This window comes from Nicotiana tomentosiformis, chromosome 9 (assembly GCF_000390325.3).
Source record: "Nicotiana tomentosiformis chromosome 9, ASM39032v3, whole genome shotgun sequence".
Lineage (NCBI taxonomy): Eukaryota > Viridiplantae > Streptophyta > Magnoliopsida > Solanales > Solanaceae > Nicotiana > Nicotiana tomentosiformis.
In genome coordinates, this window is record NC_090820.1 from 34,034,542 (window position 1) to 34,106,630 (window position 72,089).

At 39.0% G+C, this 72,089-nt stretch overlaps 3 protein-coding genes across 4 annotated transcripts; 1 reads left to right on the forward strand and 2 right to left on the reverse strand.

Annotated features, from left to right (window-relative positions):
- Nucleotides 1-16,025: 16,025 nt before the first annotated feature.
- Nucleotides 16,026-19,299, reverse strand: LOC138898581 (uncharacterized). The gene is made up of 5 exons (XM_070184658.1): nucleotides 19,087-19,299; nucleotides 18,228-18,574; nucleotides 17,586-17,924; nucleotides 17,436-17,488; nucleotides 16,026-16,174 (listed from the first exon to the last, which is right to left on the reverse strand). Exons 1-5 carry the CDS (start codon nucleotides 19,297-19,299, stop codon nucleotides 16,026-16,028), a joined length of 1,101 nt encoding a protein of 366 aa, XP_070040759.1.
- A 1,562-nt stretch (nucleotides 19,300-20,861) lies between these two features.
- LOC138898582 (uncharacterized) lies at nucleotides 20,862-21,275 on the reverse strand. The gene has a single exon (XM_070184659.1). The coding sequence runs from the start codon at nucleotides 21,273-21,275 to the stop codon at nucleotides 20,862-20,864; it is 414 nt and encodes a 137-aa protein (XP_070040760.1).
- An 8,951-nt stretch (nucleotides 21,276-30,226) lies between these two features.
- On the forward strand, nucleotides 30,227-41,632 carry LOC104101814 (bifunctional 3-dehydroquinate dehydratase/shikimate dehydrogenase, chloroplastic-like). 2 transcript variants are annotated; one of them, XM_009609339.4, is made up of 11 exons: nucleotides 30,227-30,397; nucleotides 30,668-30,909; nucleotides 33,263-33,368; nucleotides 34,665-34,883; nucleotides 37,078-37,424; nucleotides 37,732-37,795; nucleotides 37,940-38,045; nucleotides 38,130-38,267; nucleotides 38,399-38,547; nucleotides 40,867-41,029; nucleotides 41,131-41,632. In XM_009609339.4, the coding sequence occupies exons 1-11, from the start codon at nucleotides 30,389-30,391 to the stop codon at nucleotides 41,169-41,171; spliced, it is 1,584 nt and encodes a 527-aa protein (XP_009607634.1). In that variant the 5' UTR covers nucleotides 30,227-30,388; the 3' UTR covers nucleotides 41,172-41,632. The 2 variants fall into 2 exon arrangements, with proteins under 2 accessions (XP_009607634.1, XP_009607633.1); XM_009609338.4 differs by having other exon boundaries at nucleotides 30,244-30,397; nucleotides 34,665-34,892.
- Nucleotides 41,633-72,089: the final 30,457 nt, after the last annotated feature.

Here is a 72,089-nt window from a genome sequence, read left to right on the forward strand (position 1 = left end):
TAAAATGGTAGAAAGGAACATACACAAAAAGATCAATTAATATGTTTGCAACTCATAAAATAAAAATAATTGAAAATAACATTTGACTAACTTAATATAATTGTTCTTTGTAGGTTTCGTATTCAAATATTAAGCCTCTGAAATCTAATTATGTTCATGACATACTTTAACTAACTTCAAATGCTTAGTTAATTTGTAACTTTTATTGCTTAAAAAATAATGATCCAAATAAATTGTAAAGAAACATATGGATTTAACTTACGGGTCTCATATCTCGCACATTAATGATACTGAGACGAAAGACAAAACATGTATAATGTAAATAATCATTCTGTAAGTTCAATCTCTGTTTCTTCTTGGATCGAAGATCAACTGCCACCACTTGTTGCTTTTCCATTAAAATCAACTAGCCAGTTCTTTCTACAACCAATAATTCTACCAACACTATTTATTTCTACAATTATATTATTTGTCCACTCCTTTCGTCGGCGATGCCAAATTTGTAGAATAGAGGCTTTCTTTAATTCTGATATGATGCAGCCAACACTCACACCCCCATCCATCTCAAACAAGTGTCTTGGAACATTAACATTTGATGGTATGGGCAAGAACAATTCATGAAACTCTCTTCTTCCGGCATCAAACCGTACGAAAGTGGTGTCTGCCTCTTTCAACCCTAAAGTAAGGGCACCCACTAATAATTGCCTTGCACGATGATCCAACTATCCTCAATTCAAGGGCGACTTCATAAACTTAGTGGCCTAAATCTCAATTTTAATAAGAGGACTTATACTTTTTTTTATTAGTACGTATATACACATATATGCAAAAGAATTAGTCTTGCCATTATTTTCATACTTGTTGTTTATAGTATATATTCTTAAATAACATAAAGTTTTTAGCTTCACATAATAATATTATTATTTATATTAAAAAAGGATAATTTAAATAAATGAGATGTTAGACATGTATTTGCAATATGTTACCTTTGATATTATTGTAAAAAAATATATTTACTAATATGAAGATTTAAGTAATTTAATTTAAAGTTTTAAAAATATTTTTACTATTAAAGAGTAGACATCTTTGTTTCTTTTTTACAAATTTTTGTAATTTTAATTTTTTCTACAAACATTAAGATTGTCTAATTTAAAATAAAATTATAAAATTCATTATTAAAAATTTTGCGGACCTAAATCAAGGCTTTACGAGTCTCCTACTAGAGTCAGTAGTTATTATAAAAGTATATATGTATCGAATTTAATGTACTAGTCTCACTTTTTTGGTGAATAGAATAAAAAACGTATTTCATAAAAGAAAAATATATATAAACTTGGATAAAGAGAATAAAAAATTACTAATTACCAAGTGCTTGAGAATGGGAAACAAATTACTAAGCAAGAGATTAAAGATATAACATGGGTCAAGGTAGAACTCTAAGATTGAGCATTTTTCTAGGTCACTATTGGGCATCATCGTGGGTCCATTTGGACTAATGATTTGTGATGGGTTAACTCAGGCTAGCCCAAAATAGCCCATTTTCAAAAATATTCCAGCCCAAACCCATTAAAACTTGGATTGATTGGGCGGGTCACATGAGTTTGGGGTTAGTTTTGCCACCCCTACCTATTAATAATAGGTCGGAATGGTGGGGAAGGAGGTCCTCCCTACTTCGATGGAAAGAGGGGAATCGCCGTTCTTCGCGCCACTGCTGCCGGAGCAACCGACTCCTCACCTGTACAGGTACCTATGTAATGCAATCTCGGTCGCACATTCAGCATAGCGTTCGGACTCATGTGACTTCCAGAACCAGGGGTATTCAAGCCTGCTACATACGATTAGCCAGCCTTGCAGCGGCCACTACTAGAAATCCGGGAAAATTCGTCCATTAAAACCGACCAACAAAGGTCGGTAATAACTAATAACCGTCCAAAATGCGACCATTAACGCGTGGTCGGTATTTTGAAGGTAAGAAGGACATACCGACCAAAGTCGGTGAAATTCGGTATGCTTTACACGACCATTTGACAATTTAATTGACTTACCGAGAAACATAGGTCGGAATGTTATTTTAATAATTTAATTTTATCGACCAAACTTGATCGGTGTATTAAATTTATTAATTTTGCTTACCGACCAATTATGGTCGGTATTGAAACTTTTTTTTTATTATAAATAATTAAAATTTAAAAATAACGACCAACGTTGGTCGGTAAACTGGACAGGGCAGGCAACTTACAGATCAACTTTGGTTGGTAATGTTGAATTTTTGGGAAATAAATGTGCATTAACCGAACAATATTGGTCAGTAATTTATAATTTTAATTTTTTTTATTAGATACCGACCAAGGTTGGTCGATTTTTTGGGATTAATTTTGGCAAAAAATACTTGTTTTGGTAGCTACACCACCTGCCAAATAAAAACAGTATACCAATACCCCCAATTCACATCTCATAACCACCAATTCACCACATACAACCCCTAATTCACTACAAATCCAGCCAAACATCCAACAACAACAAACAAACATCCAATTAATACTTTAAAACTAACAAATTAAAGTTCAATTAAACATCACAATCCAAAACCAAGCAAAAACTAAGTAATTACAACAAGTTCAAAATTGTTCAATCTAATTCAAAACTAGTTCTATTAGTCTAGTTCAAAGTATATCAAAGTATTGGCAAGGGGTGTTTTCTACAACATCATCATCATCTGGTGAATTTTCAGATACAAGACGGTATAGAGAACGGCCTTGTGGAGGACGGGAATAATGATCACGGATCGTACGGGAGGAACGATCACGGGGAGGACGGGAGGAACGATCACGTGGAGGTCGAGCCTATGGCGATGACTCACGAGACCGATGCAATGGAAAAACTCCAGTAGAAAGGAGAGTTCTAATCTGAGCTTGCATACCAAGGAATTGAGCATCTCTAAGCCTTTCTCTTTCCTTGGCTGCTTCTAGCTCGGATGTAAGCTTTGTCACTGTCTCTTGCATAGCTGAGAGGCTCTCCCTATTAATTTCCTCGCCCTGTGAGGAAGTCCCTATTCTTTTCATTCCACACCTATAACTATGGAATATTTTCTCAGGAAGCCCGTATACCTTCCCCCTTTTGGGACCGCCAACAGCCTCTAACAATATTCTTTTAGCATCCTCGTCCGAAGGTTGGGTTGACTTTCCCGATTCGCCAACTGGCTGAATACGAATAAATTCCTCCACATTACTTTGGTAGTGACCCTACATTATTATAAATTAAATTAGTATTTAAAAATTCTTATTATAAATTAAATTAGTATTTAAAAATTCTTATAAAAGTAAATTATAACACTTAAAGAAAATTGAAAGTTTACATATGCAGTCTCTGCCTGTTCCTCGACCCACCTATCTCCATCCCCCTCTTTCTTCTTCTTTAAAATATGTGTCTCATTGAATAGCTCATCATGGCTCATTGGACACCCATATTTCTTTTTCTGAAAATAAATTAATTTAGTTAATAAATTGAATTGATATACTTAGAAAAGTAGAACAATTTAAGCAATTACCAATCTTCTTCTTATTGTCTTGATGCTGATAACACCCTAGTGTGCAAGGAGCCTCCCTTCTCGGATGAGCGAGCTTTCTTTCCTTTTTTGCTCTTCTGTAAGAAATCCTCGGTCTTCCATTGCCTTAACAAATCATTCCATAAATGTTGCAGATACCAGTCATGCCTCTTGTTCTTCTTTCTACCATCTGAGAAATGATCCGACAAACTCTTGCGGGCTTTATGATGAAAATTTACAGCCACTTCCTCGCTATAGCGGTCTTCCCATACTCACTTGCTCTGCATTTCAAAAGTTAAATATTAGATGGAAACATCATAAATATAAATTATTAAATTACTTAAAAGAATATTTATACCTTAAACTGATTGAAAATTTACTCCTTCAGCGAGTATGGGAAATCAATCCAAGTCGCATAAGGGCCATCACAAAGCTTTTTGATCGCATTGGTGATTATCTTCGTAGTCTGCTTACCCGACCTGAACCTGCAATTTAACAATAAAAACACATGAACATATTAGTAAGAATATTATAAAATAATAAACTCAAAAATAACAAATAACTCTTACCCGTTACCCTCAGGGACTATGATGATCCTGCCATAACGATCATAATGCACTGCCTCTGGATCATCATCCTCAGCATGTATATCAGAGGCGTGTGTAGACGGTGTAGGGGATCAGAGCTACAGTCTCACAGGCCAAGTCCTAAAATGGATGGAGTCGATGATGAAGATGGTTGCGATCCCTGTGACTGCGATATAGCTGGATGCGATCAATGTGGATGTGATACTGATGGTTGTAAACCGAGTGACTGTGATATGGATGGATGTGATCCATGTGGTTGTGATATGTAGGGATGCGATCCACGTGGCTGTGATGCAGATGGATGCAATCCACGTGTCTGTGAGGCAGCTGAACTATATGTCGGACGTATAGTCCTATGCCCCTGTGATGGAAGACCTAGTGTCTGGATGAAGGTGTAGGCCTCGTGATGTTGTGGCAGCTCAATATAGTCATGTGGTGAAGGATAAGACATAGGCATCTCTGAAGAGGGTGGAAAAGAGGGAGTATTATTATCCCTTACCCTCCTCTTTCCCTTCCTAGACTTTTCTCGACCCTGAGAACTAGTAGGGTCATTGTTACCTTTACCCTTGCCTTCCATATGTATAATATAATACATATTTAGATTGAAACATATAAGAAACTAGTTATAACACGAGAGTGCTTTTAAAAAATAAACTTTTTAATCCTCGTCGACATATTGTTCCTCGTACGAAAATTCTTCGTCCTCACTTGTTTGAATTTCATCAGTTGATTCTTCGTCCTCATTTTCTATAGTTGTTACTTCATTTATATCAACTTCTTCCAATATGCGTTCAAGATGTTCCAAATCATTTTCTAACTGATCGTCCACTATTTGGTGAACACTGGAGATATCGTTTTGATATGCAACATCTAACACATTCTCGACTTCCACCTACCTACATGCTTAGTTTTGATTGCAACCCATCAATCGGACTTATTCCACCGCAATGGATAAGGAGCATAATACACTTGCCTAACGTTATGTGCAATTATCAAAGGATCATAGCGATCATACTCCCTCGTATGATTAACCTCAATTATGTTGTATTGGTGGTGTACTCTTGTACCTCTTGTTGGATTTGGGTCAAACCACTTACATCTAAAGAGTATCAATTTCTTATATGGCCAACCTGTATACTCTAGTTGTAATATTTCTTTGACCACACCATAATAATCAATATTTCCAACTTGGTTGTCATCACCACCTTGAACCCACACCCCGTTATTGTTGCTATTTTTATTTTTAGAGCAATTTTCTGTATGAAACTTATAACCATTCACTACGTACTTAGACATTGTTATGACCTGAAGCCTAGGTCCCCAAGATATATCTTTCAAAAATTGATTTACACCATTATTTGGATTATTTACCTACATAGTGTTAAATTTTTTTTCATAAGTTAGCATAACCGAATAAACTTACAAACTGTTTGAACCACATATCAAAACTCGTATATATAACATCATGGCAAAATTGACCCACGAAGTAACTGTGACACATCAAATATTTTTAGTAGTTGCATCAATATGTAATTGTCACGACCCAAAATCTCACCTGTCGTGATGGCGCTTATCTCAATACTAGGCAAGCCGACAATCTCATTAAACCACAATATCTTTTGAGTTTGACAACAAAATATTTAAATTCAGCGGAAGAAAATCTCACAAATACATATATAAAATACTCCCAAAATCCGGTATCACTGAGTACATGAGCATCTAAATGAATACAAAGTGTGATTGATAAAACACTATTTGAAAGTATAGAACAATACAATAACTGAAAGAAAGAGAGTCAAGGTCAGCGGACGCCAGACAGCTACCTTGATAGTCTCCAACTGATAGCACTCTGAGACCTAACAGTCGTCGTGTCCGAAAGTACCTGGACCTGCACATGAGGTGCAGAGTGTAGTATAAGTACAACCAACTCAATAAGTAACAAGACTAACCTCTAGACTGAAAGTAGTGACGAGCTCCGCAGGTATAGTCCAGTATAGCAATAATAGTACTAAAATATAGGCATGCTTTCAAGTTCAACATTTAAACTCATTACTAGTAAAATAGACCAGTTCTAAATAATATGACATCTCGGTGGAAAAACTTCGCGTTCTCACGATCACTAATCATTCGGTCACTCAGTACTGTTTATGGCAATCCAACCTAGGGATATTTCATCCCATATATGTATATATACATCGACTGACAGTCAGTCATTAAGTACAATATAAGGCTAATCCAGCACTGGGGTAATTTATCCCCAAATGTAAATGGTTCGGACAAGATCCATGTCCAGGGAAATTCATCACAAATATAAATGAGTAAGGCAAGTCCATGCCCTAGGAAGTCCATCCAGTATATAAATCATCTACGCTCACTGTGGAGGGTGTAGACTCCGGAGGGGCTCCTTCAACCCAAGCGTAATACAAAGCCGATATGACCTGCTGCAGGCGGGCAGCCCCGTTCCATATAATATATAAATCAAATATGGCCTGCTGCAGGCGGGCAACCTCGATCCCATAAATATCCTCACAATGGATGAACATAACTGAGTATAAAATATATATTTTAAAATAATTAAATTCAACAACAACACGACTCTGTGGGCCCCAACATATCGGCACGTAGCCTAATCATGATCCTTGATACGAGTCTCAGCTCAATTTCCTAACACGTAGAGAATATGTGAATAATAACATGATTCTTTAATTTTACAATTTCACAGTATTTACTCAAGTCACAATTTCTATGGTATGCGTCCACACGCTCGTCCACTATCGTGTGCGTCACCTCCAAATAATTTATATAACACCAAATTTGGGGATTCATACCCTCAGAACCAAGTTTAGAAGTGTTACTTACCTCCAGCCGTGCAATTCTTTACTCCGCTATGCCTTTGCCTCGCGAATCGGTCTCCAAACGCCTCAAATCTAGTCATAATTAATTCGATTCAGTCAACACAAATTATTGGAATTAATTCCATATGAAAATACTAATTTTCCAACAAAATCCGAAATTTAACTCAAAAATCGCCCGTGGGGCCCACATCTCGGAACCCAACAAAAGTTACAAAATATGAATGCCCATTCAACCACAAGTTCAACCATACCAAATTTATCAAATTCCGACATCAACTCGACCTACAAATCTTAAAATTCCTTTTTTTGAAAGATTTTGTAAAAATCCCAATTTCTTACATTTGATTCACTAATAATTGATGGAAATAACCATAGAATCATGAAATATAATCACTTTCGGGTATAGAATACTTACCCCAGTCGAAGTCGTGAAGAAATCCTCAAAATCGTCCAAAATTTGAGCACTAAAAATCCCAATCGAAAATGAAGAAATGACAGATTTTCAATCCTTAAGTTTCTGCCCAGGTTCGCATTTGCGAATGAACAGTAACCTCCCATGAACAATGTTCGCAATTGCGATAAATTGTTCGCAATTGTGATTTATCGCAATTGCGAACTGCACTAAAATCCAAAATCATCGCAATTGAGATAAATTGTTCGCAATTGCGAACTTCACTAAAATCCAAAAATCATCGCAATTGCGATAAATTGTTAGCAATTGCGAGTGAACAGTAACCTCCAATGAACAATGTTCGCAATTGCGAATGAACGGTACTTCACCAGAAACCAGCAAACTCAAACTTCTCCGAAATGATCCGAAACTCATCTGGAACCTGCCGGACACAAACCATATATGAATTTCAATCAGAAAACACGCTACGGACCTACTCGCGCACTCAAAACTCTGAAAATAGGTTTTCTTGACCCGATATTGACCATGGTCAAACTCCCAAATTTCTTAACTTTACTAGTTTCTCAACCAATGTTCCAAAAATACATCCAAGCCCCCCGGGACCCCGTCAAATCATACCAACAAGTCCTAAAACATCATACGAACTTAGTCGAAACTTCAAATCACGTCAAACAATGCTAGAACCACGAATTATACCCCAATTCAAGCTTAATGAAACTAAAAAATTTCAACTTCTACATTCAATATTGAAACCTATCAAATCACGTTCGATTGACCTCAAATTTTGCATACAAGTCATAAATGACATAACGGATCTATTCCAATTTTCAGAATCGGATTCCGACCTCGATATCAAAAAGTCAACTCCCCGGTCAAACTTCCAACTTAAATTTCTATTTTAGCCATTTCAAGGCTAATTTAATTACGGACTTTTAAATAATTTTTCGGACACACTCCTAAGTCCAAAATCACCGTACGGAGCTATTGGAATTATCAAAATTCTATTTCGGGGTCGTTTACACATAAGTCAATATTCGGTCAATATTTTCAACTTAAGTTTCTATCTTGGAGACTAAGTGTCTCAATTCATTTCAAAACCTCAACGAACCCAAACCAGTTACCAGGCGAGTGATATAACAACTGTAAAGCATAAATTGAGCAGTAAATGGGGGAACATGGTTGTAATACTCAAAACGACCGGCCGGGTCGTTATAGTAATCACGGTAAATTTTACATTTTGATAACTAATAAATCAATACTTACTCAAGAAATGGTACAACTTAGGGAAAATTTAGTAACACATGAATTGTAGCTGACTTGTACTCCATATCACTCAAACTTTTCTTTCTAACATCCTTAGAACATCGGCCTGGTTGATTGAATATGGACATTTGTTGATATAATGGATCATTTACACAGTCGACAGTGTGCCTATTGGGCCTATTCCTAGAACATGGCATGTTACTCTCAAAATAATCAGAACAAAAATGTGCAGTTTTCTATGCGAGATATGCTTCACATATAGATCTTTCAATCCTATTCCTCTACTTAACAAATTGTTTGCATTTGCCAATTGTCCTACATAATGTCATGTTAGCTAAGAACATTCAATTAAATAAAATAAAATATTACATCAAACTTATAAATATTACCTCTCAAAGGGATATATCCATATGTATTGAGCAGGCCCTCCAAGTCGTGCCTCGTGAACAAGGTGGATTGGAAGGTGTTCCATCACATCAAAGAAATCACATGGAAATATTTTTTCCATCTTCCTAGAAGTTACACGAATGTTCTAATCCATCAGAAGTAGGTTTTCTTCCCTTAAGGTGGTAGAACACAAGTCTTTGAAAAATAAACTAATCTCTGTGATGGGTTTCAGGATTCTTTTAGGCAAACCACAAAATGTAATATGCACTAAGGTCTCCATGAAAATATGACAGTCATTACTTTTCAAATGGCTCAACTTCCCTACCTCCATATCTACTTTTTTTCATAGATTCGACGCATAATCCTCAGGCATCTTCAATTTCGTAACCCAATCACAAATTTGTCGTCTTTCCTCCAAAGTGAATGTGTAACTTTCTTTGGGCTTGAACACCTTACCATTGTTCGTTGTCTGCAAGTATAATTCAGGTCACCTGCAATATTCTTGTAAGTCCATTCTAGCCTTCGGGTTATCTTTTGCCTTACCTTTAACATCTGTCACTGTGTTGAACAAATTGTCAAAATAATTCTTCTAAATATGCATGACATCAAGGTTGTGTCGGAGAAGATTATCATTGCAGTAAGGCAACTCTCAAAATATACTCTGTTTCAACCAATTATGAGTAATACCATATCCGATGAATCTAGAAGGTGGAGCCTCAGTAACTTTATTGAAGTTCTGGAGCCTCTCCCAAATTTTCTTACCTGAAAGTATCGGAGGTGGCGAATCATATTCCACTTTATTCTTTTTGAATGCATTTTTCATCCTTCTAAACTCATGATCATCAAGTAAGAACTGACAGTGACAATCAAATCATGATTGCTTTTGGCCATGTTTCAAAGTGAACGCTTTACCATTTTTCATGCAGTAAGGACAAGATATCTTCCCAGCTGTCATCCACCCATACAACATTCTATACGCAGAAAAATTGTTAATAGTCCTCATTAAATTACCACGTAATTTGAAATTCTGCTTGGTTGATATGTCATATGTTTCAACACCATTATACCACAACTGTTTTTACTCATCAATCAAATGTTGCAAATATAGATCAATCAAACTTTTTGGATTACGTGGACTGGGAATAATATAATTTAAAATTATATATGGACTAGTCATACACCACTCGGGTGGTAGATTATAAGGTGTAAGAAAGACAGGCGAGCATGAATATGGTATCGTATATATAGAAAAATGCGTGAAGCCATCCGCACACAAACCTAACCGAATGTTCCTTGGTTCACTAGCATAATCTGGATATGTCCTATCAAAGTGCTTCTAACTTTCCCCATCTAAAGGATGACACATAACACCAGGTGGTCTTCTATTTTTAAAGAGTCATCTCATGTGAGGAGCAGAACTCATCGACACATATAACCTCTTTAACCTAGGTATAAGAGGTAAATAATACATCGCCTTCAGAACGGCCATATTCCCGTTGGAAAGCCTCTTGAAACGAGACTATTCACAGAATTTACAACTTTCTAAATTTGCACCATCTTTTTAATATAACATGTAACCATCTTCACAACAATCAATTCTCATCCGCTAAAGTCCTAACTTTGAAACCAATCTCTTTGCCTTATAGAAATCACCAAGTAAGTTGATATTTGGGTCAACTAGTTCACTCGTAAGGTCAATCAAAGAGATCATGGCCACTTGAGAAATATTCCAATCAGATTTGATACTTAGTAATCTAATTGCAACAGACAGCTCAAAGTGCGGACTTCCTTCACGTAGTGGACGACTAGCTTCCTCTAACTGTTCATAAAAACGTTTTGTATTATTATTAGGAGTTTGTTCAACGTTTTCATTGGGCTCACTAATCTCGGCCAAACCCACACCACAATTAAGTAGTGAGGCGGTCGATGCAATAACAAACCCAACGAAGGTCGGGATCGAATCCACAGGGAGTTAGAATATGGGATTAGGTGTATATCTAAGTTAATTGCAAGTTTGGCTCCAATTACACTTCCACAAACTTGATTGGTGTTCTACTTCTACTTTACTCTATTGTTTGCAAGTATAAAACTAAGGACAATATTTTTGGTTTTGAGTTTTCTAAATAATTAAAAGGGACTAGGGTCGTGACTTCTACCTAGGTTGTTAACTAATGGGTTGTAAACTCCAGGGCAAATTTGATTAGTTGGGGTCGTGATGTAGCAATCACATCCTGTTACTCACTCTATACCTCTCGGTAGTTTGAGTGATTTTGCCCAATTTGGCTTTCTCAAGTCCAATTGGGTATTTGCACGATACAAGTGATATTAGCTCAATCCGAATATTACTATCTCTAGGTTTAACCCTTTAATTGGGGTTATCAATTTCTTGAGTTCACCCTAATTTCTTGAGTTCACCCAAATTTCTTGTTAGCCAAGTTTTCCTAGACTTAGTCTCTCTTTCTCAAGTAGAGGCCAAGTCAAATAAGTATGAATCAATATTTTGCAACCATTGATTCTAGGGTTCAATCATGAACAAGGCTAAATATCACTAACCCAATAAAAAATAAGCCCTAAATTTAACACCCATCAAATACCCACACTAAGGTTGGGTCACAACCCTAGCTAAAGATTTAGCTACTCATGAAAAATAAAGAAACACAAGAAAAAATTAAGATAGAATGCATAATAATTGATTAGACAAAGAAAATCCAATGTTAAGAAGTTAATCTAGTACTAAATTACTCAATACAGTAAAGAAAACAGCCCAGATGCACTTCTGAAAACTCGACATGCCCTAAAAATGACAAAACGTTCTATTTATACTAAGCTAAAAATATCTGACAAAAATGCCCCTACGATGGTTGTGCGGCCCCATAATTTTGGTGCGGTCCGCACAATGCGCTACTGCGGCCGTACAATTATCGTGCGGTCTGCATTCTTGGGAACTTGGGCTTAGGACTTGGGGGCTTCTGCGGTCCGCATAAAAATGGTTGCGGCCGCACTTATGATTATGCGGTCGCACAAAACTGCTGCGGTCCGCACTCCTTCTTGACACACCTCTCTGATTCTTCAACCTTGCGGACCGCATAATAATGAATGTGGTCGCACTTGGCCTCCTGCGACCACATAATTTTGGTGCGGTCCGCATGCTTTTACCTGGCCCAAAACTACTCTCTGAATCTCCCCTCTGCGGCATCACTAGAATTGTGCAGTCCGCACTTCTTGCCTTTTTGCCCTATTTTGGTTCTTGTTCACTTTTGACTCCTTTATGAGTTAATTTTGGGCTCGTGTCCTAATATTCCTGCAAGTAAGCACATTATTTTAGTTTCCAGGAATGCCTTTAAGCATTTTTGAGCTAAATCGCAAGTAAAAGAGAGAAAATAATCGGTCAAAATCCCCACTTATCAACTCCCCCAAACTTAAGCTTTTAGTTGTCCTCAAGCAAATAAGGCAATTCCCATTTCCACTAGAAAAAGAGATATTTCAGCTAGCCTAAGGTGAATCAATCACACATCAATTGGGACCAACAATTACCCACAACACATATGAATTATCAACAATGCAATGATTTTCTAATGTGACACTAGAGCATCAAGAGTTGACTCTATTCATCAAGGAAGTTCGTTCTTTTGCGTAGGTAGTTGTGGATCCCAAACTCCTCCTCCTCTACTCTCTATTAGCACATCTCACTTTAGAATGCAGCACACGATACAAGGATTGTCAAAAGTTCGCTCATCTCTCTCAAAAGAATGCCACAAGTCCGGCTCTAAGTACCATAAGCTTGCCCCTCATGTAAATCACTACTAATGTAAGCTCACTCAACTTGAAATCATGTAGGGCTTTTGCGGGATATAATGAAAGCTTTTAGACCAAGGTCGTATTTGTTGGAATAGAATGGTTTGATCTTTCCTTAAGCACTCTATTTTCTCTTTTCAGCTCATACTTTCTCGACTTTTTGAGTCATTTTCTTCTTCCTCGGGGGAACTAGAGAGACGTAACGTCGCTCTTTCTTGATCATGACATTCATTCTTCTCCTTTTCTATTTACTTCAGCCTTTTATCCTCATTTTCTTTTGAATTGCCTTCAACTCTTCACTTTATTCACTTTCTTCCTTCCCTTTTCTTCATTTCTTTCTCTTCTTTGTACCTTTTATCACTACAAACTCCTCGTCTCTCTCCCAAACTTATGTTTTTACCAATTATTTCTCAAGAATGCTAAGGAAAGATTGGGTGCCAAGAGAGGGTCATTTTAGAACGGATAAAGGCTTGTAACTTAGTTATTGAAAGACAAGGCTTCGGCTCAAAGGGGTTGACTAGGGATATCACATTGGTAGGTTGTGGAAGATTTCAATTTCAAATTGGATCAAGGAGAGTCTACAATCATTTCTCAATCCAAGCTACACTTAAAATTTCGCCTAGAAAAACACTCTGGGCAAGTTCTAGACTATTGGCACGGAAATTTGGGCTTGTAATTCAATACATCACCTCTCACACTGCTGGATTGCTAAAGAGAACGGAGTCGAGGGCCCACAACAACCCTAGCTAAGATTGAGAATCACAAATGGCTCGACTAAATCACTCAATGACTATTTGAGTCAACAAAAGAGTCTAAAGGTCACAACTAGAGCTCTTTTATGCCAACAACTTTGTTTTTAACCATAAGGTCAGAGGTAAATGTGTTGGTACCAAGTGAAGTATGCTCGAGACACTTTTTTTCATTACTACTGTATTTTGTCAAAACATAAAAGAAAACGGACTCAATCCCTTAAGAAGGTTGTCACGCCATCCATCGTTGGGAAAAACCACCCGGTTCACACAAAATCTACCTTTGGAAAGAACCGTAGCATTAAGAAAACCAAAGGCTTATTGTTCATTCAAAACGTAAAAAGAAGGTAACAAATTAAAAAGAAGCTACTAAAGTAAATAAGAAGTTATACTACTAAGGAAAAGCAAACTAAAGAAGCTATGAAGTAAACTACGGGTGGCGAGATAAATGAATATACAAACCGAAGTCAAATGAATATACACATAAGGGAAATGAATATTTACATCAAATGGGGAGAATATATACATACCAAAGGGAAAATAAGAATGAAAGAAAAATAGTATTGGAGTTATTACATGCCAAATGTCAAATTTTAATTACCCAAAATAGATCACCTCCCAAATGAAAAATAAGCATTGTCCTCAATGTTTAACAAAAATAAGAACAGGGAAGGGGTAGAGAGTTAAGAGAACTCCCTATGTGGTCTCTGTCTACATAGGATCATCAGCACCCTCTGTCTCCTCCAACTGTAAGTCATCATCTCCTGGCCGAGGGACAACATGGTTTTGAGCATCTGTATCATCTCCTCAGCAGTGTGTGCAGTCGCAACCGGCTCCTCAGAATGGCTGGTTGCTGCCTCTGCTGCTGGGACTGGCTGCTCCATAAGCAAGTCCAATGGAAGATCTCCAGCAGATGCAATCTTTGAACCTCCTTGCTCAGCTTCTCTACCGACTTCTTTGATGCTTAGGATCCACGCATCTTCTTGACCTGTTTGCCAAAATTCTTAATGACCCTCCCATGCATCTCCAGAGCATCAACAATGGTCTTCTGGGTCTCCAGAATCTTCTTCAATGTTTCCTCCATTGACGGAAGTCCCTATGGCTCTATTGGGTTTACTAGGACTAAGGACTGTGGTGCAACAACACTGGATATATCGGTCAGCTTTGTAGTAGCTCCCTGTATCCAGTTGTTGAGACTCGCCAATGTTTGGGAGACTCGCAGCGCAGTCTGAGGATAAATAGATGAGGCCGGCACTGGTAATGGCACTGACAGTCTATCAAAAAAAGGCGGGCCGAAAGATGAGGGTGACATGGTTGCTGTTCAGGTGGAAGTACCGGCTGCGATGGAAGGCTCGGCAGCTGAATCATTAACCACTACAGCTGGCTCCTCAAACTGGCCAGTGGAGGTAGTAGCTTTACCCTTGAATTTTGGGTTGTCAGCTCCCTGAAGGTGGTACCATGAAAAAGGCTTCTCGGCCTTCACTTCTGTATCATAATGCTTCAGCTCCACCCCTTGATCCTTGAAATATTTTGTAAGGAAGTTCGGGTACTGATAAGATCTTTCACCCTTCTGGACAACTAAAGTGATGTTGGTGTACATGATGGCACCAACATTAATCGGATACCTCACCATAATTGAAGCCACCAAGACTGCACGGGGAAGTGGAAGCATGTTTTTATTGAGGCATGGGTCGTTTTCCACCCTTTTGCTTCAAAGTTTAGGGTGGATCGGACTATTGGAACTCCTGCTGTGAGCCACTGAGGTGCTGACCCTCAAATTGCCAGAATCTCAGCTAGCCATGGGCGAGCTGCATCACCCATAGCCAACATCTCCAAGTATTGGACTGCCTCCACTTCCTCAAACAGAGGCAGAGCTAGGATTTGAAGTGTGTGGGTTCTAAATTTTAAAATAAAATATTGCTTTGAGCGGGAATCGAATCCCCATCTTTCCCAGCGAACCCACAACCCTTACCGTTTAACCAAGACTCCTTTCGTTACTGGGTTCGACAGTGTATATTTATATAGATTTAGTAAATATTTCAATACAAATACAAGGTTCCGAAAAAAGTGACTGGGTTTGCTCGAACCCGCACCCACTAATGTAGCTCCGCCCCTGTCCTCAAACCCCACATACTTGTTCAGTGCACATGCGTTAAAGCGGATTTTCAGGTTCCGCACTTTTGTCACTTTAGTTCCCTTTTTGATGTGAGAAACATTTGCGTAGAATTCCTTGACCAGGTACTTATTTACATCTAGGACGCTGGTGGTGAACCATTTCCATCCTTTCCGCTCCTGGAATTGCCTAAGGACATTGGGGTTGTGCTTGTTCAAATCTTTCATCAGAAATTGTCGCTCAAGAGTGAGCGACATGTGTGGCCACCATTCCCTAAACTTTGCAAAGGCGACATCACTAACAAATCTATCCTCCCATACCTATGGTTTCTTAGATCTCTCCAGACCTCCTACTGCAGTATCACCCCCTCTCCTATCGTCTGGGACATCATCGTCATCGTCCATATTAATTGGGTCAGCTGGAGCATGTGAGAAAGAGGGCTCAGAATCTTGACTACCCTCTTCTGAACCTTCAGACCAACTGGCAGAAGAAGATGACTCATCTACTAAGTGAAATCTACCAGGAAATTATTGTGCCTTGGCTTCCGGCTGTGATTGCACGGAGTTACCCTCAGAAGCTTCCCCAGATGGGACATATTCACTAGTTTCCGAGGGTTCGGGAGGTCTGGTGACTGTAACTTTCTTAATTATAGCCTTTTGAAGTGCTAGAGGTAGGTTTCTTTTACCTCGGCCTCGACCTCGGCCTCGGGAGGGTTCTGCCCTCCCTTGTGATGCATCTTCTCTACCACGTGAGCGAACCATTGTCTGCAATGCATAAGGATAAGAGTCAGTTAGATTTTGTAAACCACAGGTGAATGCATAACAATTATAGTAAAGCAGTCTCAGAAGGGTCAGTGCGGACCGCACAAAAGTGAGTGCGGCCGCATAACAAAAAGTGCGGACCGCACAACTACGGGTTCAGACTACTAGGGTCTCTGATGTTTCATCAGTGCGGACCGCACAAAATATGAGTGCGGCCGCACAAGTCCACAGCGGAACGCACAATTTTGCGTGCGGCCACACAATTCAAGCACACAATTTTCCTAACTCAGAGAGTTGCGGATCGCACAAAAGTGTGTACGGCCGCATAGCCTCTAGTGCAGACCGCACAAAACAAACAAAATTCACGGGCACTTTTTAGGGTTCATGCAATCTTTTCATAATCTAGACATGGTTTGCACAATTAAACATAGATATCTACTTACCCAGACCCCAATTAACACTTAATATGCTACCCACATGATTGTAAGCAGAAAAAGACTAACTATTGACATTTTAGACATATAATTAACCCTAAATCAAAGAACAAAATAAAATAAAAGATGCAAAATCTATAGATGGAATTAACATACCATTTATGAAGATGCAGGTGATTAAATGAGGGACAATTTGAGAGCAATGAGGAAATTTACTGTGCTAGTCTAGTGTCAGGGCTCAGAAGATCGAAAAGTATAAAATGAAGAGAGAAACCCTATTTATACTTTTACCCATGGCCCCCAGATTTTTACCTGAGTGCGGCCGCATAATTCTGATGTGAACCACACTCTTTACCTGCCTTTGAGAAGTTTCGCTGCGGACCGCACAAAAGTGAGTGCGACCGCAGCATTAGTGCGGACCTCACAAAAATGTATGCGACCGCAATTTGTTCAGCATTTTTGACAGGCCAAATTTCATAGATCATGCATTTTAACACTTAGCCAAATTTTCTTTCACAGTCCCTGCCATGCACACCTATTCCTGCATACACTTCAAAACTAGTTAGCACATAACAAAGCCTATCTAATCTAAAGAAGAAAAACAAAAGAAAGAAAAAGACATGGGTTGCCTCCGAAGAAGTGCCTCATTTAACGTCGCGGAACGGCGCATGTTACCATTAATCACTTGAAATAGAGCAACGCCATAACATGGCCATCATAAACCTTGCCAAGATAATGTTTAACCCAGAGCCCGTTGACTCTAAACACCTCACCATTCTTATTTTTCAAATCTAGAGCACCAAAGGGTGTCACATATACAACTTCTAATGGGCCACTCCACTTTGATTTCAGCTTTCTCGGGAACATCCGCAACCGAGAGTTGAACAACAACACAAGATCACCTTCTTTGAATTCTTTGTTCTGGATATACTTGTCATGGAGGTACTTCATCTTGTCCTTATACAAGGACGAACTAGAGTATGCATGGAACCGGAACTCATCAAGTTCATTCAATTGCTCCACCCTAAGATTTGCAGCTATATCCCACTCAAGGTTAAGCTTCTTCAATACCTACATAGCCTTATGCTCAAGTTCCACCGGTAGGTAAGAAGCTTTCCCGAACACTAAACGATACGGAGATATACCAATTGGTGTTTTGTAAGTTGTTCTATAATCCCAAAGAGCACTGTCAAGTTTCTTCGACCAATTTGTCCGGTTAGCATTCACAGTCTTTGATAGAATACTCTTGATCTCCCGGTTGGAGACTTCAACGTGTCCACTTGCTTGAGGATGATAGGGGGTCGATATTTTGTGAGTGACACCATACTTGGAGAGTAAAGTATCAAAATCTTTGTTGCAAAAATGTGATCCTCCATCACTAATGACGGCCCTTGGAGTACCAAACCTTGTGAATATGTTCTTCTTTAAGAAAGCTACCACACTCTGAGCTTCATTGTTGGGCAAAGCCACAGCTTCAACCCATTTGGACACGTAATCCACAGCTACCAATATATAGGTGTTCCCATATGAGCTCACAAACGGGCCCATAAAATCAATGCCCCAAACATCAAAAATATCAATCTCTAGGATGGTGGTGAGAGGCATCTCATTTTTCTTGGATATCCCACCGCCCCTTTGGAATTCATCACAACGCTTAACGAGATCGCTAGCGTCCTTGTAAAGGGTAGGTTAATAGAATCCACAACTTAGCACCTATGTAGCAGTCCTCGCTCCACTATGGTGACCACCATATGGCGAAGAGTGGCAAGTTTCAAGAATACTCAATTATTCTTTTTCTGGTACACATCTTCGGATAACACCATCAGTACAAATTTTGAAGAGATATGGCTCATCCCAATAGTAATCCAAGCAGTCCCGTTTGAGCTTTTTCCTTTGGTTTGAAGAGAATTCATTCGGAACAATGCCACTCATAAGATAGTTGGCCACATCGGCAAACCATGGAATCCCAATCATAGAAATGGAAATGAGTTGTTCATCAGAAAAGAATCATTGATCTCAAGGCCATCATATATCCTCCCCTCCTCCTCCAATCGAGACAAGTGGTCTGCCACTTGATTCTTACTACCCCTGCGGTCTTGAATCTCTAGATCAAACACTTGCAATAGAAGCACCCACCGCATCAACCTTGCCTTAGAGTTTTTTTTGCTCATCAAATAACGAATTACCGCATGTTCGGTGTGAACAATCACCTTTGTACCCATTAGATACATGCGGAACTTCTCCATAGCAAAGACAATGGCTAGGAGTTCTTTCTCGGTCACCGTATAGTTGACTTGGGCCTCGTTCATGGTCTTGCTAGCATAGTAGATCAGATGAAAGATCGTGTTAATTCGTTTCCCCAATACCGCTCCAACCGCCACATCACTTGCATCACACATGAGCTCAAATGGTAAGCTCCAATTTGGCGCTGTGATAATAGGAGTGGTAGTCAACTTATACTTGAGTAGTTCAAATGCCTTCATACAATCTTCATTGAAAAGGAACTTGGCATCTTTCTCCAAGAGTTTGTACAAGGGGTTTACCACCTTAGAAAAGTCCTTGATGAATCGGCGGTAAAACCCCACATGACCTAGAAAGCTCCTCACTCCCTTTACGGAAGTAGGGGGAGGGAGTTTGGATATCACTTCAATTTTTGCTTTATCAACCTCAATACCATTCTTGGAAATCTTGTGACCGAGGATAATGCCCTCATCGACCATAAAGTGACAACTTCTCCTAATTCAACACCAAGTTAGCTTCCTCACAACGTGCCAATGCCTTATCCAGCTTATCCAAGCACTCTTCAAAAGAATTTCCAATGACAGAAAAATCATCCATGAAAACCGAGAGAGAGTCCTCCACCATATCGGTGAAGATGGCCATCATGCACCGTTGAAAAGTTGTCGGTGCATTGCATAACCTGAATGGAATTTGCGAGAATACGAAAGTGCCATAGGGACAAGTGAAAGTGGTCTTCTCTTGGTCTTCAGGAGCAATAAGAATCTGGTTTTACCCAGAATACCCATCAAGGAAGCAATAATAAGCACGTCCAGCTAACCTATCCAACATTTGATCAAGAAATAGAAGTGGAAAATGGTCTTTCCGAGTAACTTTGTTGAGCTTCCTATAATCCATGCACACTCTCCACCCGGTTACAGTTCTTGTGGGGATCAATTCATTTTTGTCATTTGTTATCACAGTCATGCCCCCTTTCTTTTGGACACATTGCACCGACGAGGTCCACGAACTATCGGAAATGGGGTAAACAACCCTGGCATCCAACCACTTGATGATCTCTTTCTTTACTACCTCTTGCATAGCCTCGTTCAATCATCTTTGATGTTCCACAGAGGGTTTGGCATCCTCCTCCAAATGATTTTGTGCATGCAAAAGACGGGGCTTATACCCCGAATATCCGCCAATGTCCAACCTATTGCTTTCTTCCTCCTTTGGAGCACCACAAGGTTGGAATCTACCTGCACGTTAGTTAAGTAGGAAGAAAGAATAACATGTAAAGTGGAAAAAGGGCCTAGAAACTCATACCTGAGGTATGAAGGCAAATGCTTTAACTCCAAGGTGAGAGTCTTTCGGTTTTCGAGATCCAAGGAAAGTTTTTGGGGCTTACAAGTATATGATCCCATTCCTTGCAAAGCATTGACACATTCTACAAAGCCTTCCTTCTCATCCTCATCATGATTCAACAACACAACTTCCAAAGTATTTTCCACATTTATCACATCACTTGTGTCATCAACAATTACTTCGGTCACAAGATCCACGAACGAACACACTTCATTGCTATTTGGCTGCCTCATTGATTTACAAATATGGAATACCACTTTTTCATCGCCCACCCGAAAGGTGAGCTCACCAGCTTCCATATCAACTAAGGCCTTCCCTGTAGCAAGGAAAGGTCTCCTCAAAATGATTGGCACCTCGTAGTCAACCTCACAGTCAAGTATCACAAAATCTGCGGGAAGGATGAACTTTCGACCCGAACTAACACGTCATCAATTATCCCCAATGGCCTTTTCGTTGTTCGATCCGCTATTTGCAACCACATGGATGTGGATCTTGGTTGCCTAATCCCTAACGTTTTGAACACAGAATATGGCATCAAGTTAATGCTTGCCCCCAAATCACATAAAGCTTTGGTGAAATCGGCACTCCCAATGGTACACAGGATTGTGAAAGCACCAGGGTCTTCCAACTTTGGAGACATGAAGTTCACCATAGCACTCACTTGATGTGTCATTTTGATCATTTCATAGTTCATCGATCTCTTCTTTGTTACCAAATTCTTCATGAATTTGGCATATCCCGGCATTTGTTCTAAGGCTTCAACCAACGACACATTTATGGACAAACTTTTCATCATATCAATGAATTTCTTGAATTGATTCTCATTGTTTTGCTTTGCAAGTCTTTAAGGGTATTGAGGAGGAGGCCTTGGCATTGGTGCCTTAGCCTTTGGCACTACCGGCGCCGGCATATCAGTCACGTGCTCCCTAGACGGGTTCACTTCTTCTTACGTCTCCTCTACATTTTCATCAATATCAATCCTCGCTTCTTCATTAGCTTGAACATCATTTCTTGGCTCATCATCATCTTGCACCAACACATCATCACCCACATGTATTCTTTGGTTTGAGGTACTAGCAACTCCACCTCTCCCACTTCTTGTTGTCACGGCCATTACATGCCCTGTATTCCCACCTTTAGGGTTCACCACCGTATCACTAGGTAGTGCCCCATTTGGGAGAATATTTAAAGTTTGAGAAATTTGGCCAAGTTGAACATCCAAGTTGTGGATAGAAGTGTTGTGGGAGGCTAATTGGGCATCGGAGTCGGCGTTTTTCTCCATCATTTGCTTAAACATATTTTCAATCCGTCTCATTTCACTATTGGAATAACTAAGACCTTGCGACGGATATGGAGGGGGTTGCTTGGTTGTTGATACATCGGAGGCCTCTAAAAGCTCGACCCCCGATTTCATTAATTGCTATTGTCCCCCCCTCCCTCCTCCTCTTGATTATTGTTGCCTCCCCAATTGTTTTGATTGTTGCTACCCCAATTACCTTGATTATTTCCTACCCAATTGCCCTGATTACCTTGATAACCCCAATTGCTTTGATTATTGTTATTTCCACCACTCTAATTTCCTTAGTGGCCTTGATTGTTCCAATTTCCATGGTTTCCTTGTGATCTCCATTATTGTTGATTTGGAGCATTGCTTCTTTGACCTTGATAATTGTTGACATATTAAACCTCTTCATCTTGCTCATCATTTGAATCATCTTGATTATACCCACTATTACTTTGCTCAAATTATTTCGGATGGTTTTGTACTTGTTGACCTTGTTGTCGTCTCTTGTTTACCATCATGTTCACCCCTTCCATAGCATTCACCTGGTTCGACCCTTGAACCTGTTGAAGCTGAGCGTTGGCCAATTGGTTCATGGTGGTTGTCAACTCCGCAATAGCTTGCCTATGATCATGTAGCTCCTTGTGTAGGTGAATAACATTTGGGTCACCCTGAGGAATATTGGCTCTACTTTGCCACACCGAAGAGGTGTCCGCCATCTCATCTAAGATTTCACAAGCTTTTGAATAAGGTGTGTTCATGAAGTTACCCCAGCGAGTTGATTTACCACACACTGATTCGTTGTGTTGATTCCCTTGTAGAAGGTCTGTTGGATCATGGCCTCGGTCATATCATTGTTCGGGCATTCTTTGACCATGGTACGATATCTATCCCAAATCTCGTGCAATGGCTCATTGGGCTCTTGTTTGAAAGCTAGAATTTCATCCCTTAGTGTAGCCATGTGCCCCGAGGAGAAGAATTTGGCAATGAACTTCTCGGCCTACTCATCCCAAGTGTGGATGGAATGATTGGGCAATCTCTCTAACCAGTCCAAAGCGTTTCCCCGTACAGAAAAGGGAAACAGCCTTAACCGCAGTGCATCCTCGGTGACATTTGTTTGCTTTCTCCCCCAACAAGTATCGACGAAACCCTTGAGATGCTTGTAGGCATTTTGGTGTGGAGCTCCGGTGAAGAAACCCCGCTGCTCAAGCAGTGTAAGCATCACATTGGTAATTTGAAAGTTTCCTGCCCTAATTCGGGGCGAGAATATTGCACTTGCATAACCCTCATTCAACAACACCTGGTGCATTGCTCTTGGTGGAGGCGGTCGACCTCACCTGTTTACTTGAGGCTCGGGATGAACCTCATCCACTTGATCGTCATCTACCTCCTCCCCTAATGGTAAATTTCCGAGAGGCTCGTTGTTAAGGGCCATTTTGTACCTAAAAGAAATTCACAAACAAAAATAGTGACTCGGAAGGAAGGAAAGATAAAACACACAAATACCTAGATATATAGCTAAATATGTTTAACTCCCCGGCAACGGCGTCAAAAATTAATTTCGGCCAAACCCACACCATAATTAAGTAGTGAGGCGGTCGATGCAATAATAAACCTAACGAAGGTGGGGATCAAATCCACACGGAATTAGAATATGGGATTAGGTATATATCTAAGTTAATTGCAAGTTTTGGCTCCAATTACACTTCCACAAACTTGATTGGTGTTCTACTTCTACTTTACTCAATTGTTTGCAAGTATAAAATTAAGGACAATATTTTTGGTTTTGAGTTTTCTAAATGATTAAAAGGGACTAGGGCCGTGACTTCTATCTAGGTGGTTATCTAATAGGTAGTAAACTCCTGGGCAAATTTTATTAGTTGGGGTCGTGATGTAGCAATCACATCTGGGTACTCACTCTATACCTCTCGGTAGTTTGAGTGATTTTGCCCAATTTGGTTTTCTCAAGTCCAATTAGGTATTTGCATAATGCAAGTGATATTAACTCAAGTCGGGTATTACTATCTCTAGGTTTAACTCTTTAATTGGGGTTATCAATTTCTTAAGTTCACCCCAATTTCTTGTTAGCCAAGTTTTTCTAGACTTAGTCTCTCTTTCTCAAGTAGAGGCCAAGTCAAATAGGCATGAATCAATATTTTGCAACTATTGATTCTAGGGTTCAATCATGAACAAGGATAAATATCACTAACCCAATCAAAAACAAGCCCTAAATTAAGCACCCATCAAATACCCACACTAGGGTTGGGTCACAACCCTAGCTAAAGATTTAGCTACTCATGAAAAATAAGAAAATACAAGAAGAAATTAAGATAGAATGCATAATAATTAATTAGACAAAGAAAATCCAATGTTAAGAAGTTAATCTAGTACAAAATTACTCAATACAGTAAAGAAAACGGCCCAGATGCACTTCTGAAAACTCGACATGCCCTAAAAATGACAAAAAGTTCTATTTATACTAAGCTGAAAATATCTGACAAAAATGCCCCTACGAAGGTTGTGCGGCCGCATAATTTTGGTGTGGTCCGCACAATGCGCTACTGCGGCCGCACGATTATCGTGCGGTCCGTATTCTTGGGAACTTGGGGGCTTCTGTGGTCCGCATAAAAATGGGTGCGGCCGCACTTATGATTATGCAACCGCACAAAACTGTTGCGGTCCACACTCCTTCTTGACACAGTTCTCTGATTCTTCAACCTTGCGGACCGCATAATAATGAATGCGGCCGCACTTGGCCTCTTGCGGCTGCATAATTTTGGTGTGGTCCGCATGCCTTTAGCTGGCCCAAAACTACTCTCTGAATTTCCCCTCTGCGGCCGCACTGCTTGCCTTTTTGCCCTGTTTTGGTTCTTGTTCACTTTTGACTCATTTATGAGTTGATTTTGACTTCTTTGGCTCGTGTCCCAATATTTCTACAAGTAAGCACATTTTGTTAGTTTTCGGGAATGCCTTTAAATATTTTTGAACTAAATCGCAAGTAAAAGAGAGCAAATAATCGATAAAATCCCCGCTTATCACTCACCTGGAGTGCATCCCAAAAGCATCCGCAACCATATCCTGAATTCTAGAATCATGATTTCTATTCTCCACCGACCTACTACTTTCACCAATAACCATGTTATAAAATATTCCACGGCTACCATCGATCTCTCCATGATTAGTCTACACAGAGTAATTCTTTATAAACCATTTCCTATAAAGATGAAGCTTAACTTCCTCTGATATTTTAAACTTCACACAATCGCACTTGACACAAGTGCACCTAATTACTCCTTCAATTTAGTATGATGAAATTAACATTGCATGTCTAATAAAGTTATCAACCCCTTATACACTTGACCCCGCCGGTTAGGATAATTCCTATTGTACATCCAAGTACGAGGTTCTATCTATACAAATAAAAATAAATTGAGATATTTCCATAAGTATTACAACTACTTAATATATTCTACAATTATAAATTAATTAAATTATTTTTAGTTAATTAAGATAATTATTTTTAATAATTACACCCAAAAGATTCAATATTTATACTTCAAAGTTCAATTCACATCCAAAAAGTTCAACCATTACCCCTAAAAGTTCAATTCATATCCTAAAAGTTCAACCCATACCCTAAACAATTCAATTAATACCCTAAATAATTTAATTACCCCTAAAAATTTAATTCACACACTAAAAGTTTAATTCACAAGAACAAATCCTAAAAATAAAATTCAATTCAAAGTTAATCATTCAATTCCTAACAAAACTACTCAGGTAAATACAAACTTAAACATTGAATTTATACCCTAGATAATCAATTCAATTAAATTCAATTTTAACATTACCTAAACCATAGATTTCAATCAAATTCAAATTTAAAAAATAATTAACTAATTCATAACGAAATAACAAGATATTAAAATTATACAAACAATGTAAGTTCAAATCGAAACTTGGAATTTTTAGGACGTGAAGGGGGAGGGACGGCGACGACAGTGGAGGCCGTAGCAACGGCCAGTGGCAACGTGGTGTGGGAAATCGGATTTGTGTGAGGAAAATAGAGAAGGGGAGGGGAAGGGTGTTGTGTGTGTGAGGGAGAAGAGAGGGGGGAGTTAGAAAATTTTGAGAAGAGAGTAAGAGAAATGAGGGGGAAATCTCGTATTTGGGATCTCGATTTAGAATTACCGACCAACGTTAGTCGGTACACTAAGTGACCGGGTGTTGACTGTGTTTGACCATTAACCGACCAACTTTGGTCGGTTATTTAAAAAAATTAAATTATTTTTTTTGTGTTTTTATTTCTTAAAATATTATAAACTATAAAAAAATAATATAAACTATAAGCATTTATTTTATTCACATATATACTTACTATAAATAATTATAAACTATAAGCATAATCTTTATAAATAATTATATTAACGAATTACTTTTAATAAATTATAAGTATATATTTTATTCACACATATATATAATTAATCAATCATAATAAAAAAAATTGAAAGGTATATATATATATATATATATATATATATATATATATATATATATATATATATATATATATAAGACGTTTATTTTATTCGAATTTCACATTTCGTCTTATATATTCATTCGCTTTATAACTAATTATAAATCACATAGATAAATATATATCGGTCAAGACGTTTTACCTTTTGTATTCATCTATCTAAGTTAATTTTTTAAGTTATAATTAAGTACATAAGTAATTTCATACACACACTATATTGAAATTGATGATCAATCACATACATTACTACGTACGAAAACTTTATCAATTGATGAATTGATAAACCAATATTATTCTATTTTAAATATGATTAGTCGATTGTTATATTAACTCGTTTATTTAATGCTAATAACTTCTTTTGTTTCTTTAATATGTAATCCATATATACATTTCAAAGATGTTTAGTATTAATTCTTCTACATTTCATTCATTCATCACTAATAATGCATGACATAGATTAATCGATATAGGTCGAGACGTTTTGTTTTTAATATTCATCGATGCATCTAAGTAAGTTATAAGTCGATGAATAATTTACAAATAGATATATTTGATGATGGTCAATTATATATACTAATTAGATTATTGTTTCTTCACAAGTCTATCCCCAAAAGAACTCGGCCCTGTGGCCCTATCGCTTCGTGTTCCTAAATGCGGCTATACCTATATATATATATATATATATATATACACACACACACACACCTCATTGTACTACTTTAACTATATATAGTTTGTTATAGTATATGTTAGTGTATTCATTATTTGTATTTCAAAATAAAGTGTTAATGAATTATATTTATATTATTTAGATAGTAAATATTAATGTGATTCAAAAGTTTGACCATGTTTGACCTATAAACCGACCGAAGTTGGTCGGTTATTTTTCAAAAATTATATTTACCGACCAACGTTGGTCGGTAAAATCTTACCATGCAATAATCGACCAACTTTGGTCGGTAAATTTAACTATAAATTTTATAAAATATTTTAAATAATAATATAATTATTAAAATTTAAAAAATTGGGTCCACATTAACGACCAATATTGGTCGATAATCAAAAAGGTGCTTTGACTAAGCAAGTCTGACTAATGCGGTCAAATATTAGACCAATATACCGATCAATTTCGGTCGGTATGCAATTTTTAAAAAATGTAAATTTTTTTTTTTGGGTAGTTTCCGTTCGTGTTGGACGGTTTTTTTGTCGCTTTTGTTGACCGACCAACATTGGTCGGTATCACTTGGTCGGGTTTTTCCGGATTTCTAGTAGTGGGCAAAGGGATTAGACGTCCCCCATGCTCTGGTTCCTTGCGGCGGATCCAGAATTTAAATTTGATGGGTTCAAACTAACATTAAATTCATTATACCGAAGCTATGAGTTCAGTTCTAACATTTATTAAGATTTTAATAAATGTTATATATATATATATATATATATATATATATATATATATATATATATATATATGGGTAGAATACATCCGCCTTTGCTGCAACTAGCTCAATGACTATGACAAATGTGAGACATGAGTACAAAGTATCTCCTGTCATATTTGGATATGATTTTGATTTTTGTGATGCTATAAATTGTTTCTTTCATTTGTGTTGTATATGGGTAGTCCACCAAGTTGGCTGGCAGATTTGTGAGGTTGCAATTTCTTACCTAAAATCTAGAACATCGGGATGCCTAACTGGATCCATCTGTTACCTAATATTGCAATGCAAATGCTCCTTGTATTTGGATTGATCTCTTAGTTCAATTAGGCAAACCTAAAATTAGATTGCACAACTGAAAAATTATTCTGCACTCACCAATCTTGAAACAGGAATTAATCACAAACGTTCAAAAATAGAAAAGAAAAAGAAAATAAATTAGGGGAGAACGTGTTCAACGAGATGCCACCTAATTCCTGAGGCCATAGTTTGTCTACAAATTACATCTATCACTTCCAACTTCCTATATATATATTACACAACAAAGACTTCATATACTATACGGCTATACGCTTAAGCACATAGAGATCCAAACCTTTTGTTTAATTAGCCGGTGTCCGAATAATCTGATTTACGCAAATGTGCCTTTTTTAAGTCACAATTTAGATTTTGTCTCTATTTTAAAAAGTTACTCTATATGAATATAACTCTTGGAAAATCATTCCTTCTAGATAATATTAGATTCTAATGTTTGTTCATATAATTTTCAATTTGCTCATAAATCATTAGACTGTTTCCAATAACTTACAAAACATTAGACCTCGGTTTAACAATCTTTCATCAAATTTTCAGTTTGCTCAGAAAGATCTTTAGACCAAGGTCTAAAAGGCCATCAATTGCGAGAGAATTAAAAAAAAAAAAGAACATTTATTAAATGAAAAGTACTATTTATGTCAGAATACCAATACATGCATTACTCTTTTGTCGCAACAAATACGAACTTAATATATATAATCTAAATGTAGTTAGTCTTTCCATACACTGTTCCACCGCGCGTTTTGCATGCCTAAGTTATAATATGAGAATGTAAGTCACGAGTACTTTGTTTTTCGTACTATATCTTACGTTAGGTGTTACATGGGAGAGTGTAATCCCGTCATAATACGTTAGGTCCAAAAAAGTGAAAAACTTGGTCCATTGTATTAAAAGAGGCAGCCATGTTTCAACAACCACGTTTAGATTTTTCCTGGTATTAGTTATATTCATTTAACACATGTAGATACTATTACGAAATAAAAATATAGACAACGTGATTTTACAATTTTAGTTTTTCATACACTGTTTAAGCGCAGCAGTCTTCGTCCTCCCTTTTGCCCTCTTCAAGCCAAGGGCCTACCCCTAAAAAATAAGAAAAAAAGACAAAAAACATACCTCAAAGACATAACGAAACAAACCCAAGAAAAATAGACAAATAATTCATATTCAATTAATTATATCGGGAAAAACTCAAGTCCATCTTATCACCTTTAATTTTGTTTTCGTACAACTAAATTATGTCTCTGGTTAACTATTTGAATATTTACCTGAAATATGACATATCTCTACTTTATCCCAATTTCCAACAATTTTTGGGGTTATGAAAATAGTCCATTGAACTTTCTGGTTCATGAATTTTTTCGACTAGTTAAGAGATTGAACAAACTTACCAAAAATTATACTACTACTACTATAATGAAGGGACACTAATTAACTGATAAACCTCAAAATGTGAATAATGCATGAAAAGAGAAGGAAAAAGGCATAAGAACCCTTGAACTAAGGTCGAATTGTGAAATACATAAATTTATTTTCGTTTTCTTTTCTTATTCTAGCGTATTCTCTTTCTTTTATTTTTCTTTGTTCATTATCTTACGTACTTCTTTATTCATTTTTGCAATCCTTACTCAGCGGAACGTGGTAAATTGATCCTTCATCCTATTGGAGTAGTTTATAAAGATCAAATTAAATCTTTCGTTTAGTACCTTATTGGACTAGGGTGAGTATATGTTGTATGTTGGTGTTATGAATTATGATAATTATTTGGTGGTGATTTAATGATGGTTTGGTTACCCTAAATTTAAATTTTTAAATTTGGGTTTTCAGATCTAGTTATTGGCATGGCGTTCAAATATTTTTGATTGTGAGTTCAGAAGAATGCCGGAGAACTTTGGTAAAATACAGAGGTATATGATCTACTCTTTGTGTTCAATTAAATGGTCTCGGTTCTCAAATAGTAATAAACATATTTATTGTCATATATATATATATATATATATATATATATATATATATATATATATATATATATATATATATATATATATATATATAATAATCATTAAAAGGGGAAAAAGAAAAAATAGAATTGTAGTAGCCTTCATCCCTCACCAACCCCCAACAGTTATCCCCACGATATATAATCATATATAAAGCTAAAGAAAAAACACACATCACATCTACTTCATCCCTTTCTCTTTCTTTCTCTTTTCTAATTTATTTTTTAAATATAAATACTCCACTTGTATATATCTATATACCTCTGTCACTTGACTTTTTCAAGCTGGCTGCTGAGTCCACACTTACCATTTTTGTGCTCTACAAGTTGGTTGCTAATGGAGTTGGTGAGTCCTCCATTTTCCTTTAACAATTAACAACTTCCTTATTTTTGAATTTCCTTTAAAATTGGTCTTTCAAAAAAAATGGGAAAAAAAGAAAAGGGGAATAAAGAATTTGAAATTGGATTACCTTCCTTCAGTCACCTAACTTAGTTAGACTTGTACCAACCCACATTGCCTTTATACTTTTGGCGAGGAAAAAAAAAAGAACATTTTTTAATGTTTAAATTCTTTTTTTGAGATTCTTGAATTGTTGGGGTTGAGTTATTTTTTCAGGTAGTGGAATCAGGGGTGAAGAAGATGGAGGAGGGAGAGGCAACGAGGAGGAACCAAACTCTAATTTGTGCACCAATTATGGCAGACACAGTGGATCAAATGTTGAATCTAATGCAAAAGGCTAAAACTAGTGGTGCTGATCTTGTGGAAGTTCGGTTGGATAGCTTGAAAAGCTTTAATCCTCAATCAAATATTAATACTATTATCAAACAGTCCCCTTTGCCTACCCTTTTCACTTACAGGTTTTAATTCCAAATTTAAGCTCCAAAGATTGTCTCTTTATTATCTTTTTACACTAGTGAATGTGTCATATCTGAATTGGGTTGCTAAAGTTTGTTCCTTTGTGTGTGTGTGTATGTGTGTTTTAATTCTTTTGTATTTGTGATAGCTGGAAGCTGAATAGTGATGATTAAGATTCTATCTTCTTTTCTTGTTTTGCTAGGAAATCCAAAAATAATAAGGAGAATAAGCTTGACCTGTATTAATTTTAAGGATTCGGGATTTCTTACTACAAGCTGAAACAGATAAATTGAAAATGAGTGGGGGAGAGATATGTAGCATACAGTAGCAAATTTTTGATTTGCTAAGGGAGGGATAGGCTAGTGGAAAAGGCTCTCCGCCTCCAAGGCTCCAGCCATGAGGTGGAGAGTTTGAGTCACCAAGGCGACACGCAGGAAAAACCGTCCCCTCCCCATTCTGAGGAGAGATTTTTTTTTGTTTTTTTTTTGGGGGGGGGGGGGGGGATACAGTATCATGAGAAAAGGGCTCTGGAACTGAACAAGAGACTTAGCTGATTAATGCTCTGGTCCTTAATGAAATGGACTTAAGCATGACCTCTGCTTAGGTTGATAAGATTAGCCAAGTGCAGTCAACTTTTGGCCGGAAGAAATGCTATAGCTTCAAAATTTTGTATTCATAAAGAAGTGTAATACATAGGTTTAAAAGAGAAATTGACTGGTACTGGATCTCCACTGAATCTCTAGCCATTTTCAATTGCCAATTTCTACAATGAAGTTTTGTAAAATTCCATCCTCCAGTTCATTGTGAAGCCTTTTACTGTTCGAATTCATACTGAAAATGTATATGTTTTATCTGTTGCTCTGGAAGGTTACATCCCTATTTGGTAAGATGCAATCTTTGCCCCAGTGGAAGTTGAGAATTAGGGTATAAGGTTAGATAGTCGAGTGTGTTCCTTGGCCTTACCAGTAGTATTAGTATTAGTCTTATATTCTCCCTAGTCGTGGGTTTCTACTACTATTTGTTGTTTCTTTTGCTTCGATTTTCTTGTTGGAGTGTTGGTGTTACTGTTTGTTGCTACGACTTTGTTTTCATCTTTCCTTGAGCCGAGGGTCTACCGGATACAATCTCTCTACATTTTCAAGGTAAGGGTAACCCCACTTGTGGGATTATACTGAGCTTGTTGTTGTTGCTATCTTTTCCCCCAGGGCTTTGGTCTAGTGGTAAGAGCGCAACTCGTGATGTGCGGGTTTAGGTGCACGTCACGGGTTCGAACTCTGCCGCAAACAAAAGCCCGGTATTTAAGTGGATAAGGGTGGGAGAGGGGGGGCACTTAGCTTTGAACAATATGCCGCTGGGCCTTGAGGATTTCTCGGTTATCCAAAAAAAAGGTGCGATCTCTTTTCTTTCAGTTAAAAACTTGTCACCAGCTTGACTTGCAATAAATTAGAGCACAGAAGCAGTCCCCGCTTGCAAGATTTGCCTTAAAGTTAGGATGAAAGGGAATGAAAATGCTTTCCCCTGGTTGATCCCACTTCACTTTTGATTAGTACACTGTATGTTCTTCGATTTGCAGCTATAGTTTGGGTGTGAGGCAGGGGGTAAATATTAGCAAGGTAAATATCTGACATCCTGTAGATACACGCATAAGGAGCACTAAAATCTAGCTTAGACCATCCTAAAGGCAGAGGGATACGGTTGCTTGCTACTATCTAATTTGTCCCTGCACCCTGGAAGACATTAATGGCACTAGGATCTTTTCTATATAAGTTTTGACCAGTTGACTTTCTCATCACTAGCTTCTTCAGGACACCAATTGCATTAACTCAGAAAGATATTAATCTTTCTGTCTGGCTTATTATAACCTAAATGAGCCATTTTCTTTATTTATATTGATATTCTTGTTCGTCAACAACCTGCGCTTCAGTTTTATGCATGTTTTCACATGGAAATTTGTGAACCACACTTCAATAACACAAGCAGGGATAAGCATGCTTTTTGGTGCAATGCCTATTAAACAGTTTCGACCTTATAAAACTAGGACACTTCTATGTCTTCATGCAAGATATTCTGGGCTTGACTAGCTCTGAGTTCAACCTTATGATGGAATTTGTAGCAGTTGCGAACAAGTGATATTAAATATTTGTTCTTTTACAATAAAGGGCAGTACGACGCACTAAGCTCTCGCTATATGTCGGGTCGGGGGAGGGACATATAATTACAATTTACGTTTATAATTATAGCTCTACTTCCTGATTTATAGTTCTCCTCTTACTTCATTTCGAATAATGTTCTTCTCTTACTTCTAGACATTGAAAAGCGCATTTTAAAATTTTCCTACATTGCCCACGTTTCTAGGCCCACTTGGGAGGGTGGTCAGTATGCTGGTGATGAAGCAAGTCGACTGGATGCACTTCGATTAGCAATGAAGTTGGGAGCTGATTATATTGATGTTGAGCTAAAGGTATTGATTCTAAACAAAAATGGCCCTTCCCACCTTATCCTAGAAATAAAATAAAATATAAAATGATGACCTTTCCCTGAGTAGCTGCTGCTAATTGTTCTCAAATGAATTTCAGTTAAAGCATAAGAATAAGAGCCCGTTTGGCCAAGCTGCCAAAAGGTGCTTATTTTGAGAAGTGTTTTTGTTCAAAAGTGCTTTTTGGAAAAGTACTTGTGTAAAATTACAGTTTGTGTTTGGCTAATTCGTTTAAATAGTGCTTTTTGCAATCTCATTGTGTTTGGCCAATCTTTTCAAAAAGTACTTTTAAGTATCAAATTACGAAAAAGGATAGTGAAGGTTCAATTTGCATTTAGTATTATTTAAAAAAGAAAAATAAATTTAAACATTTATTATAAAAGAATTCTAAAGTAAAAATATAAACTAAAAATTTCAATCAATATAAAATATAGTTATTACAAAGCAATAACATTGACTATTTGGTATTACCTACGGTTTACATGATAATTTAAATATGTCAAAATATATAATTCAATATAAATTTAAATTCTACTCTTAGGAATAGGAGAAAGAGAATAAAAATATGTTTAAAACTAAAAAGAGAAGAAATGTATAGTAGAAATAAAAAGGAAAAGGAAGCGAAAATTATTAAAATAATGAGGGATAATTTGAAATATATATATTTATTGTAAGGATATTTTTGTCTTGAATAAATTAATTTTTTGCTTCTTCTTCTTGGAAGAAGTTAGAATTTGTAGCTTCTCCCCAAAAACAGAAAAACTGCTTCTGCTGCTGCTCAAAAGTACGTTTTCATCTTGGCCAAACACCTTAAATTTTTCAAAAAAGTACTTTTTTGACAAAAAAAAAAGTACTTTTGGCCTCCTAGAAGTTTGGCCAAACAGGCTCAAAGAATGCAAGGCCAATCAATCTGGTTACCTGAGTTCATATCTCCAGAAAGTTGACTTAAATAGAAATTTTGAAGCATCTTAATAGGTGTATTAACTTGCCAGTTTTGTATTGAGACTTTGAACGTGACTTTGTTGAAATGTATGGCCTGTGATGCTTCTTGCAGCATGAAGGAGCATTGATCAATTTTGCAAACGAAGGATCACTTCCTGTTGGTTATTCCATATAAATGTTAAATATATGATATCTACATCTTTGCTAGCTTTAGATCGACATTCTTTATAGTTTGAGTCTTCATTTCTTCTTCCTTTTTGCTTTGACGGACACTTGATCAATAAATAATAGTTGCTGCTTTCCTTATGCTTTTTGTTTCTTTTTCTCCCACTCCTTTAGGCTATTGACGAGTTCAATACTGCTCTACATGGAAATAAGTCAGCAAAATGCAAAGTTATTGTTTCTTCTCACAACTATGATAATACACCATCATCTGAGGAGCTCGGCAATCTAGTAGCAAGAATACAGGCATCTGGAGCTGACATTGTGAAGTTTGCAACAACTGCACTGGATATCACCGATGTTGCACGTGTATTCCAAATTACTGTACATTCTCAAGTAAGCGGCGTAAGTAGTATAGCAAGTTTTTCAAGCCATAACTTGCTTTCAAATTTGTTTGGTGATAAATCATGGTTTCTCCTGAGCTGGATTTGGTGCGTGATAATAATAGCTTGAATCTAGAAGCAGGTTGCCTCTTGTAGATTTGTAGTAGGCCATACACACCAATAAGTTAGGTATAGTTGGATAAACTTCTGATCGGGTATACATTAATAACCTAGATATATGTAAGGGTAATAAGAGGGACAAAGACAATGAGAATAGCTTCCAAAATTAACTGTTTTTCTTTCCCTCACCTTCTCTCTCCCCGAAAAAGGTGGGGGTTTGTTAAATCTTAATTATCTGATGATATTTCCCATTGCAAGAAGAACTCAAAGGTAGATAGTAGAATCAATATTGTTGTATGTATCAATGCCTTTGAGACATTTTCTCAAGTGAATGACATCTGATATCACTTGTCAATTAAGGGGCCTTTTGGTATGTCAAGTGATGAGGTTGTACTATATGCTTTTGGGCTGAAATAAGGTGATTTGTGGATGATAGATTATAACATCATTGGATTCTAGTGAAGGGCTGATGGATTCTTATTTGGTGAGACCCAATAGGATGGACCGCTGTAGGGATTTAATATTGTGAGACTGACACTCAACCTTGTATGTTCTATTGAATATAAAAATAATCCCTTCAGTTGGAAATAATTCTATTTAATTTTCAGAATATTCCATTAATATATTTTTGGACTAAGGAAGTTGGAAGTGGGGTATAAGAGAGGCGGATGACCATTGATTGTGGAAGATGGTCCATTTTGCAAATTAACCAGGCATGAAGGAAAAATTGAATTGGAGGAAGGAGTCACTGGATGGGGCGCTTGGTGGACGAGAAAGGGTTAAAGGAAACATTTATTCAACATCTGGAGCTTTTTTTTTGGGTGGGGTGGGGTGGGGGTGGGGGGTGGGGGAGCAGTTGGGATGGCAATAAAGCAATAGGTAAAAGGATTTATGCCTTGTCAAGAGGCTGCATTCAAGGGGTTGTTTGAGAAGTAATCCTCTAGATAAGCCACAAGGAAAAGGAGGTGCACCAAGCAGGGGCCACTAGTCCACCCTCCAATTTGGTGCAGAAAATTACAAGAACCTAGGTTCAGGTATATATGCGCACTCCAGGAACCTAACTGCCCGATAAAGATAAAAAGATATCTTTATCATTTTTTTGAAGTTCCTATATTTTGAGCCTGGATCTATAAAGATATGCACATGAAAAATAGGTTAAAATGATTATTAGTATTACACATGTGTAACTCATCATGCACCCAGTGGTGTGGCCTCATGGCCAATGAAGTGTGTACATACCTTAAAGACCAGAGTTCAAATCCCACTGGGTCACCACAAACTCTAGGTTTCTAGCCATCTTTCAGAGCCTTGCTGGACAAAGTCACTCGGTACTTGTGCTGGTGGAAGGTAGTACGTACCAGCTGGAGTAGTCGAGGTCCGTACAAGTTGGCCCGATCACCCCGTTTTTAAAAAGAAAAGAATTGTGTAACTCATCATGAAATGGACGCAATCACTGTCCAGCTTCAAGGCTTGGTTTAGCAATTCATAGTGTATGATTGGGTTAAATGACCAAATATGCAAAAGTCATCCTACTACATCATACTTTGCGATGTTTTTCATTTGAATGATATTGTGGTGGCAAGCTAGTCTTCTTTGACCCCCAAATGGATAAAGTGGGATCTAGTTCAGAACTAAAGAAGATTGAAAAGCTTAGATTTTAGATACTTGGCTGCATTTGATCTAATTTATTTCTTGAATTCCTGGAAAATCATAAATTTAGACTTTCAAACCAATTGATGGAATGCAATAACTAAAACTACAAGTTGGACCTCCTTTGTTTTTCCATATTTTGGAATATAAGAATGAAATCAGCATACATTAGTTTCTCCAATCATAAGCTGGTTGTCATCATGGTTGAAGTTCGTTTTTTTCCTGCTCCCACTATAATATTTTTCACATGCATAAATGCAGAAATGTATTTATTTGTTATTTAGGTTTTGTTATGCGTAATATATTTGTCCCCCATCTCCTTGAGCCTCTTTTTTTTTTTTTTTTTTGAGTTTGCTGCTTGACTATGAGCTTGCTTGCATTTTGAGATGCTTCTCGTGATTAAACATCAATGCATTTCTTGCACTTTGTTCAAATAGGTACCAATAATAGCCATGGTCATGGGAGAGAAGGGTTTGATGTCTCGAATACTTTGTCCAAAATTTGGTGGATACCTCACATTTGGTACTCTTGAAGTAGGAAAAGTTTCGGCTCCTGGGCAACCAACAATTGAAGATCTTTTGAGTATATACAATTTCAGACAGTTGGGACCAGATACCAGAATATTTGGCATTATCGGGAAGCCTGTTAGCCATAGCAAATCACCTTTATTGTATAATGAAGCTTTCAGATCAGTTGGGTTTAATGGTATTTATATGCCTTTGCTGGTAGATGATGTTGCAAATTTCTTTCGGACTTACTCATCTTTAGATTTTGCTGGCTTCAGGTTTGCTCTCAAAACAGAAACTGGTAGTTTATACCATTGTCTTTTAGTTTCATCAGGGTAGTCATGCCAAATTCCCCCCTTTCTCACAGCTTAGAAAGTATCATGTACATCTACATGTATATACCATATCTCATGGGGTTGAATGTACGTACTGGATTTTTCTTTTATGTTTTGCTTTCTGTTTATTTTTGTTTTTCATGGGTCATCCTTGTTGTGTTCTTCCAAATTTTTGTGTGTGTCGTCCATGCCTAATAAATATAATTCATATGCATGTTTAGAAGTAGTTATGCAACTTTATGTTGTGCAGCTGTACAATTCCTCACAAGGAAGCCATTGTCGACTGCTGCGATGAAGTTAATCCTACCGCTAAGGTATTAGTTATATCATGATTTTATAATGCTTTTCAGCTGTTGTTTTTTTATTTGTTTTGTATTTTTACAGGGATCAATATTGCAAAATATTTTGATGATTTGTTATATCACATGCAATTACTTGGTTTCTTAATTATCCTGCAGTTGATAGGGGCTGTCAATTGTGTCGTAAGGCGACCTGATGGGAAGTTGTTTGGTTGCAATACAGACTATGTGGGTGCAATCTCCGCCATTGAAGAGGCGTTGCAAGGTCAGAATCATTTTATCCACTGCAAACATCCTTTTCTGAAGTTAGAGCTTCTTAATGTTTGAGCTTTGTTATTTCGTTGTACAGGCTCACAACCTATTATGTCTGGGTCACCCTTAGCTCGTAAATTGTTTGTGGTCATTGGTGCTGGTGGCGCTGGCAAGGCACTTGCTTATGGTGCAAAGGAAAAGGGGGCTCGGGTGGTGATTGCTAACCGTACCTATGGTAGTGAAATTCCGTGTAGCTAATGACAATTGCTGAAATTCTTATTATCATTGCTTAGTCACTTTACTCTGGTATTGATTTGGAGGTTGACTATGTTACTTTGTACTGATGTGCTGTCATATTACTTGAAGAACGGGCGAGAGAACTTGCTGATGTAGTTGGAGGTCAGGCTCTGTCTCTTGACGAGCTTAGCAATTTCCATCCAGAAAATGACATGATTCTTGCAAATACCACCTCCATTGGCATGCAACCAAAGGTTGATGATACACCAATCTCTAAGGTTTGCCTCCTTGCATTAGTTTTCTTAGATTAAACAACTTGTTACTGAATCCGTGTCTTATTAGTTGAAGAGCTGCATGGTTAATATCATGCACAGTAAATGGGTAAACAAAGAGGGTTCAGTATTAAAAATACAAGCTTTATAAATTCGAATGGGACGGAGTATTTTAATTTCATTTTGTTTGGGGGGGTCGGTGAGATCCCTTTTTTTCTTGGAAACTTTTTACCTCAATTAGCTCATACCCAGCATTCGTGAATTGCTTCTCTGTATTTTTCTGTTTTCTCAGAGGGCTCAATATTGGAAATACATGCTTTACCAATTTGAATGGGAGCGGAGCTTTTGTTTTTTCTTTTGCTTGGAAAAACATTTTTCCGTCTATTACCTTCATATCCAGCATTCAACAATTACTTCTCTACATTACACTGTTTTAATATAGGATAAAGATCTAACCATAAACCTGAAGTATCTTTGTAACGAATTCTATGTTCGGTAACTATATTTATTGCTCATCTCTTTCTCACAAAAGTAGCAAAAGATATATGGGTTGTTCTTTGGTTTTGATCATAAAGAAATTATGAAGTTTGGGGAAAGTGTATATATGTTCCGGACCATAATGTGTATGTAATCCTAATTCCTATATAGATAGATATCAACCTTCTTTAAGTTAAAGAACCCAATTGTAGGGCCTTTCATAACCTTACAAACCTGTCTAGTCAACAGATGACGTCTCTAAATATATACCTTTATTGGCCTTATGGAAAAGGGTCAAAACTACCTCTATCATTTGTAAATGGTTTAAAATTACCCTCCGTCCGCCTTTTGGTCCATAAACACACATAACGTTATCTTTGGGCTTAAATTTACCCCTCCCGCTAATGGCACAATATCGAAAACACAGCCAACGCATTAAAAATGGAGCCCACATATTTTGCCGTTAGTGGGAGGGTAAATTTAAGCCCAAAGATAACATTGTGTGTGTTTATGGACCAAAAGGTGGACGGAAGGTAATTTTAAACCGTTTACCAAATGATAGGGGTAGTTTTGACCATATTCTGTTGTCCTTATGAAAAATTATATAACTTGTTGTCATGGCTCACAATCTCAAACTTCCTCCTCTATTCTTTGGTGCTTCGAGGAATGGCATGCCATGAGTGGTTTAAACGGAAGTTCTAGGCTATGTAAGGAGTATTTTGGTGATTTGTTCCATTGGAAGAATAACGGGATAAAACAGATAAGACCTGTTCTGTCAGAAAAGGAAGTGGTTGTAAGAAACCACTTCAAGATCATGGTCTGCTGCTTTCAATCTGAACTTTACTCGGTGTTAAGTGCTTCTAATGCTGCTACTGTTGAGATAGGGTGTTGTTGACGGGTTTGATATAAGATGTGGGCTGATAACTGGCATTTCAGATGCAGCAAATAATTTTATGCTTTATTTCTACAAGGCAGACAAAATGCATGCTTAAGTTTGACATTTCTGTGGGTCAGAAAGAACTAACTTCGGTCCTGAGGAAGCTGGATGCACTATTTTCAGCAGAATAGCCCATGAAATGGATAGAACATATAGCGGGGGCAGAGCATTTGTGGCTAAAAGAATAAATCTCCATGTTGCTAGGTCTTTGCAGCCAATAACATAAAGACTAGTATGCTGTTAGGCTGTTAGCCAATCTTCTTAACCAATACATGCACGCACACAAACACGCATTGTCGTCCAATCTTGATTCACAAGAAACTCTTGTCCAACTCCTTACATCTTCTACTTGTGGATAGTAAAACGTAACTCTGGGCATGAAATTAGCTGCCCGCTAGCCACTCAGGTTATATAGGTTTTGTATATAACTGCAATTTATGATTTTGAAAAGTGAAGCGGATCACATGAGAAACTATTATTGGTGTCTATTTAAAAATGAGCAAGATATCTTTCTGGAAACTTGAACTTACCATCGACAGCTATAAGGAGGATAATGTTAAACAGACGTGTACCACATTCTTGGGCATCTCAATGCCAATTAGCTTCCCATGAGATATTCTTCAATGCTGTTCTTGGTTTTACTTAATTTGTCTTCAGCAATGAACTTCAAAATGTGCCTTCTCTTTGCTAATGGAACTTTTCAGCACATTCTATACTGGGGTGTCCGATTTCTTTATGTGACCTCGTGTAGGTTTAATGTCAATTTACATCACTATTTCCTGAAACCGGTTCCTGTCATCTAAGATTCTTCTTATTATTCAAATAGACGTATATTTTTTGCTTCATGCTCCTACATGCTATTTACTGATAAAACGTTGTTTAAATTTCTATGAACTGCTTCCAAATTACAGGAAGCTTTGAGGTACTACTCACTTGTATTTGATGCTGTTTATACGCCCAAAATCACTAGACTCTTGCGCGAAGCTCAAGAGAGTGGAGTAAAAATTGTAACCGGAGTTGAAATGTTTATCGGGCAGGCATATGAACAATATGAGAGATTTACAGAGTTGCCAGGTAATTTTTATGATAAGTTCATTCCTCAACTTGTGTGGTCATGGCATAACATTGGCACTGATTATCCTTTTCTTGTGGTGATTCTTGTCTTGAAACTCCAGCTCCAAAGGAACTTTTCAAGAAAATTATGGCTGGATATTGAGAGCAAGCCCTTTACAACGCAGCCTGCTAATTACTTTTCCTCTTAAATTCTACATAGTTGTGTGATAGCAATGGTCTTAGATTCCTCTGTCCTACCATATGTGCTTCGGAAGAATTAATTCGTTCCAGGTAAATCGTGTTTTCCACCAAAACAAATTCTTGAGGATGTTCAGAAAAAGCAGTCAGACATACCAGTGGACAATCGCCATCATTCTGGCTTATATTAGACTCTTGTAGCACTTCATTCTTTGACAACTATGGTTCTTTGGGAAGTAATTTCTTTTGTACCTCTAATTCTGGTTTCATTGAACACATATTCCAGTGTTTCATCATTGTAACCCCATACTGGGAATTCCTCTTGATTATCATTATTATTAAATCTTGTCACATTATTGCATCACACCAAAACAGTTTTTTTACTTGAGTTCATTGTCTTGGGAATACAACATTGAGTTATTTTGACTTTTGAGTAGCAAGCATGGTCTACTGCATGTTTGACATTTAGCCAATCCAGGTCTGCATGCCGGTCCCACTTTTTCGGGGCTGCCATGTTTTAAGGGTGATTTGCAACAAGTGTTGGCCCTCGGTTGCCTCATGGGCAACACTTTTGACCTTAAAAGTTTGCCCATGAGGCAAGCGGGGGTCAAAAAATCAAGACCATCCGTTTTCAAGGTCACTGGGTGTAATTTTTAGATGTTTTAATGTTGGTGTGATTCTGGGTAACATGGCACACATGCTTATTGTAATGTGTTTTGCATGTGACACAATGACAATAGAATTAATTTTGCTAAGTATTTTAGCACACTAATTTTTAAGGCTTAGCTTAGCTATTATATGATTTGTTTGTAAGAAATTGAAAGGCTAAGTCTCTCCAATCAAGAGAATAAAGTTACTTGCTGCTTAAACATTAGAATATTATAAGTACAGGTAGTAGAATAATTGGCAGTAGTCTTTCCTACATGTGTACTATAATTCAAAAATTTATTCATAGCTGGTCGTATTTGTATCTGTTCATGTAAACCCTGTGATAGGTGTAATCTTGAAATCTTATTGCTTGAAATATTAAAGAAAACACAAAAATGGAAAAGAGCAACAACTTTGTCATGTTCATTTTAACAATATGAAAAATAATAATTGTCAAATATTTAATACTAAAACAATTTCAATATCATAGCATGAGTTGTAATCGAGGGAAAAAAAATAAAAGCCAATCTTGTCTTGCCTAGTATTCTCCTGTAGTTAAATAATAAAACATAATGTATCACTTGCAGGCAAATTGTTATCTGATATGTGAATGATAAAATTTGCTTTTGGTTACTTTACTCTTTTAAATTGATGTATAACATATGAAAGCAAGTAGATGGTTTTTGATAAGTTTATTTACTTGTACCCTACAACAAGTAGTCTTGTACACTTCCCTGATCTATTAAAGCTTTAGCCAATTAATGATTGATTTTGGCCAGATAGGCAATATATTCTTGAGTATCAAACTTATTTTCAATCTCTAAAGTCTTTGGACACACAAATATCTTAAATTAGTTTGGAGGACTCACTCCAAAATATCTTTATATTCCAATGTGTATTATACCATAGAATGACAAGTTGATTATTTAGCTCATGACACTATTACTTTCAAGAAATGGTAAACTTATCCACCACAAAGTAGTAGCATGAGAATACAAGGTTCTTTGCAAAGAAAAGCCATTTATTGATGGCTTAAAACCACCCTAAGCTAGTATATGTTTGCATATTTAATGCTTAAATTATACATTGTTCATGTTACCCCCTGGACTATAGCTTTCAAGAATTAAACTCCTAATTCAATACGTAGTTTTTATATGTGTGCGTGTTTACTCTCCTAAAACACTTTTAAAAGTGCCAAGTGGCACCACATGTGTCATTTAATTCTTTTTAGATTTCATTTGAATTAATAGTTGGTTTAATTAAAATCTTAATTTAAATTAAATCGGTAAACCTAAATGTTTACCCGAAAAACGGATAGAGTTGAATTTATACGTAGTTCTAAAGATACGTGATATAATTTGCCACAAATCGGGAAAATAAGTAGAAATATGTCGAATATTGACTGTAAGAAAAGGAATGAAAAATAAACCAAATTGTGTAGAGAATGGTTTATAAACAAGCAAGATGAATCAATGTCCAAAGTCCAAAAAAAGATAACCTCTGCTATATTTCTGTGTAAAATCAATAATCTTTGAGATGTGAGAATGTATTGATGTCTTAATGTTCAATGTCCTCCATTTACAGAAATGATAACCACTATTCATATAGTGAAAGAATCGTACTTTGGATATAATTAAAAATACATAGTGGGGATCACATGATAGATTAATCAATTAGTTTTTCTTTGATTTCTGCCGAGATTCTCTCCCTTAGTGTGGCTATAACAACTTTGTTGTCTCTTAGCTCGATCTTAGTCGGTCTTGGTAGTGGTCGGTATCTGGATCTCGAGCTCGATATTAACTCCACTTTATATTATAGCTCGATATTAACCCAAGCTCGATATTGACTCGAGCTCGATACTGACTCGAGCCCGGTATTGATCGATCTGGGTCTTGAGCTCGATAACCCGGCTTCTCATCGTATCTCGATATTATAATAACAACATTCGGTCCATTATGTTTCAATCTTGGCTAATTATACGAAGGGCAAACTCGGTTTTGACCGTATATAGATAGTCCCCTCGTTTCTCAGAAAGAATGTGGCGAGAAACGATATGATTTTTCAACTTCTGACTAGATATACACTGACGTCTGCATCGAGCCCGATTATGACGTATGTGACAAATATCCCATCGGTCCAGTTACCAAGACATTAAATGTTTGTCAGTTATTGGTCGGCCACTACTGGTTCTGAACCGTCATTATCAGGCCTATAAATATTCAAACTTTTATTCACATCCAAACTTTTTACTCAAAAGTTTTTCCTCTACTCTTGTATCTTCTTCAAAAATTCTTTTGCTACATATACTTTACATAACAAACAAACCCAATTCTCTTTTTCGTTATTCATTAATGGCGAAAACCTCCAAAACGGTGCTGTAGAAAGAGGTCGCTTCTTCATCGCGGCCTACCGGCGGCGAGGATGCGATGGAGCCCTGCCCCGAGGAGTTCGTTCTCGTAGGGTGCTCGACTGTCATTGATTTCAAAGTTGAAAAACCCTCTTCGGTACCGGGCCGATGTGAGCCGGTCTCAAGGTACCAGTGTTCAATCACCGAGAATATTCTCGAAAAGATAAAAAGGGAATGCAACCGGTGAAGAGAACTCACAAACCCAAGGGGGGCTCCGATATCATACCTTTGGACTCGATACGCCGATTAAGGGACGAGCCCGAAGAAGAAGAAGAGGAGTTAGCCTGTGTACGGGCAAATGTTGTGATACAACAATCCTCTGAATCAACAGAGGTTAACAAGGGAGTTCTGGCCGTGATTCCCGAACAAGGGAAAGCCGAGAATATTCGATCTTGAGCTGAGATGGTCGAGGGAGAGACTGAGGGTAGGACATCTCGGGCAGAAGATATCTCGAGAGACGAGCTCGGGATAGTTGATATTACTGGATCCCCTCAGATATCGGATGCTATGATCCGTGAGGCCAGCATGTTGGAAGGTCGATCCTACTAGGGCATTTAGGAGCCGACCGATATCCACGATTTTCTGGATGGGATCGAGTCAGCTGCCTCGGAGGAGGTTATCGGGTTTGATAGATTACCGATACCAAAGAAAGCGTCATGGTCGGGCACTGGCGGGTCTTCATCGGTTCTAAAAATAGTGGACCGATTCCCGGCCCCGAGTGTTGATCCCGATCGTAGGCGGAGGGTAGTGCTCTCCGTCCCGAAAAATACCTGTTACCTTCAGTCCTTGATGACCATAGAGGATCAATCAGTGATGAATGCGGTAGGACCCGCCTGCCTTTTCAACGAGGCCCAGCATGCTCTGAATTGGGTAACTTTGATGGCATCTTTGTTGTTTCTCTTATATTTAGATATGTAGTTAATTCTAACATTTTTCCTATGCTTGTAGGATTTGGTGCTGCATCACGATGCCTTCCTCCGAATCCGAGAGGAGCACGAGGCTGAGGTTCGGAACCTCACTGAGAAGAGTGACTCTTACAAGCTTCTTAGTGAGAAACTTCGAACAGATTTGACAGCAACTTGGGAAGAGCACGAGGAGATGGCTGAGCAGGTATTTCCGAATTTTCCATGATAGTGAAGATGAATTGGAGATAACCACTAACGATCTTATTCTGCAGGTTCGGCAGAGGATCGAGCATATTGGATGGCTCAACTCACAGGTAGATGGGCTACTGGCCAAGGCGGAAGAATTTAAAAAGAATATGAATATCCTTGCCTCGAAAAAGGAAGTCGTTCAAGCTCAGTTGGAGTTGTCCGAGGCCCAACTTTGATCTGCGAAAGAAAATGCCTCGGGGCTAATTGAGAGGATGAAGGAGCTTCAACATCGGTTAGATTTGGCTATTTCTGATAAAGCAAACTTGGCTGACAAACTTGAAGTGGCCAGATCTGAGGTGATCTAGGCCAATAAAAGAGCTGATGCTAAAGTGGCCCAGTTCGGGATCGATGTTGAGGTCAATCAAGCCAAAGCCAAGAGCATGGTCGAGAACGTTAAATGGCAATCTCTGAGAGAAGCTCTCGAGGAGGTCAGTGCTCAGGGCTTCGATGTTGGGGCCGAGATTGAAATTGCCAAGGCGGAGGAAAACAAGGCTCAAAGGCTGGCCTTCCCTGAGGAAGACTCCGATAGCTCGAGCGAATCTGAAGGTAGGGAAGATGCTGAGGACGCGGCCTCCGATGAAGACCAAGCCATTTAGGATCTTAGGTAGTTGCTATTTTTTCTTTTAAGGCTGCTTTCGGCCTTTGTAAAGAACTTCATTCGGGCCGAGTTGCCTTTGTAAAAGATTTGTACATAAAACATTTTCCCTTTTATGGCTTCCGAATATTTTGCCTTTTTGTTAATTCATACAAAGGTCAAAAGTGCCTTAGCATTGAATAATTATTAGAAGGTCCAAGATTGAGATAGTTAAGTCCGGTAGTAAGTACTGCACTTGACCGTTTCTTATAGGCAGTCCCCGAGTGAATGTCTGAATTCGAACTGAGGTTGCCCCTAGGCTCGATAAATAGATGTCAAATGAAATGATTTGCTCAAACTTGAAATAGAGTAGCCTTTTAAAGCTTGATAATTAGTCCCTGATTTGGGGCAATAGTTTGAACTCGAATCAATATGGCTCTTGGGCTTAATGGTCGAGTGAGAATGATTTTTCCAACTCGAATTGAAAAACAGCCCTTAGGCTTTATGGTCGAGTGAGTGTTCACTTCGAACTCGAAGTAAGAGCAGCCCTTAGGCTTAATGGTCGAGTGAGTGTTTGCTCGAACTCGAACTAATGTAGCCCTTAGGCTTAATGGTCGAGTGAGTGTTTGCTCGAACTCGAATTAATGTAGCCCTTAGGATTTATGGTCGAGTGAGTTCTCGAACTCGAACTAATGTAGCCCTTAGGCTTAATTGTCGAGTGAGTATTTTCTTGAACTCGAACTAATGTAGCCCTTAGGCCTAATGGTCGAGTGAGTGTTTTCTCAAACTCGAACTAATGTAGCCCTTAGGCTTAATGGTCGAGTGAATGTTTTCTCGAACTCGAACTAATGTAGCCCTTAGGCTTAATGATTGAGTAAGTGTTTGCTCGAACGCGATCTAATGTAGCCCTTAGGCTTAATGGTCTAGTGAGTGTTTGCTTGAACTCGAATTAATGTAGCCCTTAGGCTTAATGGTCGAGTGAGTATTTGCTCGAACTCGAACTAATGTAGCCCTTAGGCTTAATGGTTGAGTGAGTGTTTGCTCGAACTCGAACTAATGTAACCCTTAGGCTTAATGGTCGAGTGAGTATTTGCTCGAACTCAAAGTAAGAATAGCCCTTAGGCTTATGTAGATCTTGATCTCGTTGATTTTTCGGTTGGCAGTCCCCGATTTATGGGGTAATTTTTCAAACTCCGGTCATGGTCGGCCCTTAAGCCTGTTTGCATAATAGATCACGAAATAGAAGAATCTTTCTGAGATATGAGATATCGGTAAAGAAGAAATTTCTCTTTATAAGTCATTATACATGTGTTCATGTTTTATGCCAGGGCTCGAGCAAACTACACGGGCATGGTTTATTTTGACCATTTTGCCCTTATAATTTTCCCTATCGAAGCCCTGTTGCTATGAAGTAACTTTATTGCATCGAACTTGATAATCGAACTTGATATATTTGAGGGTAATGTCCCCCAGTATTCGAAGTTGATTGTAAAGAGGCCTCGGATACTGTTGAATTGTTCTAAGTTAGCACGATCAATGGTTGCCTCATTAAAAACCTTGCCGAAAAACCCATTAGGGACAAAATCGGTCTAAGGAAAAAAGAGTGCAACGCGTGCTTTCAGACCTAAAGGCTTTGAGTTGAATAATCCATCCCTGTTTCTGGTCGAATATCTGCAAGGGTTAATTTTCGAAATACAAATGCACATGGGAGGGTCGTACCTTAGCAGTAGTATCATTTTAGGTGCGACACATTCCAATTGCTTGGTAGTTGTATGCCGTTTATCACTCCGAATTTGTAGGATCCTTTTCCGACAATTTTGAGAAACTGATATGGCCCTTCCCAGTTCGGACCCAGTTTCCCTTCATTCGGATTTCGGGTATTGAGGATGACTTTCTTTAGTACCAAGTCCCCGATTTTGAAATGTCAAATATTGGTTCTTCGATTGTAGTATCTTTCGATCCAATATTTTTGGGCGACCAAACGGACGAGAGCGGTTTCTCATTTTTGTCCAATAATTCTAGGCTCGTGTTCATGGTCTCGTTATTCGACTCCTTTGTAGCATATCGAAACCTGATGCTAGGTTCTACGACCTCAACCGGGATCAAAGCTTCAGCGCCATAGACCAATGAGAATGGCATTGCTCTGGTACTGGATTTCGATGTTGTGCGATATGCCCATAGGACCTCGGGTAGTATTTCTCTCCATTTTCCTTTGGCGTCGCTCAATCTCTTCTTAAGATTTTGGATGATAGTTTTGTTGGTCGATTCGGCTTGTTCGTTCCCGCTGGGATGGTATGGTATTTATAGGATCCTTTTGATCTTATGATCCTCGAGAAATTTAGTTACTTTACTGCTAATGAATTATTTTTCATTATCACATACAATCTCGGCTAGCACCCCGAATCGACATATGATGTGGTCCCAAATGAAGTCTATCACTTCTTTTTCTCTGACTTTCTCGAAAGCATGTGCTTCAACCCATTTAGAGAAATAATCAGTCATAAAAAAATAAACTAAGCTTTATCTGGGGCCGATGGGAGGGAGCCGACGATGTCCATTCCCCATTTCATGAAAGGCCATGGAGATAGGACCGAGTGAAGCAGCTCCCCGGGTTGATGAATCATGGGCGCATGTCTTTGGCATTTGTCGCATTTTTGAACGAACTCCCTTGCATCTTTGCCCATTTCGGTCCAATAATACCCTGCTCTAATTGCTTTGTGGACCAACAAATCAGCACCGAAATAGTTTCCACAAGTGCCTTCGTGATTTTCCCGTAGGATGTAATCGGTATCTCCTGGTCCCAAACATATTGCCAACGATCCATGGAACGTCCTTCTATATAGCGTTCCGTCATCGGACGGGGTGAACTGTGCTGCCTTTATGCGCAAAGCTCTCGATTCCTTTGGATCTGATGGAAGCTTCCCATTCTTGAAGTACTCTATATATTTGTTTCTCCAATCTCAGGTTAGACTTTTGGAGTTTATCTCTGCGTGACCTTCTTCAACCACCAATCTTATGAGTTGTACGACAGTCCCCGAGTTGAGTTTGTCATCTTCGACCGATGAACCTAAGTTCGCAAGAGCGTCGGCCTCGCTGTTCTGTTCTCGTGGTACATGTTGCAATATACATTCTTTAAATTGATGTAGAGTCACCTGTAATTTGTCCAAGTACCTTTGCATTCGATTTTCTCAGACTTCAAAAGTTCCGTTAACTTGGTTTACCACGAGGAGAGAATCACACTTAGCTTCTACAATCTCTGCTCCCAAGCTCCTAGCTAGTTCGAGACCTGCAATCATGGCCTCATACTCGGCCTCATTGTTAGTCAATTTTGTAGTTCTGATAGACTGTCTAACTACATTACTTTTGGGTGATTTTAGTACAATTCCTAATCCGGACCTCTTCGCGTTCGAGGCACCGTCCGTGAAAAGGGTCCAGACTCCCGAAGAGGTACCCAATTTTATCAGTAGCTCTTTTTCAATCTCGGGTATGAGGGCCGGTGAAAAGTCAGCCACGAAATCTGCCAATATTTGAGATTTGATAGCGGTTCAGGGTCGATACTCGATATCGTATCCACCAATTTCTATGGCCCATTTGGCCAATCGACCCGAAAGCTCGGGTTTGTGCAAAATGTTTTGAAGAGGATAAGTTGTTACAACATGTATCAGATGACATTGGAAATATGGTTTTAGTTTCCTAGAGGCGCTTATTAAAGCGAGCACTAATTTTTCTAAGTGGGGATATCTAGTCTCGGCCTCGCCTAAGGTACGACTGACATAGTAAATAGGGAATTGCGTACCTCGTTCTATTCAAACCAGGACTCCACTTACTGCTATCTCCGAGACAGCTAAGTACAAGTAAAGTTGTTCGTCCACTTTCGGGGTATAAAGCAGAGGCGGGCTCGATAAATACCGCTTTAGTTCTTCCAAAGCCTGTTGGCATTCCAAAGTCCATGCAAAGTTACTTTTCTTCTTAAGCAGTGAGAAAAATCGGTGGCTCCTATATGATGATCTCGAAATGAATCGTCCCAGGGTGGCTATCCTCCCCGTTAATCTTTGCACGGCCTTCACATTATCTACTACCGTGATGTCCTCGATAGCTTTAATTTTATTGGGGTTGATCTCGATTCCTCGGTTGGACACCATGAAACCAAGAAACTTGCCCGAGCCAACCCCGAATGCATATTTTTCGGGGTTGAGTTTCATATTGTACTCCCTCAGTATGTCGAAAGTTTCCTGCAAGTGCTTTAAATGGTCCTCTGCTCGCAGGGACTTAACTAACATGTCATCAATATAAACTTCCATTGATTTTCCTATTTGCTTTTCGAATATTCGGTTTACTAGGCGTTGATAAGTTGCATCAGCATTTTTTAGATATAATGGCATCACGTTATAACGGTAGGTACCGTACTTAGTGATAAACGAGGTCTTTTCCTGATCCTCCGGGTCCATCTGTATCTGGTTGTACCCGGAGTAGGTGTCGAGAAAACTGAGAGTCTCGTGGCCGGCCGTGGCATCGATCATACGATCGATATTAGGCAAAGGAAAAGGATCCTTGGGGCATGCTTTATTCAGGTCTTTATAATCTATACGCATTCTAAGTTTGTTTCCCTTATTAGGGACTATTACCACATTAGCTAGCCATTCGGGATATTTTACTTCTCGAATGGATCCTATTTTAAGAAGTTTGGTTACCTCGTCCTTGATGAAGGCATGCTTGACCTCAGACTGGGGCCTTCTTTTTTACTTGACCGGATGGAATTTTGGGTCCAAGCTCAGTTTATGAGTGGTTATTTCCGGTGGGATTCCTGTCATGTCAAGGTGGGACCAAGCAAAACAATTCATGTAGCTATAAGAAATTGATTAAGCTTTTTCCTGAGCTTAGGATCTAACCCCGTGCCCAGGTATACCTTTCGCTCGGGCAAATGTTCGATTAGCGTTATCTGCTCCAGCTCCTCAATCATTGATTTGGTAGCGTCAGAATCATCGGGGACCATGAAAGATCTAGGGATCCTACAATCATCATCTTCACCAATTTCCTATTTCTCGAGTTGGGTCGAGACTGACGTTTGTGATTGCTATTTGGTGTCATGTTTTTCCTTCGAATCTTATCCCTTTGTCGATGATAATGATAATATCGGAATCCCTTTGTCGACGACAAACTTTTTTTTTGCGGCCGGTTGCTCCCCGTAGAACGTTTTGATTCCCTCCGATGTTGGGAATTTCAGAACATGGTGAGGGGTCGATGGCACTGCTCTCATGTTGTGGATCTATGGCCTCCCGAACAGGGCGTTATATCTCATATCGCCCTCGATTACATGGAACTACATTTCCTGGATGGTCCTGGTCATGTTTACTAGCAAGATTATCTCGCCCTTAGTAGTTTCACATGCCATATTAAATATGTTTAGTACCAGGGTAGTGGGTACGACCTGGTCCTGTAGACCGAGTTGCTCTACGACCCTTGATCGAATGATGTTGGCCGAACTACCTAGATCAATTAACACACGTTTAACTTGAGTTTTATTCATAAGTACAGATATTACCAGTGCATTATTATGGGATTGCATAATTCTTTCTGCGTCTTCGTCACTAAAGGACAAGGTTCCTTTAGGCATGTAATCCGAAGTCCGAAATCGCTTTTCTCTTACAATAGACATCTTAGTGCGTTTAAGCACCGGTCCCTAGGGGACGTCTATCTCTCCAATGATCATGTGGATGATGTGTTGTGGCTCTTCTTGTTCGTTTTGTCTATTGAAATCTCTGTTTTTCAAATGGTTTTTGGCCCGGTCACTTAAAAATTCTCGAAGTTGCCCTTCATTGAATAAACGGGCTACCTCTTCTCTCAATTGCCTGCAGTCTTCGGTTCTGTGGCCATGGGTGCCATGATATTTGCATATTTGATTGGGATTCCTCTGGGCTGGATCGGACTGCAGAGGTCGAGGCTGGAAAAGTAGGGATTTTGATCGTTTATTTGCTCTCTTTTACTTACGTTTTAGCTCAAAAATGCTTAAAGGTATTCCCGAAAACTAATGAAATGTGCTTTTGTACAGGAACATTGGGAAATGAGCCAAAGAAGTCAAAACTAACTCATAAAGGAGTCAAAAGTAGACAAGGACCAAAACAAGGCAAAAGGCCCACAGTGCGGCCGCAAAACAAAGAAAGAGCCATGTCAGTTTTCCTTCAGTGTATGCGAACCGCAAAATATTATGCGGCCGCAGAAGAGGAGATTCAGAGAGCTGGTTTTGGGCAACATGAAGGAGTGCGGACCGCACCATAATTGTGCGGCCGCACTCAATATTATACGGCCCGCATAAGTCAAAGATCAGAGAGATGGGATTTTAAGTTCAAGAAGAAATGTGGACCACACCATTTTTGTGCGGCAGCATAATCAAGAGCACGACCACACTTATTTTTATGCGGTCCGCAGAAGTCTCACACAACCAGAGCTTAAGATCAAAGAGTGCAGACCGCACTATAATTGTGCGGCCTCAGAACCAAGAGTGCGACCGCACTCACAAATGTGTGGTCCGCAGTAGTTGAAGGAGTGCAGCCGCAATCTAGAATTATGCGGCCGCAGAACTGGAACTTGTCAAGCCAAGTCTCGTTGTGCAGACTGCACATATAATTATGTGGCCGCATAACCTCCGCAGGGGCATTTTTGTAAGATATTTTCAGCTTAGTATAAGTAGAACTTTTTGTCATTTTTAGGGTAAGTTTTGTTTTGGGAGAGCACCTGAGCCATTTTCCTTTACTATTTTGAGTAATATTGTACTAGATTAGCTTCTAAACATTAGATTTTCTTATCCTAATCAATTATTATGCATTCTATCTTAATTTCTTCTTGTATTTTTTTATTTTTTATGAGTAGCTAAATTTCTAACTAGGGTTGTGGTCCAACCCTAGTGTGTGTACTTAATGGGTTTTTGATTTAGGACTTGTTTGTGATTGGGTTAGTGATATTTAGCCTAGTTCTTGCTTGAATTCAAGAATTAATGGTTGCAAACATTGATTCATACCTAATTGACTTAGTCTCTACTTGAGAAAGAGAGACTAAGTCTAGGAAAACTTGGCTAACAAGAAACTGGGGTGAACTCAAGAAATTGATAGCCCCAATTAAAGGGTTGAATCTAGAGATAGTAAGAGCCGACTTGAGCAGTTATCACTTGTTCTGTGCAATACCCATTTGGACTTGAGAAAGTCAAATTGGGCAAAAACACTCAAACTACCGAGAGGTATAGAGTGGGTAATTGCATGTGATTGCTATATTACAACCCTGACCAATCAGGCTTGTCCTAGAGTTTTCAACCCATTAGGTAATCACTTAGGTGGAAGTCACGACCCTAGATCTTTTATCATTTGGAAAACAACCAAAACCAAAAATATTGTCTTCTAGTTTTATAATTACAATCAATAGTCTAAAGTAGAAGTAGAAACAACAAACAAGAATGTGGAAGTGTAATCTAAGGCATATTGTACAATTACACTAAATATATACCTAATCCCAATTCTAACTCCCTGAGGATTCGACCCCGACCTGCGTTGGGTTTTATTATTGATTCGACCGCCTCACTACCTATATTTGTGGTGTGAGTTTGGGCGACATCAATTTTTAGCGCTGTTGCGGGTGAAAATTATGCGATCCACAGTCAAAATTGTGTGGTCCGCACTGTTAAATGATCAGAGACCCAGTAGTCTGAACCTGGGGCTATGCGGCCGCACTAAAAAATGTGCGGTCCGCACTCACTTTTGTGCGGTTCGTACTGCCTCTTCTGTTTTTTCATAACTGACCTGCAACTATCATGCATATATTTGTGTCCTATGTACCTAAACTCTAACTGATTCCTATTGTTATGAATTGCAGACGATGGTTAGATCACGTGGATAAGATACATCAAAAGAGAGGGCAGAATCCTCCTGAGGCCGAGGACGAAGCAAGAGTAACCTACCACTAGCCATCTAGAGAATGTTAAGCAAGAAAGCTACGGCCAATAGAGTCCCTGAATCATCAGACACCAGTGAGTATCTCCCGTATAGGAAAGTTTCTGAGGGAAACTCTCACCAAGCCCCACCTAACACCCAACCTCAACAAGTCCCGGGTAGATTCTACTTAATTGGTGAATCATCTTCCGCTACCAGTTCTTCTAAAGGTTCAGAAGAGGGTAGCCATGATTCTGACCCCTTTTCATCACATGCCCCGGCTGCACCAATCAATTTTGATAATGATGATGATGTACCGGATGACGGTAGATGGGGAGACACTAGAGTGGATGGTCTTGAGAGGACAAAGAAAAGGGAGATGTGGGAAGACAGATTTGTCAGCTTGACTGCCTTCAACAGATTTAGAGAGTGGTGGCCCAAGAGATCGCTCACTCTTGAGCGACAATTCTTGATGAAGGATTTGGACAAGCATAACCCAAATGTCCTCAGACAGTTCCAGGAGAGAAAATGATGGAAATGGTTCAGCCAAAGCGTCCTCAATGCAAATGAGCACTTGGTTAAAGAGTTTTATGCCAATGTGTCTCACATTAAGAAGGGTACCAAGGTGAGAAAAGTGCAAAATCTGAAAATCCGATTCGACTCATGTGCTTTGAACTCTTACGTGGGATTTGAAGAAGTGGAGGCAGCCCAATACTTGAAAAAGATAGCTATGGGTGATGCAACTCGCCCGTGGCTAGCTGAGATTTTGGATATTCGAGGATCAACACCTCCGTGGCTCACAACAGGGGTTCCCATAGTCAGAGCCACCATAAACTTTGAAGCTAAAGGGTGGAAGACTTTCGTGTGCAGCCGCATTGACCCGTGCTTGAATGAGAACAACATCCCACTTCCCCGAGCAGTCCTGGTGGCTTCAATTATGGTTGGGTACCCGATCAATGTGAGTGCTATAATGTCAACCAACATCACTTTGGCTGTCCAGAAGGATGAGACATCCTACCCCTACCCGAACTTCATCACAGAGTACTTCAATGATCAAAAGGTGGAGTCGAGGCAGTATGATACTAAAGTAAAGGCCAATAAGCATTTCTCATGGTACCACCTACAGGGTTCTGACAACCCGAAGTTCAAGGGTAAGGAAACTACCTCCGCTGGCTAGTCTGAGGAGCCAACGGTAGTAGTTACTGATTCAGCCGTTGAGCCTTCCGCAAATGCTATGCCTTCCACAGCAGCCAGACCTTCCACCGGGATAGCAGACATGCCACCATCTTCTTCTTCCAGACCATCAGCTCCATTATCAAAACCAGCTTCATCTACTTATCCACTGACTGCGCTGTGAGTCTCCTAGATATTGGCGAGTATCAACAACTGGATGCAGGCAGCTACTTCAAAGCTGTATGACATATCTAGTGTTGTTGCAGCACAGTCTTCTGCCCAGGCTGCACCACAGGTACCTCCGTCAGTGGAGGAAACATTGAAGAAGATTCTGGACAACCAGAACACCATTATGGAGACTCTGGTGGCACATGGGGGTGTCATTGAGGATTTGGGCAAGCAGGTAAAGAAAATGCAGAAGTCTCAAGCTTTGAAGAATTCGGTGGATAAGTTGACAACAACAGTTACCAACCTTGCATGGGCCGGAGATCTACCACTGGACCTACTTATGGAGGGAGCACCTTCAGCACCAGCAGTACCAGAGGCATCATATATAGCAGCCGTCTAGTCTGAGGAGCCGGTTGTGACTGCCCACACCACCGAGGAGATGATCCAGATGCTCAGCAACCCTGTTGTCCCTCAGCCAGGTGATGATGAGATACAACTAGAGGAGACCGAGGGTGCTGAGGATGCCATGCAGACTGAGACCACATAGGGAGTTCTCTTACCTTTCTACCCCTTCTTGTTCTTATTTTTTATAAGCATTGGGGACAATGCTCACTTTTATTCGGGGGGGGGGTCTATTTTGATTAATTTGACATTGACATTTCGCCTGTAATAACTCTTATACTATTTTTTTCCCTTTATCTTTATTTTCTCTTTGGTATGTATATATTCTCCCCCTTCGTTTGATATATATATTCATTTTACTTCGGTTTGTATATATTCATTTTACTTCGATTTGTATATTCATTTATCTTGCTTTCCGTAGTTTATTTCGTAGCTTCTTTACTTTGTCTTTCTTAGTAGTAGAACTTCTTATTTACTTTCGTAGTTTCTTTTTGATTTGTTAGCTTCTTTTTACATTTGAGTAATCAATAAGCCTTTGGTTTTCTTAATGCCAAGGTTCTTTCCAAAGGTGAATTTTGTGTGAACCGGGTGGCTCTTCCCAATGATGGATGGCGTGACAACCTTCTTAAGGGATTGAGTCTGTTTTCTTTTATGTTTAGGCAAATATAGTAGTAATAAATAAAAGAGTCTCTAACATGCTTCACTTGGTACCAACACATTTACCCACGACCTTATGGTTAAAAATAAATTGTTGGCATAAATTAGCTCTAGTTGTGACCTTTTGATTCTTGTATTGACTTAAGCAGTCATCGAGTGGTTCAGTCGAGACATTTGTGATTCTCAATCTCAACTAGGGTTATTGTGGGCCCTCGACTCCGTTCTCTTTAGCAATCCAGCAACGTGAGAGGTGAGGTATTGAATTACAAGTCCAAGTACCCGTGATAATAGTCTAGAACTTGCCCCGAATATTTTTCTATACGAAATTCTAAGTGTAGCTTGGCTTGAGAAATGATTGTAGGCTCTCCTTGATCCAATTTGAAATTTTAAATCTTCTATAGCCTACCAATGTGATATCCCTAGTCAACTCATTTGAGCCTAACCCATCTTTTTTTCAATAACCACGTTACAAGCCTTTATCCGTTTGGTAATGATCCTCTCTTAGCACCCGATCTTTCCTTAGCATTCTTGAGAAATAATTGGCAAAAACATAAGTTTGGGGGAGAGACGAGGAGTTTGGAAATGATAAAAGGTACAAAGAAAAGAAAGAAAATAAGAAAAGGAAAGGCAAAGAAAAGAAAGAAAGAACAAAAAGAAAAATACCAAAAAGAAAGTGAATAAGGTAGAAAGTTGAAGGGATTCAAAGAAAACAATGATGATAGGCATGGAGTAAATAGAAAAGGAGAAAAATGAATGTCATGATCAAGAAAGAGTGACGTGACGTCTCTCTAGTTCCCTCGAGGAAAAAGAAAATGACTCAAAGAGTCGAAAAAGTATGAGCCGAAAAGAGAAAATGGAGTGCTTGAGGAAAAATAAAACCATTCTATTCCAACAAATCTTACCTTAGTTCTAAAGCCTTCATTACATCCCGAAAAATCCCTACATGATCTCAGGTTGAGTGAGCTTATATTAGTGGTGATTTACATGAGGGACAAGCTTATGGTACTTAGAGTCGGACTTATGACATTCTTTTGAGAGAGATAAGCGCACTTTTCGCAATCCTTGATTCGAGTGTTACATTCTAAAGTGAGATTTGCTAATGGAGAGTAGAGGAGGAGGAGTTTGGGATCCAAAATGACCTGCATGAAAGAGCGAGCGTCGTCGATGAATAGAGTCAACTCTTGATGCTCTAGTGTCGCATTAGAACTATGATACTCAAAAAGTCAAATTACTGCGTTGTTGATAATTCATATGTGTTATGGGTAATTGTTGGTCCCAATTGATGTGTAATTGATTCACCTCAGGCCAGATGAAATATCCCTTTTTCTAGTGGAGGTGGGAATTGCCCTAATTGCTTGAGGACAAGCAAGAGCTTAAGTTTGGGAGAGTTGATAAGTAGGGATTTTGACCGTTTATTTGCTCTCTTTTACTTGCGTTTTAGCTCAAAAATTCTTAAAGGTATTCCGGAAAACTAATAAAATGTGCTTTTGTATAGGAACATTGGGAAACGATCCAAAGAAGTCAAAGCCAACTCATAAAGGAGTCAAAAGTGGACAAGGACCAAAACAAGGCAAAAGGCCCACAGTGCGGATCACACAATATTGTGTGCGGCCGCAAAACAAAGAAAGAGCCATGTCAGTTTTCCTTCAGAGTATGCGGACCGCACAAATATTGTGCGACCGTAGAAAAGGAGATTCAGAGAGCTAGTTTTGGGCAAGTTGAAGGAGTGCGGACCGCACCATAATTTTGTGTCCGCACTCAATATTATGCGGCCCGCAAAAGTCAAAGATCAGAGAGATGGGATTTCAAGTTCAAGAAGAAATACGGACCGTACCATTTTTGTGCGGCCTCATAATCAAGAGCACGATCGTATTTCTTTTTATACGGTCCGCATAAGTCTTACATAACCAGAGCTTAAGAACAAAGAGTATGGACCGCACTATAATTGTGCGGCCGCAGAAGCAAGAGTGCGGACGCACTCACAAATGTGCGGTCCGCAATAGTTGAAAGAGTGTGGCCGCAATCCAGAATTATACGGCCGCAGAACTGGAACCTATTAAGCCAAGTCTCGTTGTGCGGACCACACACATAATTATGCGGTCGCACAACCTCCGCAGGGGCATTTTTGTCAGATACTTTCAGCTTAGTATAAATAGAACTTTTTGTCATTTTTAGGGTAAGTTTTGTTTTGGGAGAGCACCTGAGCCGTTTTCCTTTACTGTTTTGAGTAATATTGTACTAGATTAGCTTCTAAACATTAGATTTTCTTGTCCTAATCAATTATTATGCATTCTATCTTAATTGCTTCTTGTATTTCTTCATTTTTCATGAGTAGCTAAATTTGTAGATAGGGTTGTGGCCCAACCCTAGTGTGGGTCTTAATGGGTTTTTGATTTAGAACTTGTTTGTGATTGGGTTAGTGATATTTAGCCTAGTTCTTGCTTTAATTCAAGAATTAATTGTTGCAAACATTGATTCATGCCTAATTGACTCAGTCTCTACTTGAGAAAGAGAGACTAAGTCTAGGAATACTTGGCTAACAAGAAACTGGGGTGAACTCAAGAAATTGATAGCCCCAATTAAAGGGTTAAATCTAGAGATAGTAAGACCCGACTTGAGCAGTTATCACTTGTTTTGTGCAATACCCATTTGGACTTGAGAAAGTCAAATTGGGAAAAATCACTCAAACTACCGAGAGATATAGAGTGGGTAATTGCATGTGATTGCTATATTACAACCCCGACCAATCAGGCTTGTCCTAGAGTTTTCAACCCATTAGGTAACCACCTAGGTAGAAGTCACGACCCTAGATCTTTTATCATTTGAAAAACAACCAAAACCAAAAATATTGTCTTCTAGTTTTATAATTGCAATCAATAGTCTAAAGTAGAAGTAGAAACAACAAACAAGAATGTGGAAGTGTAATCTAAGGCATATTGTACAATTACACTAAATATATACCTAATCCCAATTCTAACTCCCTGAGGATTCGACCCCGACTTGTGTTGGGTTTTATTATTGCTTCGACTGTCTCACTACCTATATTTGTGGTGTGAGTTTGGGTGACATCAAGGCCACTTAGTATCTTTGATGTGTCCGATAGCCTACACAATGGCGGAGGCATCGATGTTGAAGTTATATTCTGCTAACTGTGGTGCTTCCTTAAGTCTGATATGCCTGTCGAACCCATTCTTGTTCATTAGCCCCCGAGACCCTTGACCTCGATTACTTCTCCTTTCGCCTCGTACAGAGTTACATGTTGGTTTGCTACCCCTACAATCTCTGTTATACGGCCGATATCGGTCCTTGTTCGACCTTGGTTCTCGGTCGACGTCCCTTTTAATAGCGGACCCAGAACCCAACTGATCGTCTTCAACTCCAACTGATCGTCTTCAACTCTGATCTTCGATTGATATCGATTGTGCACATCAGCCCAGGTAACAGCTGGGTACTTGACCAAATTCTGCTTCAACTGTCGTGAAGCCATCGAGCTTCGTTCGTTCAGTCCTTGAGTGAAAGCTTGTACATCCCAATCATCTGTAACCGGTGGTAGATCCATTCGTTCCATTTGAAAACGAGATACGAACTCTCTTAGCATCTTGTTATCCTTTTGCTTTACCTTGAAAAAGTCTGAATTCCTGGTCTCGACCTTTATGGCTCCAGCGTGTGCTTTTACGATAGAATCCGCAAGCATAGAAAAAGAATCAATAGAGTTAGTCGGTGAATTATGATACCATATCATTGCCCCCTTTGACAGGGTTTCCCCGAACTTCTTCAATAGTACGGATTCGATCTCGTTGTCTTCTAGATCATTCCCTTTAATGGCACATGTGTATGAGGTGACATGTTCGTTGGGGTCGGTTGTTCTATTATATTTAGGAATTTTAGGCATGTGAAACTTCTTGGGGATCGGTTTAGGAGCCACGCTCGGAGGGAAAGGCTTTTGTATGAATATTTTGGAATCCAAGCCCTTCAATACTGGTGGTGCCCCCGGGATCTGATCAACTCTGGAGTTATACATTTCTAATTTTTTGTCGTTTGCTTCAATACTCTTTTCTCCCGAATCAATTTGTTTTGTCAGTTCCTCCAACAACTTGATAATTTCAGGATTATTCCCCGATTCTCTTTCATTTGATCTTACTACAACTGGCCCTATTTCGTGGGTGATTTCTCGGGATGGACCGGGTTCGACCCTGCTCGGTGCCTGGGTTTGGATTTGCAACTGAGCTATTGCTACCTGTTGAGCTTGTAACATTTCGAAAATCATACGCATGTTGATCCCGTCTTCTCCAATATTTTGGTTATTTCGAACTGCATGTCGAGTTCCACCATGGATGTTGTTTTTGGGGTCGGAACGTTGGTTCGCCTCGATGGCCATATGTGAATTGATGTCGATTGGATCTGTGGCCTGAGTTCCAATAGGATCGACGAGCGGCCTTTTATCCCGGTCGTCAGGTTGTTGTTTTCATCTTGAAGGCCAGCTTCGTTGTCAACAGGTAGGGCCATTGATTGGGAGTTCGTTATTTTTAACATGAAATCAAAGACACTTCCAAGAGAAAGTGTAAAATTGTGTGTTTTGCAGAGATTCGTACCAAATAACCACTATTATCCTTAGCCCCACAGTGGGCGCCAAACTATTTACCCGAAAAATAGATAGAGTTGAATTTATATGTAGTTCTAAAGATACGTGATTTACCTGTCACAAATTGAAAAAATAAGTAGAAATATGTCGAATATTTACTGTAAAAAAAGGAATGAAATATAAACCTAATTGTATAGAGAATGGTTTATAAACAAGCAAGATGAATCAATGTCCAAAGTCCCAAAAAAAAAAAGATAATCTCCGTTATATTTCTATGTAAAATCAATAATCTTTGAGATGTGAGAATGTATTGATGTCTCAATGTTCAATGTCCTCCCTTTACTGAAATGATAACCACTCTTCATATAGTGGAAGAATCCTACTTTGGATATAATTAAAAATACATAGTGGGGATCCCATGATAGATTAAGCAATTAGCTTTCCTTGATTTCTGCCGTGATTCTCTCCCTTAGTGCGGCTATAATGGCTTTGTTGTCTTTTATCTCGATCTTAGTTGGTCTTGGTAGTGGTCGGTCTCTGGATCTCGAGCTCGATATTAACTCCACTTCATATTATAGCTCGATATTGACCCAAGTTCGATATTGACTCGAGCTCGATACTGACTCGAGCCCGGTATTGATCGGTCTGGGTCTTGAGCTCGATAACCCGGCTTCTCATCATATCCCGATATTATAATAACGACCTTTGGTCCATTATGTTTCAATCTTGAATAATTATACGAAAGGAAAACTCGGTTTTGACCGTATACACTAAATTAGGAAGGAAAAAAAGTAAAAGTAAAAAAGAAGATAATAAAAATAAAAAGGAAAGACTCATTTTATGTCCCATTTCCTTGAGAGGTGGATTAATAGTTGATTTTGGTTGTGTAAAAAAATACAATAGTTTAGGGAGTTTTTAAGCCGTTGATTCATAATAATTTATACAAAGACTAATGATGACCCCGAGGAGAAAATAGGATAAGTCACGGAAAAACATAAGTAGAATATCTTCATATTTATGAACTCACCTCCTTCTTCTTCTTCTTCTTCTTCTTTTTTTATAATTCTCCTCCACTTTGATTCCCTTTTGCTCCCTCATTTGTTGGAGTTATTGCTCCTTTGATGACTCGAACCCACGACTAAACTTCTTTTGAAAAGAATTAATGACTAAATTTCTTTTGAAAAATTAATTAACCATACTCTATAATTAACGTACAGAAAGTAATGAATCAACATGACACTTTATCAAGCAAAAAATAGCGAAACAAGATGCAAATCACTCAAAAGTTACAGCCAAAAGAAACATAATGTGAATCAGTAATGAAAAAAAAAAGCAAAGGGAATAACCTTAATTGTCTTTTATTTCTGTAACTCAATTTGAACCCAGGGTCTCACATTTGAAAAAAACTCGGAGTAAAACTGTCTAAACTCAAAACCAACGTGCAGAGAAATTGATTCCAACGAACAGAGGCCGGGAACCAAATGTCTACCTCAAACAGGACCTCGTCGGCGACCTCGAAACCTGTCGGAAAACTCGAATCTCGACGGCAACGAAAACTAGAAGAAAGAAACTATTTATAACGGGTTTTGGTGGTTATTTGAAGCTGATTTCGGGTCAGTTTTGGCTGCTTTTCATGGCTGGTTTTTGAGGTTGTTTTTACTGATTTTGGCTTAGTTTTGACGTGTTTGTTGGGCTGGAGATGAAGCTTGATTCTAGCTGCGTTTTCAGCCGCCTTTGGAGTGATTTGGAGCTATTTTTGGCTAGTTTAGAGGTGTTTTGGAGTTGGAATTCTGCTGAGTTTTGGAAGTTGTTTTTGGGGTGGTTGTTGGCTGGTTGAAGGTGGCAGTAGGGAGATGAAGGTGAGCGGATGCTAGGGTTCTTGGATTTTTAAGAGGGGGTCTGTTCTCGAGAGGATGGAGAGGCGACTAGGGTTTTTGTGAGTGGGGGACAAGCATGGGGGACAAGGAAAAGTGAAGAGGGGACAAAGTGTGTGGGGACAAGCATGAGGGCAAGCATGGGGGACAAGTGAAAGTGGAGTGGGGACAAAGAGTGGGGACACGCGTGGGAAGATGGGAACGGAAAATATTCAAGCACGGTAAAAAATTAGGTGCTCACAGCATGCCCCTCTTTGCTTGGAAACATTAAAAGTTTTCAGGCAAAGATAAAGTGAGCCGTGTGACTAAGTTTTGACCATATCGTTATTCAAAAGAGGAAGAAAATAAAAGAAAAAGGTGCAACCGAGTCCTGATTTTGGACAGCCTACATATCCCGGGTTATAAGGGAATCAGGTCGCGTATAGTTCAAGAAGAATGATGGAGTGATGAGTTCGAAAGTCGAGTTAGGTTCCATCGAGGCTCCGGTCCGTGGCCATGTTATTACATCAAAATCTAAAGGAACTAAACAAGCCTATCAGTTATAAGTTACAAGATTCCTATTTATAAGTCTTCTGAACCTTGATCTTGAGTCTTGACTGGTTGTTCATGCAGACTCTGATCTAACCTTGATGCTTGCTAGCTGTAGGTGCTAGTTTATTCTTCTACGGCTTCTTCTGAGCAAAACGGGAAATGTGAAGCTCGTAACTTCAGTCATGTTTTGAGCAGTCCATATCATTTCCATCTGCTTCTGCATTTGGATTCACTTTTTTTCCTTTTCTTTTCTTTATTTTGGATTCTGACTTCTTCTTTTGTTCATCTCGAACCTTGTGCCTCGAGGTAAAACCTGCTCAGACATCACAACAAACAAACGAACAGAATTTTTCTGCCCCAGTTTTCACTAGGAAAAATTTTGTGAGTTATTGTAACAAAATTCTAAACTACTTCTTTATTGAAAGCAAATAAAAAAAGAGTAATGGTGTACCCTGAAAAGGTCATGATAATTTTGTTTTTTTATTGTCTCAAAAGAATGTCTCAACTAAGGATTTGTGTACCTTATGTTGGGAAAATATGGTCGAAGAATGGGATACCCTATATTGGCAATGATACCAGAGAGTGGTGTATCCTGCATTTAAAATCAAATCAACTGGGATTGGTGTACCCTATGTTGGAGAAAACAGCTAGGGATTGGTGTACCCTATAATGGTAAGGAGATTAAGGATTGGTGTACCCTATGCTGGTAAGGAAATATAATCAGGGGATTGGTGTACCCTGTATTACTGAGAAGAAAATGTAAACAGAGGTTGGAACCCTATATTACTGAAAAGGAAATGTAACCAGGGGTTGGCACCCTGTATTACTGAAAAGGAAATGTAACCAGGGGTTGGTTCCATGTATTACTGAAAAGGAAATGTAACCAGGGGTTAGCGCCCTGTATTACTGAAAAGGAAATGTAACCAGGGTTTGGCACCCTGTATTACTAGAAAAGGAAATATAACCAGGGGTTGGCACCCTGTATTACTGAAAAGGAAATGTAACCAGGGGTTAGCACCCTATATTACTGAAAAGGAAATGCAACAAGGGGTTGGCACCCTGTATTACTGGAAAAGGAAATATAACCAGGGGTTGGCTCCCTGTATTACTGAAAAAATATTGAATCCCCGGGGCGAAAAGGGTCTACCTGGGTTAAACTACGAAAAGCAAACCTGGGCGAAGTGTACTTCTACTCGAAATATGAGATGTATCCCCCTAGGCGAAAAATTTCTACTCGAGTTATACTACGTAAAACAACATGAGCGAAGAGTACTTCTACCCGGAACTATGAGCTGGATTCCCCTAGGCGAAAAAGGTTCTACCTGGGTTAAGCTATGTAAAACAACCTGAGCGAAGAGTACTTCTACCCGAAACTATGAGCCGGATCCCCCTAGGAGAAAATGTTCTACCTGGGCTAAGCTACCTAAAACAGTCTGGGCGAAAAGTACTTCTACCCGGAACTATGAGCTGGATCCCCCTAGGCGAAAAGGTTCTACCTGGGTTAAGCTACAAAAACCAATCCTGGGCGAATAGTACTTCTACCCGAAAACTATTAGCTGGATCCCCCTAGGCGAAAAGGTTCTACCTGGGTTAAGCTACGAAAAACAGCATGGGCGAAGAGTACTTCTACCCGGAACTATAAGCTGGATCCCCCTAGGTGAAAAGGTTCTACTTGAGTTAAGCTACTGTAAAATAACCTGACCGAAAAGTACCTCTACCCGAAACTATGAGTTGGATCCCCCTAGGCGAAAAGGTTCTACAAGGGTTAAGCTACGAAAATGAGAGGTATGGACAGTAGTGATGCATGCTGAAGATTTTAAGGAGCTTACATTTGGTGACATTCGTCCTTTGAGATCCGCCATTCTACACTGCTTTGTTCCAGCTTCAAACAAAGAAAATTTGTGAGTTTTTAAAGGGGTGGTCAGTTTGTGGCCTTGATGCACTGAGGAGTTTGAGTTACCAGACACCCCGTTGTCGAAGAACTGATTCTATCAGAGTGGTACCGAGATGCTCGGATACTTTGTATTGTTTTCTGGAGACTTTGTCTTTCTGACGTCTCCCCTGGCTGTTTCATACCCGAATGTCCACGGGATTGGTGTATCCTGTATTACTGAGAAGAAAATGTAAACAGAGGTTGGCACCCTGTATTACTGAAAAGGAAATGTAACCAGGGGTTGGCACCCTGTATTACTGAAAAGGAAATATAACCAGGGGTTAGCGCCCTGTATTACTGAAAAGAAAATGTAACAGGGGTTGGCACCCTGTATTACTGGAAAAGGAAATATAACTAGGGGTTGGCGCCCTGTATTACTGAAAAAATGTTGAATCCCCGGGGCGAAAAGGGTCTACCTGGGTTAAACTACGAAAACCAAACCCGGGCGAAGTGTACTTCTACTCGAAATATGAGCTGTATACCCCTAGGCAAAAAGTTTCTACCCGGGTTAAACTACGTAAAACAACATGAGCGAAGAGTACTTCTACCCGGAACTATGAGCTGGATCCCCCTAGGCGAAAAAGGTTCTACCTGGGTTAAGCTATGTAAAATAACTAGAGCGAAGAGTACTTCTACCCGGAACTATGAGCTGGATCCTCCTAGGAGAAAATGTTCTACCTGGGTTAAGCTACCTAAAACAGCCTGGGCGAAAAGTACTTCTACCCGGAACTATGAGCTGGATCCCCCTAGGCGAAAAGGTTCTACCTGGGTTAAGCTACAAAAACCAATCCTGGGTGAATAGTACTTCTACCCGAAAACTATAAGCTGGATCCCCCTAGGAGAAAAGGTTCTACCTGGGTTAAGCTACAAAAAACAGCATGGGCGAAGAGTACTTCTACCCGGAACTATAAACTGGATCCCCCTAGGTGAAAAGGTTCTACTTGAGTTAAGCTACTGTAAAATAACCTGAACGAAAAGTACCTCTACCCGGAACTATGAGCTGGATCCCCCTAGGCGAAAAGGTTCTACATGGGTTAAGCTACGAAAATGAGAGGTATGGACATTAGTGATGCATGCTGAAGATTTTAAGGAGCTTACATTTGGTGACATTCGTCCTTTGAGATCCGCCATTCTGCACTGCTTTGTTCCTGCTTCAAACAAAGAAAATTTGTGAGTTTTTAAAGTGGTGGTCGGTTTGTGGCCTTGATGCACTGAGGAGTTTGAGTTCACGGACACCCCGTTGTCGAAGAACTGATTCTATCAGAGTGGTACCGAGATGCTCGGATACTTTGTATTATTTTCTGGAGACTTTGTCTTTCTGACATCTCCCCTAGCTGTTTCATACCCGGATGTCCACGGTACCATTAACGCTTGTCTCTAAGGCAAAGCAATTTTTCTTTAAAATCAAACTTAGTTGTCTTGCACTCAAAACCAATTTGTGTCTGTAGAGCTTATTAACTTTTCCCATGAAGCAAGTCTTGCTTATGCGACCTTTTCAGTTTCTCTGAGACACTTTATCCGCCTTATCAAAAGAGATCACAGATAGATTCCTGCCTTCGTCAATGCCGTATATGCTCCAAATTATGCTCGGTATTACGGGAAAACTGTAGACAGTTTTGCAGCCATTTTTGCTTTGCTTTTGATGCAAGATTAGACCGAAAAGGAATCTAAGAAAAATTATGGGAAAAGAATAGAAGAGCAATTGGAAGTGAAAAAGGAATTGTGTCTAAATAAAAGGTGTCCCTTTCGGGGAGAGAAATAAGGAGACTTATCTGGAGATATGTGCCGACTTCAATGAATCATGACATGCATTTTGGACTGGACGCCCGATCTGTCTGAGCTGTCTAATTCTCAAAATACGTCGCAAATGTTCATCTTGAAATTATCTTGGTTGTGCTAATGCCGGAGCATCGAAGACCCTCATTCGGCTAGTAGCGCCCTTTGCGGGTTTTCGCTAACTGACCTCTCTCATTTCTCTAATCATTGTTGCCTTATGGTGCCCATCTGGTTTTCACCAATAAGACTCTTGCATTTCTATGCTCACTGTCACCTTACAGTGCTCATACGGGTTTTCACCGATAAGACTCTCTCATTTCTTCTTTTCTTTTCTTTTCTTTTTTTCATGCGGAAGGTTGGCCAATGCCCCTGGCATGGGGACTTCAAGTATTCTCAAAGATTGATCAGAAATTCTTAACAAAAAAAGGCGAAAAGAACCTTGAACTGAATTACAACTTTTGGAACTGTTTCTACGAGAAAACCATAAGATAAAAACAAACTTCTGCCCCAGTTTTGGAGTATTGGGAATATGGATTTTTGTTGCGATGGGACCGAACCCAAGGTAAGGCTACCTACGTATCCTTTCGGAATCAGGTCGGACGTAGTTCAATGACTCAACAAATTTATTGTTTGACTTCTTTTTTTTTTGAGTACACAGGTTCCAAAAAATGGAAAACAAGGAAGAAAAATACAGCTTAAAAGGGGTAACAAAAGGGTGACACTTGCTTGGAATAGCGAGCAATGGTAGCCTTCGTCATCTCGATCTAAGAAAATTATGCGTGAAAGTTCCACAGTGGGTATATATCAGACATAATATCTTTTGACTGCATCTGCATTAATAGTCATGTTTGGTACCCGTCCTTCTTCATATACCAAGTGCAAGGCCCCTTTTGGTAACACTTTCTTGATGATGTAGGGTCCTTTCCAGTTTGGGGCGAACTTTCCTTTAGCTTCTACTTGGTGTGGAAGAACGCATTTCAGAACGAGTTGGCCTGCCTCGAAATGCCTTGGACGCACTTTCTTGTTGTATGTGCGTGCTATTCTTTGCTGGTATAACTAGCTAAAGCACACTGCTGCTAGCCGTTTTTCATCAATCAGCATTAGTTGTTCTAATCGGGTCTTTACCCATTCTGTATCTTCAATCTCCGACTCCACAATGATCCGAAGAGAGGGAATTTTGACTTCAGCCGGTATTACAGCTTTCGTCCCATATACCAACAGATAAGGAGTTGTACTAACAAATGTGCGAGCAGTCATGCGGAATCCCAAAAGAGCAAAAGGCAACTTTTCATGCCATTGTCTCGAACCTTGGATCATTTTCCTAAGAATCTTCTTGATGTTCTTGTTCACTGCTTCAACGTCTCCATTGGCTTTTTGCCGGTAAGGGGTAGAATGGCAATGCATAATTTTAAATTGCTCGCATACCTCCTTCATCAAATGACTACTGAGATTGGCTGCATTGTCAGTGATAATAGTATTTGGGATACCAAAGTGATAGATGATGTTGGAATGAACAAAGTCTACCACTGCTTTCTTGGTGACTGCTTTGAAAGTGACAACCTCCACCCACTTGGTGAAGTAATCAATTGCAACCAAAATGAATATATGCCTATTTGAAGCCTTTGGCTCAATTGGCCCGATAACATCCATTCCCCAAGCAACGAAAGGCCAAGGAGAGGACATGGGATGCAACTCCGAAGGTGGCGAGTGAATCAGGTCACCATGAATCTGGCATTGGTGACACTTGCGAACAAAACTGAAGAAATCTTGCTCCATTGTAAGCCAATAATACCTTGCCCGCAGAATCTTCTTCGCCAAAACATATCCATTCATGTGAGGTCCGCATACCCCCGAATTAGGGGTGGGCGTCGGTCGGTTATTATGAGAGTAAAGTTCGATTTATCGGTTTTCGGTTTTGTAATATTAATAACCAAATCAAACCAAAGTATTTACGGTTCGGTGCGGTTTTTTCAAAGTTCGGTTCGGTTATTTTCGGTTTATTTTTTCGGTCATTAACGGTTCAAGATTTTTATATCTTGGATTTACTTCCGGTGGTCATAAACTTCCAGTGGTCATAAAATGCAAGAAACTTTGTTCTAAATCAAGCATTAATGAGGATTGAGTGCTTTCAGCTACTCTAATCTAGAGAATCTTAGAATAAACAAATACAAATCTAGTTGTACTAGAACAAAGTTCTATTGTTAATTATTGGATTCAATTCCTTTTAGAGCAGCCCACTACTACTGTTTCTAGTATCAATATGAACAACATAATAATTAACAAAATAATAATTAATCCACTAACAGGATTTCACGTCCAAACAGAATACAATAGCTACCAAAAATTGCTCAGAGATCAATGAAACATCAAAATAACTTAGCAGAAAATTACAGAAAGTCAAGTCCATGTTCCTATTTAACAAAATAATGTAGCATAGAAAGGGATCAATAGAAGAAAGTTACATGTTGACTTTCACTTAGCGGAATAATCAACACAAGAAATTTCCACCAAGAAGTCGCAATAATCTGAGGAAGAAGGATGAGCGACAAGCTGAGGAAGAACGCGTCACAGTCGAGCTGAGGAAGAAGGCAGCAGTCGCACAGAGGAACCCTAAATCTAATTTTTGATTTAGGTTTGAGAAATGAGAATGTATCAGTAAGACTAAGTCTTAAGTAATTAGGTTTGGGTAAATTGGGTGGGCTTCAAATGGGTATTGGACTATTGGGCTTCAGCCTTAAGATGGATAATAAGTTTTGGACTCTCAAAAGAACCCATATGTTCAAACGTATTTTTCTCAACTAATACCCAAAATTTCGGTTTTTTAGTTTAACCGAAAACCGAAACACCAAAATCGTAAACCGCACCAAAAAATCGAAATTTAATAATTTAAAAATCGTGCATCGACCGAATAACCGATTAAACCAAAACTGGAAAACTAAAATTCACGGTTCGGCTAATTTTTTCGGTTCGGTCGGTATTATGCCCACCCCTACCCCGAATGTACTTCACTCATGATCCGCTCAGCTTCTGTGGCATCTACGCATCTCAACAAGTTCCAATCTGGGATCCTTTTGTACAAAATGTCCCCATTCGGGAAGAAACCGCTGGCGAACCTCCTTATAGTTCTTTTTTGATCTCCCTTGGCGTGCTCTGGGTATTCTCTCATTTTCAGGAATCGTTTTATATCATGATACCATAGTTCACCATCTAGTTCTGTCTCAATTGTATTGCAGTAACCGTGTTGATTCTGAACTTGGTTTTTTAGTGGATCGATATGGGTGTTTCCCGGATAAGGGAGCATCGAGGCTAAAGTAGCCAAAGCATAGGCTAGCTCGTTGTGAAACCTGGGAATGTACCTGAACTCGATGGATTTGAATCTTTTGCTCAAATCTTGTACACATTGTGTGTATGGAATAAGCTTGATGTCTCGAGTCTCCCATTCGCCTTGGGCTTGCCGGATAAGCAAGTCGCAATAATCTGAGGAAGAAGGATGAGCGACGAGCTGAGGAAGAACGCGTCACAGTCGAGCTGAGGAAGAAGGCAGCAGTCGCACAGAGGAACCCTAAATCTAATTTTTGATTTAGGTTTGGGAAATGAGAATGTATCAGTAAGACTAAGTCTTAAGTAATTAGGTTTGGGTAAATTGGGTGGGCTTCAAATGGGTATTGGGCTTCAGCCTTAAGATGGATAATAAGTTTTGGACTCTCAAAAGAACCCATATGTTCAAACGTATTTTTCTCAACTAATACCCAAAATTTCGGTTTTTCAGTTTAACCGAAAACCGAAATATCAAAACCGTAAATCGCACCAAAAAATCAAAATTTAATAATTTAAAAATCGTGCACCGACCGAATAACCGATTAAACCAAAACCGAAAAACTAAAATTCATGGTTCGGCCGATTTTTTCGGTTCGGTCGGTATTATGCCCACCCCTACCCCGAATTTACTTCACTCATGATCCGCTCAGCTTCTGTGGCATCTATGCATCTCAACAAGTTCCAATCTGGGATCCTTTTGTACAAAATTTCCCCATTCGGGAAGAAACCGCTGGCGAACCTCCTTATAGTTTTTTTTTGATCTCCCTTGGCGTGCTCTGGGTATTCTCTCATTTTCAGGAATCATTTTATGTCATGATACCATGGTTCACCATCTGGTTCTGTCTCAATTGTATTGCAGTAACCGTGTTGATTCCGAACTTGGTTTTCTAGTGGATCGATATGGGTGTTTCCCGGATAAGGGAGCATCGAGGCTAAAGTAGCCAAAGCATCGGCTAGCTCGTTGTGAAACCTGGGAATATACCTGAACTCGATGGATTTGAATCTTTTGCTCAAATCTTGTACACATTGTGTGTATGGAATAAGCTTGATGTCTCGAGTCTCCCATTCGCCTTGGGCTTGCCGGATAAGCAAGTCGCAATAATCTGAGGAAGAAGGATGAGCGACGAGCTGAGGAAGAACGCGTCACAGTCGAGCTGAGGAAGAAGGCAGCAGTCGCACTGAGGAACCCTAAATCTAATTTTTGATTTAGGTTTGAGAAATGAGAATGTATCAGTAAGACTAAGTCTTAAGTAATTAGGTTTGGGTAAATTGGGTGGGCTTCAAATGGGTATTGGACTATTGGGCTTCAGCCTTAAGATGGATAATAAGTTTTGGACTCTCAAAAGAACCCATATGTTCAAACGTATTTTTCTCAACTAATACCCAAAATTTCGATTTTTCAGTTTAACCGAAAACCGAAATACCAAAACCGTAAACCGCTCCGAAAAATCGAAATTTAATAATTTAAAAATTGTGCACCGACCGAATAACCGATTAAACCGAAACCAAAAAACTGAAATTCACGGTTCGGCTGATTTTTTCGGTTCGGTCGGTATTATGCCCACCCCTACCCCGAATGTACTTCACTCATGATCCGCTCAGCTTCTGTGGCATCTACGCATCTCAACAAGTTCCAATCTGGGATCCTTTTGTACAAAATGTCCCCATTCGGGAAGAAACCGCTGGCGAACCTCCTTATAGTTCTTTTTTGATCTCCCTTGGCGTGCTCTGGGTATTCTCTCATTTTCAGGAATCATTTTATATCATGAT

Excerpts from the sequence above, each read along its gene's own strand:
- LOC138898582 (XM_070184659.1), bottom strand. The coding sequence starts at position 21,275 with ATGAAAAGTTTGTCCATAAATGTGTCGTTGGTTGAAGCCTTAGAACAA.
- LOC104101814 (XM_009609338.4), top strand. Across the intron at positions 37,425-37,731 it reads TTAGATTTTGCTGGCTTCAG|CTGTACAATTCCTCACAAGG; the intron begins GTTTGCTCTCAA and ends TATGTTGTGCAG. Across the intron at positions 41,030-41,130 it reads GAGATTTACAGAGTTGCCAG|CTCCAAAGGAACTTTTCAAG; the intron begins GTAATTTTTATG and ends TTGAAACTCCAG.
- LOC138898581 (XM_070184658.1), bottom strand. The coding sequence starts at position 19,299 with ATGTGTGATGCAAGTGATGTGGCGGTTGGAGCGGTATTGGGGAAACGA. Across the intron at positions 17,489-17,585 it reads ATGGCGTTGCTCTATTTCAA|ATTAGATAGGCTTTGTTATG; the intron begins GTGATTAATGGT and ends TTTCTTCTTTAG. Across the intron at positions 16,175-17,435 it reads TGAAGTGTATGCAGGAATAG|GTTCAGAAGAGGGTAGTCAA; the intron begins GTGTGCATGGCA and ends GTTGGTCTGAAG.